Consider the following 72,089-nt stretch of genomic DNA (forward strand, 5'->3'; position numbering starts at 1 on the left):
GAGATCTATCGCACAATCCCCCTGTCGATGGGGTGGTAAATTGAGTCGCCTTCTTTTTACAGAAGGCGAGAGCCAAATCGGCATATTCGGGGGGAATGCGCACGGTGGAGACCTGGTCTGGACTTTCCACCGTAGTGGCACCAACGGAAACCCCTAAACACCTACCTGAGCACTCTCGCGACCACCCCGTGAGAGCCCTCTGTGGCCAAGAAACAGTGGGGTTATGGCAAGCTAACCAGGGTAGGCCTAGCACCACAAAGACTAATCTTCTCCTTGTGACCCTCCTGCGTTATCATACATAAAGGTGCGGTTACCTCCCTGATAAACCCTGACCCTAATGGTCGACTATCTAAGGCATGAATAGGGAAAGGCATATCCACAGGAACAATAGGGATCCCTAAACTATGAGCTAAACTTTTATTAATGAAATTCCCAGCCGCACCTGAATCTACTAGCGCCTTATACTGGGAATGCAGGGAAAAATCAGGAAAAGAGACCGAGACAAACATTAGTGCAACAGAGGGCTCTGGATGAGAATGGTGCCTACTCACCTGGGGTGATGCCAGAATGCCCTGCCTGCCTTCTCTATTCCCAGAGGAACCAACCCGGCACCGACCAGCAGTGTGCCCTCTGCGACCATGAATGGTGCTCGAGCGGGAACCCCCTCCGGTCTCCCTGCGCACCATCCCTCCCAATTCCATTGGTTCGGGAGAGAGGGTGCGGGAGGATGGAACAACCAGACCCCGATCTAGACATCCACGAGTAGCCAGCATGTTATCCAGCCTGATGGACATGTCCACCAGCTGGTCGAAGGTGAGGGTGGTGTCTCTACAGGCCAGCTCCCGACGGATGTCCTCGCGTAGACTACAACGGTAATGGTCGATCAGGGCCCTGTCGCTCCATCCAGCGCGGGCAGCCAAGGTCCTAAACTCCAAAGCAAACTCCTGTGCACTCCTCGTCTCCTGCCTCAGATGATAGAGGAGCTCACCCGCTGCTTTTCCTTCGGGTGGATGGTCGAATACTATCCGGAATTGGCGGGTGAACTCCTCAAAATAGTCCAACGCCGCATCCTCCCTACTACACACAGCGCTGGTCCATTCCAGGGCTTTCCCGGTGAGGCATGAGACGAGGGCGTAACTCTTCTCACGGTCAGATGGTACTGGGGAGACTGTGGCCAGATACAAGTTCAGCTTAAGGAGGAAACCCTGGCAGCCGGCAGTATCTCTGTTGTATCCCGTGGGTAGGGATAAATGAATCTTCGGTTCCGGAGGGGAAAAAACGTTCAAGGGAGATTCTGGTTGTGGTGGTGGTGGTGGCACTGGAGAAACTCCCTGTCTCTCCCAGCGATCCATATTCTGGACAATGCGATCCATGACGGAGCTTAAACAGTCAATCTCCTCCGCTTGTTCCCGAACGCGTTCCTCCACCTCCACGAGCGTAGTGTCCTCTCCTGCTGACTTCATATATATTGGTCAGAGATTCTGTCAGAGATATGTGTATAGGTGGCAGGGAAGTCAGGCGCAGGAGAGTCAAACGGAGTGTAAAATGGAGTCTTTTAATATATGTCCAAGTAACCTGCTCCATAACACTAAATAGAAAAATGAATAATAACAAATATGGGTTCAAAGACCCGTCGCGCACCTATACAAAAACACTACACTGACAATAAACAATCTCTGACAAAGACATGAGGGGAAACAGAGGGTTACAGAGAGACATGTACAAAGCTCTTCCTCATCCTCCATTTGGCAAATCTGACCATAATTCTATCCTCCTGATTCCTGCTTACAAGCAAAAACTAAAGCAGGAAGCACCAGTGACTCGGTCAATAAGAAAGTGGTCAGATGAAGGAGCAACCCAGGGATGTGTGTGCTTTGGGGACCTTTAACAGAATCATTAAGTTTGCCGATGACACAACAGTGTCGCGGACAACGACGAGACAACCTACAGGGAGGTGGTCAAAGACCTGGCCGTGTGGTGCCAGGACAACAACCTCTCCCTCAACATTATCAAGACAAAGGAGATGATTGTGGACTACAGGAAAAGGAGGACATAGCATGCCCCCATTCTCATTGATGGGGCTGTAGAGCAGGTTGAGAGCTTCAAGTTCCTTGGTATCCACATCATCAACAAAGTAACATGGTCCAAGCACACCAAGACAGTCGTGAAGAATGCATGACAAAACCTATTCCCCCTCAGGAGAATGAAAATATTTGGCATGGGTCCTCAGATCCTCAAAAGGTTCTACATCTGCACCATCGAGAACTGATTGCATCACTGCCTGGTATGGCAACTTCTCAGCCTCCGACCGCAAGGCACTACAGAGGGTAGTGCGTATGGCCCAGTACATCACCGGGGCCAAGCTTCCAGGACCTCTATACCAGGCGGTGTCAGAGGAAGGCCATAAAAATACGATTATTCTTACGATTATTCGTCCATTTACTTAGCTATGTCAACTGCAGTTATTCAATTCCCAGTTTCTCTCTCTCTTTGATTTCTACTTCTAAGCTGAGGGTGTTGTTTAGGTAAGGGTGGTATCTGTACAAAAACAAAACAGGCTCTTTTAAGAGTCACCCATTTGAAAAAATGTAGGACAATTAGACACCCTATAACCCACACATACACACTCGTGTATCGATCTGATTGATGGATTGTGTTGTACAGTAAGCAGGCTCAGGTATATTACTGTGGCTCCTTCCAACTTCAAAGAATAAGATGACCAACCATGGAGAATAGTAAGACACTTCATTATTTCTGTAACTACGCTACATTGTTTGTCCTTGTGTGTCTGTGCATGTTTTTAGTATAAAGTACTCTGCAGCCACTTAGTGTGGACACAGTCTCTCTCTTTCACTTTATCCCTTTCCTCTGTCGGTGAACCCCTCCCGCATCAGAGCTGGCTACATAGAGGGCACAGCATGATCAGAGGTGAGAGGTCAATTGGTCAGGTCAACAGGAAGTATTATTAAAGAGATGATTTACATTGAAATACAGATAGAGATGTAGTAGTCCCAGAGCTAATGATCCAAGGTCAGTTTTGCATTTCACCTCCTGATGATTATGAAGACTGACAGTGTTAGAATAAAAAAAACACAAGGCTTAATCATTCTCTCTCTCCATCTGTCTGCAGGTATGTTTTGTTATGAGAGGATGCCAACCCCTACTCCTGTCCTCGAAAATTAGATATTGAGATGAACCGGTTTCAGAGTATTTACATGATGGATAGGAAGTGTAGTGTACTGTTTTTTAAATTCTGTTTCTGTATATATGAATTACAAATCAGCCTTGAACTAAATCACGTTTCTAGTCTATTTCATAGTTACAGTGTGTAACCATTGATGTCCCAGGACCGGGATTGGTAAACACGGTTCAAGTGCAAAGTATTATATTCTACTCAATCCACAGGCTTCATTAATGTCATTCAGCTGCCTTGCATGGCAAATATCAGCAAGGCAAGCTTACAAAAATGTACATTCAATTTGCTGTAAATGCTTTAGCTAGCTAGATTCTTTACATCCACTGTTTCACAAGATGAAAGCCTGGTTTGCTGGTTGTTTCAGGAGTCTCGAAAACCTCTTACAGCTACCCCCCTACTTTTTTCAATTTCTGCCTGAAGACATACCCAAATCTAACTGCCTGTAGCTCAGGCTCAGAACCAAGGATATGCATATTCTTGATTTCATTTGAAAGACAACACTCTGAAGTTTGTGTAAATGTGAATTGAATGTAGGAGAATATAACACAAAAGATCTGGTTTAGATAATACAATGAAAAAACCATACATTTTTTAAAATGTTTTATTGTTGTATTATCATCTTTAAAATGTACAAGACAAAACAAACATTCAGATAGGATGATGGGGACAATTTCAGTGAAAAACATAAGACGGCAACAGTACTTTTGCAAAGTTGCAGAATGATAACTTCCAAAATGAGTGTGCTACATGACATTTATCAGGAAGTCCCCCAGGTGTCCCACACAAGTAGCCCAAATGTACCCAAGTGGCCAAATTGGTGAAGTTATACATTTTGAATGGAATAACTATATACAAAATACCAAAATGGTATTCTAACACACCCCCCCAAAAAATGGAGAAAAAAAATATATATACACTGTACATTTACAAAATAACACTTTCAATATTTGGAAGACCCTCAGTCCTCTACACAATATTGTGCTGCTGATGCCAGGTGCCATAGCAGTCTCTTTCTGCTGTAAAGCAGAGGGCCACCAAGCATGTGGTGCAGGTGATGGGGGACTTCATTTTGCAAAGAACACAACGACGCCTCCATGCTATGCCCTTTTGGCCCTGAGGCACATCCATGCCTGCAGAAATAAATTTGGGCAGATGAACACCACTTGTGGCAGGATCTGGATGAACCAGCTTCAGTGGGGGATGGACACCTTGGCACTGGGGGCTCCCATTCGGAGTCAGTGTCACTGTGAAAGAAAATGTTCAGTTAGAACAGTTTCACATATGAGCCCTGTATCAACAGGTATAATAAACAGATATATATAGAGTACAGGGAACATAAGGTTGAATATATTATTATAGACCTGCTAGATCTACTGTCTCATGTATAATATGACAGACCAGCTAGATCTACTGTCTATTTTATAGTATGACATTTCAGCTAGATCTACTGTCTCTATTATATTATGACAGACCAGCTAGAGCTACTGTCTCCATTTCACTTTGGCCATTGTTGTGGGCCTGCCCTCCCCTCAACAGCCTCAAATAGGCTATTTCATGTGTGGGTGGGGTGGGGAGGCAGACACACGCACCTCACATTTCATTACATTACATTTTTATATATTGCTACTCAAAAAAAAAAAAATCACAAATAATATTTTATATTATTAATTTCAAACAACGGCATTAGCATGAGAAGAACTTACCAGTCCAAAACGAAATCTCAGTTCAAAAAATATTCAAAAATATATATTCAAAATATATATTAAATATATTCAAAATATTCCTCCATTTGGGAATCGCTAAATGAATCGTCCTCCAACAGTCTCTGTCTCACTTTCCTGATCAATTTCTTCTAAAATTATGTGTACATCTGTATATCTAGATTTAGATTTAGCTTTCCCTGACTTAGTCGCCATACTGATTGATATATAAACAGCTGAAGATGTGCTTTACCAAAACAACGCTGTGCGTAACATGCATTGCTCCTTCCGGTATGAAACTTCAATGGCGAGTGACCTCTTTACACCAGAGTTTACTACATGGGTTGGTCTTCCAACACATAAACATTACATATTGCCGTTTACCTCAGCTCATTGGCTATCTACCTACCAAGATTTCAAGACGATCAGTGGTCATTGGGTTAAAATACAGTCAATCAACGAAACAGCGGTCATATCATTGGTGCAGAATGATGTCATTACTTGTTGTTTTCAAATCGGTTTCTTTCTGTCAATACGTCCCGAGAAATGACCCATCAGGTTTGGTTGTGTTACAAACAAAGCAGTTGATTGCAATGAAACCAAACATGACTGGAAAAGTCACGTTTAGTGTGTGTATTTACATCAAATGTGTCGTCGAAAATGGAATGAGACGGAATTCACGACACAAGCGGTTCACAAAATGTGTTAGGCTATAAAAATGGATTTTATCAAACAAAATACTGTTCATTGTGTAACAATGAGCATTGGAATTGCAAACAGAAGAAGATTGTCAAAGGTAAACTATTTATTTTATTGCAGTTTGTGATTTTGTCAGATAATCGCATCGTATTCTTTCGCAGTAAATTATTTTTTTAATCTGACAACGTAGTTGGATTAGCAAGATTCTAGACTTTCGAAACATTTGAGACACTTGTATTTTCATGAATGATTAATATGACTATTTATGTAGCGATCACCGTATGTTGTCAAATTTCCTCCCGTTCGGTGCACAGTGAGGTTAAACAACCAGAATTACAATTTCATACTCATGTCACAACGGCCATAAAGCTAGCCAGCTAACGTACGCTAACCTCATTCTGTACAAATGTGCCACCACAACATTTAAACGAGGCTGCAAAGAAAACTAATGGGACTGTAGCGACTGTGTTGACATCAAAATCTGGGGTGTGAACTACGTTTCTATTCAAGCATTGAATGACAATGGTAATGGCTCTATAGTATTGCAGAAAAGTTGAAAAAAACGGACCCCTCCGACGCTCTCCGTTACATCGTGATGTGTCATGATGGCGTAACATACAGCACGCATAAAGCAACTAATTATGTCTTACCTGTCTTGCCTCTCTCCACCAGGTGCAGCACTTCTATCACCGTTTACAAACAAGAAAGGGACAGGGTAAGGGGGATACCTAGTCATTTTTTGCGTCATCACTGCAAGCTATCATGACTCTCAAAAGCTGCTGTTTATTTCTGAAGATCACTTTGAGCACCGCCCTAAAAACCGATTCAAATTCGACACAAACCTTCAAATAGATATGTAATGACACATTATATAAACTCTATATAGTGTTTTATTTACATTTGAAAGGAGATAAGGTGATAAGTTGGACAGATCGTGTGAAATAATCCGTTTCCCCACACAACATCTCTCCTTCTCACTATCACGCAATAAGTTTCGCTTCCCCGCCCACCATTTTTAAAAAGACACGACGGAGATCATTGCCTTCTTGAATCGTGCAGAGATGGGCATCATGAAGGTCTCATCATTGATTTTGTTAGAAAGGGGATAAATTGTGCTTTACATTGGTATTGATATTGCAGTTGATCTGGAAGTATTACATTTTTTGGACGCTAAAATAAGGTCAATTGTACGGACCAGCGCAATGTACAAAAGTGAGTGAGTTTACGTTACCTGTCTAATGTTCGCTAGCTTGCTAAATAGTGATTTTATGATGAAAAATATGCATAATCGTTTACCTCTACATTAACTAACATGTTCCACCCAACTGTACATTTTTTTGCATGATATGTTATGACGTTAAAATCACTTACATTTGCTTCAATCCTAGTATTTTTGTCAGCCATCTATGTTGAAGAAAGTCTGCAGCCTTGTGTCGCATACCGTCAAATTCATCATGGGAACCACGATATGTTTGGTCATTGCCCAGTAGTCGAGGCTGGTGATTTGTATAAAGTTGGGAAATGTACTTTTAGACCGCCTCCCACGCCACATTCGCTCCACCCAGCGGTCCCCCACCCACTCCGCTTCTCACCGGTTTCCTTCCATTGAAAATTAATGGAAAGTGGTGTTTCACCATAAGGCACCATATGCCAGTGTACACGAAGGGTCACTGGACATGTTAGCTAGCTAGCTATGTCAACCGGGTGCTTTCTTGTCTAGTCTTAGCTAGAATACCGATGTTTTACAAACAAAACACTAGCTAGCTAAATTAGCTACCTAATATCACATAGGCCAGAACCTAAACATATTGACTTAGCTAGATAATATCACCTCTGCTCTAAAAGTTACTGTCCCTAAGATACAGTAGCTAGCTAGCTAACATTAATATTAGCTGATGTTAACAGAGAAACTTTGACAACAACCACGACCAGAAATTAATTAGCGACTGTGATGAAATACACTATTACAAATAACGTTACAATTACCTATTTTGAACTTTTTGACATTTTCTCTGGCTGGCCGTTGGAAAGTCAGGCTACGAGGCAGGCTCAAGCTGCAAGGCAGACAGCTCGAGCAGCAGAGGCCACCACTGCTGGATCATGTGTTTTTGGTTAATTTAGAGGTAATGCTAGCTCCTTAAGGATCGGACCCTTTACATTTTTTTTGCCTAATATGACATCCCCAAATCTGCCTGTAGCTAAGGACCTGAAGCAAGGATATGTATATTCTTGATACCATTTCAACATAAACAATTTGCGGTTTGTTGAAATGTTAAATTAATGTAGGAGAATATAACACTGTCACACCCTGACCATAGTTTGCTTTGTATGTTTCTATGTTTTGTTTGGTCAGGGTGTGATCTGAGTGGGCATTCTATGTTGTGTGTCTAGTTTGTCTGTTTCTGTGTTTGGCCTGATATGGTTCTCAATCAGAGGCAGGTGTTAGTCATTGTCTCTGATTTGGAACCATATTTAGGTAGCCTGTTTGGTGTTGGGTTTTGTGGGTGATTGTTCCTGTCTCTGTGTTTGCACCAGATAGGGCTGTTTTGGTTTTTCACATTTCTTGTTTTGTTAGTCTATTCATGTATAGTTTCTTTATTAAAGAACCATGAATAATAACCATGCTGCGTTTTGGTCCGCATCTCCTTCGACTCAAGAAAACCATTACAAACACATTGAAAGATAATATAAAGAAAGAAATACGTTAAAAAAAATTTCCATCATCTTTGAAAGGCCACAATGTATTATTCCAGTTTAGGTGCGATTTCGATTATGGCCACTAGATGGCAGCAGTGTATGTGCAAAGTTTTTAACTGATCCAATGAACCATTGCATTACTGTTCAAAATGTTGTATCAAGTCTACCCAAATGTGCCTAATTGGTTTATTGATATATTTTCAATCTTCAGTACATAACTGTGCACTCTCTTCAAACAATAGCATGCTATTATTTTACTGTAATAGCTACTGTAAATTGGACAGTGCAGTTAAATTAACAATAATTTAAGTTTTATGGCCATATCAGATATACCCATGTCCTGGGAAATGTTCTTGTCATTTACCAACGTCATGCTAATCACATTAGTGCACGTTAGCACAACCTTCCCGCGGGGACTAAACTGATCCTATAGAGGTTTTAAGGATACTTCAGCAAGCATTGATGTTGGCAATTGAAGATACATGTATGCTGCCATTTGTTATGTTGAAAATTACAATCACAGACTTGTAAAACAGACAGGAAATAGTATATGAGGCGTTATACAGTTGAAGTCGGAAGTTTACATACACTTATGTTGGAGTCATTAAAACTCGATTTTTAACTACTCCACAAATTTCTTGTTAACAAACTAGAGTTTTGGCAAGTCGGTTAGGACATCTACTTTGTGCATGACACAAGTATTTTTCCAACAATTGTTTACAGACAGATTATTTCACTTATATCACTGTATCAATTCCAATTCCAGCACAATTGTAGTGGGTCAGAAGTTTATATACACTAAGTTGACTTTGCCTTTAAACAGCCTGGAAAATTCCAGAAAATGATGCCATGGCTTTAGAAGCTTCCCTTAGGCTAATTGACATCATTTGAGTCAATTGGAGGTGTACCTGTGGATGTATTTCAAGCTGACCTTTAAACTCTGTCTCTTTGCTTGACACCATGGGAAAATCAAAAGAAATCCACCAAGACTTCAGAAAAAAATTGTAGACCTCCACAAGTCTGGTTCATCCTTGGGAGCAATTTCCAAACGCCTTAATTAAGGTACCACGTTCATCTGTACCAACAATAGTACGCAAGTATAAACACCATGGGACCATGCAGCCGTCATACTGCTCAGGAAGGAGACGAGTTCTGTCTCCTAGAGATGAACGTACTTTGGTGCGAAAAGTGAAAATCAATCCCAGAACAACGGCAAAGAACCTTGTGAAGATGCTGGAGGAAACAGGTGCAAAAGTATCTATATCCACAGTAAAACGAGTCCTATATCGACATAACCTGAAAGGCCGCTCAGCAAGGAAGAAGCCACTGCTCCAAAACCGCCGTTAAAAAAAACAGACTACGGTTTGCAACTGCACATGTGGACAAAGATCGTGCTTTTTGGAGAAATGTCCTCTGGTCTGATGAAGCAAAAATAGAACTGTTTCGCCATAATGACCACCGTTATGTTTGGAGGAGAAAGGAGGAAACTTGCAAGCCGAAGAACACCATCCCAACCATGAAGCACGGGGGTGACAGCATCATGTTGTGGGGGTGCTTTGCTGCAGGAGGGACTGGTGCAATTCACAAAATAGATGGCATCATGGGGATGGAATTTTATGTGGATATATTGAAGCAACATCTCAAGACATCAGTTATAGTTATAGCTTGGTTGAAAATGTGTCTTCCAAATGGACAATGACCGCAAGCATACTCCCAAAGTTGTGGCAAAATGGCTTAAGGACAACAAAGTCAAGGTATTGGAGTGGCCATCACAAAGCCCTGACCTCAATCCTATAGAAAATTTGGGGCAGAACTGAAAAATCGTGTGTGAGCAAGGAGGCCTACACACCTGACTCAGTTACACAAGCTCTGTCAGGAGGAATGGGCCAAAATTCACCCAACTTATTGTGGGAAGCTTGTGGAAGACTACCTGAAACGTTTGACCCAAATTAAACAATTTAAAGGCAATGCTACCAAATACTAATTGAGTATATGTAAACTTCTGACCCACTGGGAATTTGATGAAATAAATAAAATCTGAAATAAATCATTCTCTCCTATTATTCTGACATTCTGAGAAGACAGAAGAAAATAAAACTGCTTGACTCAACCGGGTAAGTTATGAATTTTATCACTAACTGTGTAACTTTGAGAATAGTGTTTCTTTGTCATCACAACCGAAGGTTGCATGCCACATTTTTGCTGCACCTGAAAATAAGACCTCACATCACCAAGTCAACATTCACTGGGAATTTGTTAGCTGAATATTACATTTTACAATCGAGGTATAGACACATACAGTTGAAGTCGGAAGTTTACATACACCTTAGCCAAATACATTTAAACTCAGTTTTTCACAATTCCTGACATTTAATCCAAGTAAAAATTCCCTGTTTTAGGTCAGTTAGGATCACCACTTTATTTTAATGTGAAATAATTAATGTGAATAATTATTCTGACATTTCACATTAAAATAAAGTGGTGATCCTAACTGACCTAAAACAGGGAATTTTTACTTGGATTAAATGTCAGGAATTGTGAAAAACAGTTTAAATGTATTTGGCTAAGGTGTATGTAAACTTCCGACTTCAACTGTATGTGTCTATACCTCGATTGTAAAATGTAATATTCAGCTAACAAATAAGGCAATTTCCGCAATAGAGTGAATGTTGACTTGGTGATGTGAGGTCTTATTTTCAGGTGCAGCAAAAATGTGGCATGCAACCTTCGGTTGTGATGACAAAGAAACACTATTCTCAAAGTTACACAGTTAGTGATAAAATTCATAACTTACCCGGTTGAGTCAAGCAGTTTTATTTTCTTCTGTCTTCTCAGAATGTACTACAGTCAAAAGTGTGCATAAATAATACATTGAACATTAAGTAGATGCTTTTATCCAAAGCAACAGTATACATGCATTCATTTTCCATTTGTGGTCCCAGGAATCAAACACACAGTCACGTTTTGAGCGCCATTATTTCTTCCATTGACTTTCATGGTCGTTATTTACGTTATTTATTTAGTTATTTAGCTAGGCTATAGACTACATCTGTAACATTTGAATAGGCTGTTGAAATAACTCAACATGCATGGTTGTAGGCTGCATCAATCCTTCCGCCTAGGCAGCAGATGATCAAATACAATGATTAGTAGTACACAATTATTGTCTAAGCTGTAAACTGCAGTGATCTAGGTTCATTTGAATAACCGTTCAAATGTCCTTTTGTGTTTCATGCCGAAATAAAGCCCTGATTATACAACTATTTGGATCAGTTATGGGTTTATTCTCGACTGTTTACAAGGTCCAGACAATTACATTAGGCTGTGTCAGCGTTTACAGATAGGTCTACCATAGAAAAATAGGCTGTAGCCTATGACACTGAGATGTGTTGTCAGTCATGGATCATGTATCCCAAGTCGTCCTATAATTAACATGGCCACCAACATATGCCTAAAAATCGCTAATGTCATTATATTAAGCCAGGATTGGCCGAATGACAGAAATTAATAGAATTAGTGTGGGGTTCCCCCAAAAATTCTGTAGTAAAATTGAATTAATTTATAGCATAGATTCTCTAGGATCCTTCTCCATCTAATACCATAATAGGTAGGATTTTCGCTTGCAAATGACCTAGCAAATTCGAAATGAAATTATTACCTTAATTCGTTTTTTCATTCTTCCATCAACTGCCGAATATAGCCTTACTTCTGAAAAAGTTAATCAGCACAGATATGATGAAGTGGACTCGGCCCGAGTACCATTAGGCGGAACCCAGAGTAATATGATTATGCTGGAGCCTCAAACTGAATAGGCCAGAACCCACCGTGTTGTCTGGGAAGGGCATCAGTGAAATAACTGTGAAAACTGTGGCCTCCTAATGGCTATTGGAAATGGAACAGAGTGGCACGGCCTAGGGTTCATCCCGGCTGTGACCGGGAGCCCCATAGTGCGGCGCACAATTGGCCTCTAGCAACTTCTTGTGGCGGACGCCTGCAAGCTGGTTTCGGTCATCAGTCGAGCAGTGTTTCCTCCGACACATTGGTGCGGCTTGCTTCCGGGTAAAGTGAGCAGTGTGTTAAGAAGCATCATGGCTTGGCGGGTAATGTTTCGGAGGACCCATGTCTCGACCTTCGCCTCTCCTGAGCCCGTTGGGGAGTTGCTGCGATGAGAGAAGATCGTAACTACCAATTGGGGAGAAAAAAGTCCTGAATTACTCAGAAACATTAACACAGCAGGGTTTCTGGGGTATGAAATAGCCCATAAATAGTTCCCATACTGTTTACATTATACTATACACTGAACACAAATATAAGTGCAACAATTTCAATAATTTAACTGATTTACAGTTCATATAAGGAAATCAGTCAATTTAAATAGATTATTTAGGCCCTAATCTATTGGTTTCATATGACTAAGAATATAGATAGGCATCTGTTGGTCACAGATACCTTAAAAAAAGGTAGGGGCGTGGATCAGAAAACCAGTCAGTATCTGGTGTGAACACCATTTGCCTCATTCGCATAGAGTTGATTGTGGCCTGTGGAAAGTTGTCCCAAACCTCTCAATAGTTGTGCGAAGTTGCTGGATATTGGCAGGAACTGGAACACACTTTCATATACATCGATCCAGAGCGTTCCAAACATGCTCAATGGATGACATGTCCATGAGAATGTAGTCCATGGAAGAACTGGGACATTGTGTACAGATCCTTGCAACATTATCATGCTGAAACATGAGGTGATGGCGGGGGATGAATGGCGCAATAATGACCTCGTCACGGTATCTCTATGCATTCAAATTGCCATCAGTAAAATGCAATTGTGTTCATTTTCCATAGCTTATGCCTGCCCATACCATACCCATTCAGCCCATACCATACCCATTCTGACAGTTTGTGCAGAGATTCTTCGGTTGTGCAAAGCCACAGTTTCATCAGCTGTCCAGGTGGGAGGTCTCAGACAGGTGAAGAAGCCAGATGTGGAGGTCCTGGGCTGGTGTGGTTACACGTGGTCTGAGGTTGTGAGGCCTGTGGGACGTACTGCTAAATTCTCTGGAGATGGCTTATTGTAGAGAAATGAACATTGAACAAGAACATTCAATTCTCTGGCAACAGAGCATGCCAATTGCACGCTCCCTCAAAACTTGAGACATCTGTGGAATTGTGTTGTGTGAAGAAACTGTATATTTTAGAGTGGCATTTTACATAACATTTGAGAGAAATAAGCTTTTTGTGCGTATGGAACATTTCTGGGATCTTTCTGGGATAAACACTTTACATGTTGCGTTTATTTTTTTGGTTCGGTGTATTAATAATACCATCAGTGGGACTGCATGGTATGCAAACCTGTTGCTAACTGAATGGTTAGAATATGCCCCCATCTAGTGGCACACACTGCGAATGACATTTGTGCAAAGCCAAACAAAAAGTGTTCCAATGTTTATTTTCTCTTTATTTAACCAGGCAAGTCAGTTAAGAACAAATTCTTGTTTTCAATGATGGCCTAGGAACAGTGGGTTAACTGCATGTTCAGGGGCAGAACAACAGATTTGTACCTTGTCAGCCTGGGGTTTTGAACTTGCAACCTTCTGGTCACTAGTCCAATGCTCTAACCACTAGGCTACCTGCCACCCTATGATAGTAAGGACCACAATGGAAATAAGTCTGTAGTTGTACTCAATGAATGAGGCAATTTAATATCTATTAATATGTTCAATAAAATACATTTCATGAATCAATTAATTCAGTAATAGTGGCATAGAAACCAGAAAAAAAAACAGATTTGTTAAAACAGTGTAATACAAATGATACAAATTCTGTATATCAACAATGAAAAGAACACACAAGTACATTATAAAAACCTTATAGCCACCTGCATCAAACTGTCCATTCTTGCTGCCCACATGATAACGATGATGATAACTGTTTGGACGGCAATTTTCATAAAATAAACAAACAATCCACAACATCTCAGAATTTGGTAACAGTGGGGAGGAACCATTTACAGAACATTTTGACACACATTTTAAACTATTCGATTCTCTGAAAATATTGCACCTTGTCTTTTTTCTATTGATCTGTCAGTGTTCTGCTGATTTCTTTTTTTTCTTTTAAAAAGTCATTAAAATGATTAAAGGTTTAAAAGACACAAACCTCTGGCATGGAAAAGACTGATGGATCTTTGGTCTTACTGCCTTGTTTAGCAAGTGCTAAGGAACCATAGCAAACCATCTACATTGTATTCTTGCATGACAGACTCATAGGGATGTCTTGAAAAAGACTATCAATGTGGTGCTGCTTTTAATGTATTTGTGATCTAGTTTCAGAACTATTTTTCTGGTTTAAACTCTTTCTAGTTGACATATTAATAGTCTCTTAAGGTGTCTGTTAATATATGGCCTCCACAACTTTACAACAAATAATTCAAAAGAACATTCTAGGCTTTCAATACTCTTTTTGTACACCTGTGGAGTAATATCATGGCCATGTTTCAAGCTTGACGTGGCCACCAAGTGGTTTGTATATGAAGTGCATGTACTGTACACACTGTAAATGTCCAGTTTGGTGATTATATAATGTTTCTTCAGGGACTGGCTCGTAATCAAATGCTGCTGAGGCAATAACAGAAGCTCAGGCTATACAAGGCACCATTTGGGCAAACATGTACAAGAGAAAACATGGATAGCACAAAGATCCTCTCTGGATGACAAAAATAGTTTCCCCAAAGCTTAATAGCTGACAGTACACTTGGTCTCCACAACCCAGACCCACATCAGTGAGAACGTAGCAATGGAATCTAGGTTTGATGGTCAATCTGTACGTGAACAACATTAACCAAATGAAGCACGTTACGACTGATGTGTGGGTCAGGGTTGTCAAGAGAATGAAAATACAACATTAGCTACATAGCTTTCAGGAAACTCACCCCAGATTGGTGAGAATGCAAGTCAATAATAGGCATATGGGTCTAAAAACATACACTACCGGTTCAAAGTTTTGGGGTCACTGAGAAATGACCTTGCTTCCACGAGCACAACCAAAAAAAATTGTCCATTAAAATGACATCAAATTGATCAGAAATACAGTGTAGGCATTGTAAAGGTTGTAAATTACTATTGTAGCTGAAACGGCAGATTTTTTATGAAACATCTACATAGGCGTACAAAGGCCCATTATCAGCAGCCATCACTCCTGTGGCACGTTGTGTTAGCTAATCCAAGTTGATCATTTAAATGGCTAATTGATCATTATAAAACCCTTTTGCAATTATGTTAGCACAGCTGAAAACTGTTGTGCTGATAAAAATAAGCTATAAAACTGTCCTTCTTTAGACTAGTTGAGTACTAGAGCATTAGCATTTGTGGGTTCGATTACAGGCTCAAAATGGCCAGAAACAAAGAACTTTCTGCTGAAACTCGTCAGTCTATTCTTGTTCTGAGAAATGATGGCTATTCCATGCGAGAAATTACCAAGAAACTGAAGATCTCGTACAACGCTGTGTACTGTACTACTCCCTTCACAAAACAGCTCAAACTGTCTCTAACCAGAATAGACATTTCTTTTTTACCTTTATTTAACTAGGCAAGTCAGTTAAGAACAAATTATTATTTTTAATGACAACCCACTGTTCCTAGGCTAACTTCCTTGTTCAGGGGCAGCACGACAGATTTTGACCTTGTCAGCTCAGGGATTCAATCTTGCAACCTTCACGGTTAATAGTCCAACACTCTAACCACTAGGCTATCTGCCACCCCAGAAAGAGGAATGGGAGGCCCCGGTGCACAACTGAGCAAGAGGACAAGTACATTAGTGTCTAGTTTGAGAAACAGACACCTCATAAGTCCTCAACTGGCAGCTTCATTAAATAGTACCTGCAAAACACCAGTCACAACGTCAACAGACATGCTCAATGGGATCCGGGCTCTTCGCTGGCCATGGCAGAACACTGACATTCCTGTCTTGCAGCAAATCACGCACAGAACGAGCAGTATGGCTGGTGCCCATAGGCGACGTTGTTGCCGGTGATGTCTGGTGAGGACCTGCCTTACAATAGGCCTACAAGCCCTCAGTCCAGCCTCTCAGCCAATTGCGGACAGTCTGAGCACTGATGGAGAGATTGTGCGTTCCTGGTGTAACTCGGGCAGTTGTTGTTGCCATCCTGTACCTTGTTAAGGGTTGCGTCAATTAGAATCTGGTATCAGAACAAGTATGACACTGAGTCACCGATTGTATACTATGTACTTTTTATTAGCTAAGCAATAAGTGGTAAATGCAATTTTCGTATATATGGGCTCTCTGTCCCACCTCGCAGGGCAAACAGAGAACTGACTTGTTCCTGACAAAGTTATTGTAATATACTCTGACAGAAGTAGTTCCTGCTTCTGAGCCGGCCTGTCAGAGTAGAGACTGGGCGTGGTTTAAACTCACCCAGCCTATCGTTGATTGTTGGCGCACGAGCTGGTCCCAGCCCCCTAGGCGCTTCAGCGGTCAGGCGTTGTTGTAGAATATCTGTGCGCTCATACTCTCGATACAGTTATCACACACCTGGCTCCTGTTATCTAACAAAATACTGTTTGTTCTCGCAACACTACGTTCTGAATGGGCCCCCCCCAACTCATTGCACAGTTCCTGTCTTCATGTTATTCTGTATTTTTCCATCATGAGAAAGGCCCATAGCCCTGAAACTGTTAACAATGTTTCAAGTCAGCTATGTGGCAAAACACATCCATACATCCACACAAGCTAACAGCAGATAATATTCAATCACATATATGGTAACGGGCTATAGTGCATAACACAGAATCCTCATACTCCGCCAGTGTCTCTTTTGGGTCACTTTTGCCAGTCCCAAGCCCGGATAAAGGATGAGGGTTGGAATTGTGACATTTAAAAAAACAAGAATCGACAGAAGACAGTTCATTTGTAGTTCTAAAGATATTTAGGGTGTTTTTTACTCACTTTTGGTCTCTCCCACGACATTATTCCTCTCTCCTACAGCGTCCATCACAATTACATGCACATGGCCAATTATGCAAATTATGTGATGATGTCATTTAGCGCCTTTTAGGACAGCCAATAGCTACTTTCCTTACTAAGGAGTTGGCAACACTGACTAGGCACACTTGAACTCTCACACCCAACTAGGTGGAGAAGCCCCTGACTGCTGCGTGCAGTGCAGTTGTAAATCATGCAGCGCCTTGTGTCACGATCGCAGATTTTAGAGAAACAACAAATGTTGGTACATATAAATGTCTTATATCGGCTGAAAGCTTACGTTTGTGTCAATATAACTGCACTGTCCAATTTACAGTAGCTATTACTGCGAAAAAATGCCATGTTGTTGTTTGAGGAGAGCTACTAACAAGAAAACACTTTCCACTGCGATAGATTTGATAAATTCACCTCTGAAGGTGAAATGTGTACTTACAGTCTGAAATCTTGCTCTGATTTATTATCCAAAGGGTCCCAGAGATAACATGAAGTGTCGTTTTGTTAGATAAAATCCTTTTTCATATCCTAAAAAGGTCCATATTGCATGCACGATCGATTTTGTATTTCCACTTGTTCAATTTGCAAAGAAAGGAATCTGTGAAAATCTAACCCTAAACGTTGTTTCAACCAGTCAAATCATGTTCGTATTTATTCCCCAGAGATCCTAGAACATAACCAGACTTCACTATATCATTTGGGGTGTAGTATATCCTATATGACGACAAATTTGGTGAGAGAGCCGACGCCTCATGGCACGCCGATGACGGGGGCGGTCTTCACTTGATTGACTGTAACTTTGTCAAATAAGCACCAATCGGGGTCAAACAAAGCTAGTTAGATAGCCAATGAGCTGGGCTTTACGGGAGCATCGGAAACCCTGTATCTGTCACAAAATGTAGCTGCTAACCTTGTGCGACAAGCCTTTCCTTTTGGACAAAAATTATATGAATATGGAGTTATATACACTGCTCAAAAAATAAAGGGAACACTAAAATAACACATCCAAGATCTGAATGAATGAAATATTCTTATTAAATAATTTTTTCTTTACATAGTTGCATGTGCTGACAACAAAATCACACAAAAATTATCAATGGAAATCTAATTTATCAACCCATGGAGGTCTGGATTTGGAGTCCACTCAAAATTAAAGTGGAAAACCACACTACAGACTTATCCAACTTTGATGTAATGTCCTTAAAACAAGTCAAAATGAGGCTCAGTAGTGTGTGTGGCCTCCACGTGCCTGTATGACGTCCCTACAACGCCTGGGCATGTTCCTGATGAGGTTGCGGATGGTCTCCTGAGGGATCTCCTCCCAGACCTGGACTAAAGCATCCACCAACGCATGGACAGTGTGGTGCAACGTGGCGTTGGTGGATGGAGCGAGACATGTCCCAGATGTGCTCAATTGGATTCAGGTCTGGGGAACGGGCTGGCCAGTCCATAGCACCAATGCCTTCCTCTTGCAGGAACTGCTGACACACTCCATCCACATATGGTCTAGCATTATCTTGCATTAGGAGGAACCCAGGGCCAACCGCACCAGTATATGGTCTCACGAGGGGTCTGAGGATCTCATCTCGGTACCTAATGGCAGTCAGGCTACCTCTGGCGAGCACATGGAGGGCTGTGCGGCACCCCAAAGAAATGCCACCCCACACCATGACTGACCCACCGCCAAACCGGTCATGCTGGAGGATGTTGCAGGCAGCAGAACGTTCTCCATGGCATCTCCAGACTCTGTTACGTCTGTCACATGTGCTCAGTGTGAACCTGCTTTCATCTGTGAAGACCACAGGGCGCCAGTGGCGAATTTGCCAATCTTGGTGTTCTCTGGCAAATGCCAAACGTCCTGCACGGTGTTGGGCTGTAAGTACAACCCCCACCTGTGGACGTTGGGCCCTCATACCACCCTCATACCACCCTCTGTTTCTGACCATTTGAGCAGACACATGCACATTTGTGGCCTGCTGGAGGTCATTTTGCAGGGCTCTGGCAGTGCTCTTCCTGCTCCTCCTTGCACAAAGGCAGAGCTAGCGGTCCTGCTGCTGGGTTGTTGCCCTCCTGCGGCCTCCTCCACGTCTCCTGATGTACTGGCCTGTCTCCTGGTAGTGCCTCCATGCTCTGGACACTACGCTGACAGACACAGCAAACCTTCTTGCCACAGCTCGCATTGATGTCCCATCCTGGATGAGCTGCACTACCTGAGCCACTTGTGTGGGTTGTAGACTCTGTCTCATGCTACCACTAGAGTGAAAGCACCGCCAGCATTCAAAAGTGACCAAAAAAACATCAGCCAGGAAGCATAGGAACTGAGAAGTGGTCTGTGGTCACCACCTGCAGAGCCACTCCTTTAGTGGGGGTGTCTTGCTAATTGCCTATAATTTCCACCTGTTGTCTATTCCATTTGCACAACAGCATGTGAAATGTATTGTCATTCATTGTTGCTTTTTTTGATTTCACAAAAGTGTGATTGACTTGAAGTTACATTGTGTTGTTTAAGTGTTCCCTTTATTTTTTTGAGCAGTGTAGTTATGAAAACAGGGTGTTTTGCAAATGTTGAACTTATAATATGGCTACTAATACTGGAAAATCTGAATAAAAGTCCAAGTATACAGATTTGACGATATTCTTGCAGAAGCATGTAATGTGAATGTAAATGTCTCCTTCACGATTTCCCCAAATGTACCTGGGTGACTTCCACCTAAATGTGATGTAGTTTGCTCATACTTCAAGTTATTCGTCTGAAACTTTGCACATACACTTCAAAGGTAGCGGTAGAAAAAAAAGAAAAAAACAGACAGGACACCTACACTACCCAATGACACAGAACCTAGGAAGAAACCTAGAGAGGACCTAGGCTATGAGGGGTGACCAGTCCTCTTCTGGCTGTGCCGGGTGGAGATTATAACAGAACATGGCCAAGATGTTCAAATGTTCACAGATGACCAGCAGGGTCAAATAATAATATTCACAGTTGTTGTCGAGGGTGCAACAGGTCAGCACCTCAGGAGTAAATGTGAGTTGGCTTTTCATAGCTGATCATTCAGAGTATCGCTACCGCTCCTGCTGTCTCTAGAGAGTTGAAAACAGCAGGTCTGGGACAGGTAGCACGTCCGGTGAACAGGTCAGGGTTCCATAGCCACAGGCAGAACAGTTGAAACTGGAGCAGCAGCATGGCCAGGTGGACTGGGGACAGCAAGGAGTCAACAGGCCAGGTAGTCCTGAGGCATAGTCGTAGGGCTCAGATCCTCCCAGAGAGAGAAAGAAAGAAAGAATTAGAGAGAGCATACTAAAATTGACACAGGACACCGGATAAGACAGGAGAAATACTCCAGATATAACAGACTGACCCTAGCCCCCCGACACATAAACTACTGCAGCATAAATACTGGAGGCTAAGACAGGAGGGGTCGGGAGACACTGTGGCCCCGTCCGACGATACCCCCAGACAGGGCCAAACAGGCAGTATATAACCCCACCCACTTTGCCAAGCACAGCCCCCACACCACTAGAGGGATATCTTCAACCACCAACTTACCATCCTGAGACAAGGCTGAGTATAGCCCACAAAGATCTCCGCCACGGCATAACCCGGGGGGTGGGCGCCAACCCAGACAGGAAGATCACGTCAGTGACTCAACCCACTCAAGTGACGCACCTCTCCCAGGGACGGCATGGAAGAGCACCAGTAAGCCAGTGACTCAGCCCCTGTAATAGGGTTAGAGGCAGAGAATCCTAGTGGAGAGAGGAGTACCGGCCAGGCAGAGACAGCAAGGGCGGTTCGTTGCTCCAGTGCCTTTCCGTTCACCTTCACACTCCTGGGCCAGACTACACTCAATCATAGGACCTACTGAAGAGATGAGTCTTCAATAAAGACTTAAAAGTTGAGACAGAGTCTGCTTCGCTCACATGGGTAGGCAGACCATTCCACATTGCACACCCTTTAGTTTGTCCGTTTTCAACTCACACATTTTTACATGAATTTTTCAAACATTCAAATTTCAATAGCTCCTTGGTCCTGTGACCTACTGACTCCAAACATGGTTCAGAATGTCCACTGACTACTGGACTCTGAGGGTGGTGACCCTGGTACAGAGATGCTTGTTCTGAGCGGGGCACGGTTCAAAACATGCCCACGTCAGAGGAGATTTAGGCAATCGCTAGCTGCTGGGCTGCTCAGCCCTGGCCCTGGGGGTCTGCTGTACTTCTGTCAGTCTGGCCTAAATCTGAGTGGGGTGTATTGGGTTGGGGCGCTACAGGGCTGTGTATTCTTTGGGGCAGGACGGGGTGACCCAGCTATATTGTGTGCAAGTAACACAAGTACTGGACGAATAGTAATTATATGTTGTCAATAGTGTCTTCTAAACCCATATGGGCTGGGAACCAAATGGTGTTTGACACTGAAATAAAATGAATACATTTCTTTCCTCAGTTATGTCAACTGGCTGAGGAAGCAGATGGCCCGGAATCCTGGGGACCCCATGGAAGCTGCCCTGAATGACATTAAGCGCTGCGACCAGAAGGCAGCCGCACCCCCAACAGCCTTAAAGACCCGGCCAGGGTTAGTATTACATGTGGTATCAGTAATGATAAAAATAACCAGTTATTAGATTTGTATAGAGTGTAACAGTGCTTGTAGTCTCGTTTGTTTGTTTGTTTGTTTGTTATTAAAGTCCACTTGGTCGAGCGGTCGCAGCATTTCTGGGGCAGCGATCAGTGCCCCCAGGCAAACTGTAGTCGACGGTGAAGAAGATCTTGGCCCCGAAGTCTGCAGTTCCAAGTAAGTCTCTACACACTGGAGCATTGTATTGAGATCCATTTTGTTTTGACAACCATTTATCTCATACTCTGTTCTGTGTCGTACAGGGCTGTCTGCTTCCCGAACAGCTCTGCAATTGGCTCTAAAATCCGCAGATACCTCACATGCAGAGCTGGTCGTTATTGCTGTAGAAGTTGAAAAGTGTAAGTTAATTACTGCAATACTGATATTTTTAAATCATGTTTTGGATTCTGATGGACATAACCTTTTATGTAATGTAACCTCTTTTTTTGTCATTGTACTATTCCTCAGACAAAGGAAGGTACATTGGGTAAGGTAGGTTTGGGTGAGAAACTCCATATCAATGTATTTGCATAAATGCTTCTTACTGTAGCCGTCACCCATTCATCCTGCTGCTTGGCTGTAGATTTCCTGCTGTCATGGTGCTGGTATCCCCCCCATTCGTTCATCCTGCTGCTTGGCTGTAGATTTCCTGCTGTCATGGTGCTGGTATCCCCCCCATTCATTCATCCTGCTGCTTGGCTGTAGATTTCCTGCTGTCATGGTGCTGGTATCCCCCCCATTCTTGATAACTTTAAAAAATGCTTTGTACTGTAGCTGTGACCCCCTCCATTCTTTTCCAACTTTGATACTAATATTATTTATAGTTGGTACTTAGTATTGTCATGATGTTACTCTCACATTATGAACAAATATTTTCTTCTATAACATAGATTAAATTCCGACAACATTGTGACACACTGTTTCCACTCCAAAGCTCTTTTCCAGAGTTTTCCTGCTTTTCTGACATCAACCTGAGCTTAACTTGTTTCAGTTCCCTAACTCTAAATCAATATATTGCTTTAACTGATTCTGTTGTCCTGATCACATCCTTGGGCAGCACAATCATCACTTCTTGCTGATTTATGTATCCTCTGTATGTATTATTGTTACTGTAATTTAATTATGCCAATGTGCTTTCATTAATTGAAAACCCTTAATCTATTTTATGAGAATTTGTAAGATTCTTGTTTGCATAAAATAGACGGAGACCAGTCTTTCAATAATAGGTAACAGAATGTATTCTCGGAGCGCGCTCTCACTTTACCACGAGCTACAGTTTATATACAAATCATGACGTCATGACGTCATTTCATTGTTTTAACAGAATCCCCTCCTCTCGACCGGGACAAAGGGAGGTGAAAAGTTCATTCTAACTTACTAACACACTCCCAGGTAACTTTTGACCACTCAACATTATCGATCACCACTGAGCTGACAGTTCTAATTAACAGAAAACCTAGGCACTCACTGTCTTATCTAAAAACCCCAGAGCTAAGTTTATATATGTTCAACCATAGGTTAACGACCTTATGTGTTTACACAGTCCACAACCCATTCGTTTCTTCCTAGTTGTAATGGTGTTCATTAACTTTAATTACTCCTTGTCTGTGTCACATAATCCCATCGTATGAACTCATATTGTTAATCAGATATAATAAAACAGAGTATAAGTTTACTTAGTTACAGTTCCATTTAAAATGATTTGTTCAGTCATTTATCATAATTTTACCAACAATTATGTATTAAGCCTTGAACGTACAGGTCCATCCAACATTCCCTCCTGCCTCCCGTCCGGCTGATGACCCATCCCGTGCCCCCCAGTACCCACCCCTTGCCGTCCTGGACCAGGCCCCCCTGAGTTCATCCCAGGCTCCTGTCCTTGTCCCGTTGGGGCAAAGAGAAGAAGAGGAGGATGTGCCCTGGCTGTCCTTCCTGCCTCCAGCGATTCTGAACTACAGGTAAGTGTGGAAATGCATTTTGAATTTTTATTTTCAGTGTTCATATATACAATTAGAATGAATTGTAGTAGTTTTTGTTCTTTATTGTAGTAGTAGTACAGTACAATTGAGGAGACTAAAAGTCCCTCACCCTTTTCTCACTGCCCCTCTCTCCCAAGGCCTGCCCAAGAAAGTGCTGAGGTGAATCTTCCAAAGATGGACTCCAAGAAGATGGTAACACTTGTCACACCATAGTGAAAGTATACCATACTTTCATCCCTCTGCAACCCACTGACGCTCGCTCTCTTTACAGGTGACCAAGAAGCTCGCTGGTTACGCTTCGGACACGGGTGCTTGGGCCACAAATTGTGGGGAATGAACACAAGCATGTCCTCAACTGTGTCCTCACTGCCGGTGAGGGCGAGGGCCTGCTAGCCACAGCGGCCGGCCTTATGAAGCGGTACCGACTCGCTGGGATACGAGCACCCCAGCTCATGTACGTGGACCGGGACTGTTGCTCCAGCAGGTCCAAGACGGTTGCCATGTTTGGGCTCCCGAGTGGCGCAGCAGTCTAAGGTACTGCATCTCAGTGCTAGAGGTGTCATTACAGACACCCTGGTTCGAATCTAGGTTGTATCACAACTGGCTGTAATTGGGAGTCCCATAGGGTGGCACACAATTGGCCCAGCGTTGTCTGGGTTTTGAATCTCATAGCAAAGGGTCTGAATACTTATGTAAATGTGATATTTCATGTTTATTTTGAATACATTTCCAAAATAAAACTGTTTGCTTCTCCATGGCACTTTTTGCTTTGTCATTATGGGGTATTGTGTGTAGATTGATGAGGGGGGAAAAAAACAATTGAATCAATTTTAGAATAAGGATGTAACGTAGCAAATCGTTGAAAAAGTCAAGGGGTGCGAATAGTTTCCAACTGCACCATCGTCACGTGTTGCTGATGAAACCGAGGGTGATTTCCTAAGAGTGGCGAGGGGATCAATAAACCCATCAACTTCGGAACACACTCCTGACTTGAGTGATGCAATTCATGTTCCACTTTTAAATAATAAAACAATGAAATTCAAATGAACAAATTCCCCATGCGGTTTTATAATTTAAACCTCAGTAACAGTTAAATGTTTTATTTGGGAGGTATTTCATCTGTTATGTGTCAAGTCACGAAATCAGACAAACAAATGCATGTAGAATATAATCAGGTATGCATCTCCATAATTTTGTAAGAAATTGTGCAAATTCTAATGGTCTAATCAACCCCTACACCCTTGAGAATTTTCACTCCCTCAGCTTTGGGACACTTGTGCAAATGGCGCAGGTGAGCATGAAAGCGCAAATGGAGAGCCAAGGGAAGGGGGTGATTTGGATTCAACCATAGAGAGGGTCTGGAACATTTCAGAAGGGAGGGCCTGCAGGGGCTAATGATTGGCCAGAAGGTTAATTGATCAGCTGAAGTCATCTACTGCTATGGATTAAAATGGGTGATCCAGTAGGCTACTCCAGACCAGGTTTCCAGTGTGCTGCACATATCTACCTGTATGCTTCCAAACAAACAAAAACTCAAAAGCCTGTAATCTAGTCATCATTCATAGCCACTCATTCAACAAATGGAACATGATTCATTTTAAAATCACCCTATTCTTTAATATCATGAAGAAAAAACAAATACAGAAACATATCAAAACAATCAGAAAATTATAGAAGAAAAATGTTGAACAAAATTAGTGCTGTCAAATAAATACTGTATATGTACACATAAAAATGGCATACATGAACATTCATGCTGGATCACATTCAACAAGCAGAGTGCATCACGAGAGTTCAGATAGTGAAGAATCCAGATCATATCTAATTTTCACTGGGTAGAGGGTTATCAGACTACATTTTTCTCAGATAAGACACTCCAGTAAACAGGTGTCTTATCCCGATATCTTTTTCCTATAGTATTGCAAATAGTGACCATGCAGTAGTTAGGCCCATCAGATATCCATTGAGAGAAGAGTGCCAACTTACCAACATGTTGTACACAGTTATTGTAGGACAAAGTTTTAAGTGTATTAGTAAAACAGGGTTTTGTTCATTAGGCACTAAACAGAAGACAACATACTAGAACAGGTGACCTACTTGCATAATAAGAAATGCATTATATTTTTTACACATTTTCAGTTGCGCGCCCTAATGAACATGACCCAGATGTGGAGGCTGTTTCTTCCAGTAAACACTAGATTGACTGACAAGCCCCTGTGGTTTTCATGTTCAAGCGGCGCCCTCTGCTGGTAAACAGCCTAAATGCAGAACTGTCTGGTTCCTGTGTGCTCCAAGTACCCAAAGGCTCACATCTGCTCAAGTCATGTGCTTGTTTTCAATGAGTGACAGCAATTCCTAAAAGCATAAGAAAGGAAATCCAGGAAAAAAATGACCAAATGAAGCAAAAGAAAAGGACAAGCAACATCATCACCTACCCGCCACAACAAGATTTGTCACCTACTCACTGGAGCGACAGAGCATGGAAAGAGCAAAAGGCATCCATCTTCCATCCCACCCTCTTCAACTCCATGTCTGCGCCATACTTAATTTCTGTACCAGAAGTAACTTCAGATACACTATGGCTTTAGTCTATGGGGGTGGCAGGTGGTTGGTTGGTTGGTTGGTTGGTTGGGTGGGTGGGTAGATGTTTGCTTAAACGTAAGACCTCAGAAATAAGAACTCAAAGGGTGGGGTAATGTTCAGAGTCATTGACAGTCAGGTATGGGTCTGTCATCCTTGTCCCATCCCTGCCTGCATGCGTGTGAGAGTTTGACGTCTACTTGAGAACCAGAGTGGCCTCGCTGCCGTCTTTCCTCTTCAGGTACAAGCCATGGGTCAGGTGGTGCTCTCGCCGCAGGTACGCATAGAAGTAGTCCGACACCAGCAAGATCTGAGAAGAAACAAAGTAATATCCATCTGTGATTAGTTGAATTTCAACAGTTATAGGTACTGTACTCCCATCAAACTGATTTCACAGCTACAAGCTACAGTGTGGCAAAAAAGTATTTAGTCAGCCACCAATTGTGCAAGTTCTCCCACTTAAAAAGATGAGAGGCTTGTAATTTTTATCATAGGTACACTTCAACCAGAAAATCACATTGTAGGATTTTTAATGAATTTATTTGCAAATTATGGTGGAAAATAAGTATTTGGTCAATAACAAAAGTTTCTCAATACTTTGTTATATACCCTTTGTTGGCAATGACAGAGGTCAAATGTTTTCTGTAAGTCTTCACAAGGTTTTCACACACTGTTGCTGGTATTTTGGCCCATTCCTCCATGCAGATCTCCTTTAGAGCAGTGATGTTTTGGGGCTGTTGCTGGGCAACACAGACTTTCAACTCCCTCCAAAGATTTTCTATGGGGTTGAGATCTGGAGACTGGCTAGGCTACTCCAGGACCTCGAAATGCTTCTTACGAAGCCACTCCTTCGTTGGCCGGGCGGTGTGTTTGGGATCATTGTCATGCTGAAAGACCCAGCCACGTTTCATCTTCAATGCCCTTGCTGATGGAAGGAGGTTCACACTCAAAATCTCACGATACATGGCCCCATTCATTCTTTCCTTTACACGGATCAGTCGTCCTGGTCCCTTTGTAGAAAAACAGCCCCAAAGCATGATGTTTCCACCCCCATGCTTCACAGTAGGTATGGTGTTCTTTGGATGCAACTCAGCATTCTTTGTCCTCCAAACACGACGAGTTGAGTTTTTACCAAAAAGTTATATTTTGGTTTCATCTGACCATATGACATTCTCCCAATCTTCTTCTGGATCATCCAAATGCTCTCTAGCAAACTTCAGACGGGCCTGGACATGTACTGGCTTAAGCAGGGGGACACGTCTGACATTTTGTCTGTCATAGTTGAAGTGTACCTATGATGAAAATTACAGGCCTCTCTCATATTTTTTAAGTGGGAGAACTTGCACAATTGATCGCTGACTAAATACTTTTTTTGCCCCACTGTATATAATATATTATATTACATCTTGTATAACCAGTACATTTTAAACATCTCCTTTGAAATGATGTAATCTTAGGCAAAGTCAACCTGCATACTATCAGAGAAATTTGAAATATATGTCAGCCAAAGCGGTCAGCTAGCAAAACTGACCAGGTTGATCTCAGATTGTTTCTCTCAAAACTGACAGGCAGGTTTACCCCAATCTCACACCGGTTATCTAAATACCATTCACAACTACGAAAACAACATATGTTAACAGATCAGTTTTTATAAATAGTCTGCTCAAGTGTATAATTGATCAGACTGGGAAGTCTCTGAACAGGCTTCATCTGGGAATCCTTCCATAATAGTCCAAATGGCCAGAGTTGTGTGTGAACCTAAGAAGTGCCTTGCTTTGTTCGAACCAACACCGTCAAATTATGAATGACCCCCCAAGACACCATTATCGTCATTTTCTGCTCCGGACATGAAAATAGAGTGTTTGTTCAGTCTTTGCGGATCCTGCTTATGTCCTTAGCTGAGAAGACCAGGAAGAAAAGTCTCAATGGACTAAAATGAGCTATTTTATCCCAAAGCGTCTTACACCCAGTTTACCGGCCTCTCCATTAAACAGTGTTAGACAGTGATATCATAGTCATACTCTGACAGGTAACCCAAAACCTTGGTTTCTACAGAATGTTCCAGAGCAGATGAATTAGTGAAGGACATGGCAGAGGACAAACAGTCCTGCATTCCAGTCCCCTCTGTAACTAAGTCTTCGCTCTGTATTACCATGATTTCATCTCCAGACAAGGGATTTGTGAGTGTTAGCTGACACTGAAGGAAAATATATCTGCGGTTGTCAAATGCAAAACAGCTGCCGTTTATTTAGAATGTCTATCTGTGAGCTTGGGAAGGTCCCCCAATAAGTCTACCTGTTTTACTGCCTCCACTATTCATTATAGGTGACATCATAACCCTCTTTTACATACAAACTTGACAAATTCTGGTCCGTAGCCAGACTCACTGTATCACTGATCTTGGTAAGATGCCCCAGGGGTGCCATTTGGGTATAGCAGGCTGTGGCAGTTAACATACCCTAGCTCAAGACCAACAATGTTAAACATGATACTACTAGCATTTCAAATTTGGCCCAAGGGTGGTTTTATTTGGCCCCCAAAGATGAGCAAAAAAATAGTTTTATTGTTGGACATGAGACTTTAAAAACACCAGGAAATATTTTAATTTTAGAAATCTGTTTCCAACTATTCCCACATATAAGAGAGAGACACGTGATTGTATACAAATGTAAGCAAGGTTTGAAATGATTATGTTTTAGTCAAACATATCTGTTTTGGCCTTGTGCGGTCAATTTGCAGTCTACAAATTATTTGTAATTATGTTTCGGCCCTCCAACCATCCGCTCAACAAAAATGGCCTGCGGCTGAATCTAGTTGATGATCCGTGCCCTAGGATTAGCAGAAAAATACACTGAAGTTGTCTGTCCCCATGCTAACTTACCCTTTGCTGCCTATGCCAGCCCACTCACCTGTGCCACATTGAAGAGCAGTGTGATGGCGTAGTAGAAGTTGGAGTTGGCGCTGCCAGCGTAGATCCAGAGGTGCCAGAGGACGGGGAACAAGGCGGAGCAAGCCAACAACACAACCGACACCAGAAATATATTTCTCAAGACTGGAAGACACAAGGAAAACAAAGACATCAAATAAATGGACAATATAGTGTACAAAACATTAAGAACACCTTCCTGATATTGCGTTGCACCCCCCCCCCACCCCCTTGCAGTCAGAACAGCCTCAATTCGCCGGGGCATAGACTCTACAAGGTGTCGAAAGCAATGCTTCCCACAGTTGTGTCAAGTTGGCTGGATTTCCTTTGGGTTGTGAACCATTCGAGACACACGGGAAACTGTAGTGTGAAAAACCCAGGAGCTTTGCATTTCTTGACAAACTGGTGCGCCTGACATCTACTACCATACCCCGTTCAAAAGGCGCCTAAATATTTTGTCTTGCCCATTCACCCTCTGAATGGCACACATACACAATCCATGTCTCAATTGTCTCAAGGCTTAAAAACCCTTCTTTAACCCGTCTCCTCCCCTTCATCTTCACTGATTGAAGTGGATTTAACAAGTGACATCAATAAGGGACCATAGCTTTCACCTGGTCAGTCTCATGGGAAGTGCAGGTGTTCTTAATGTTTTGTACACTCAGTGTACTATACTGAACAAAAAGACAAACGCAACATGGTCCCATGTTTCATGAGCTGAAATAAAAAGACCCCAGAAAGGGGGTCTCTAAAATGTGCATTATTGTCAACACAACACAATGCCACATATGTCTAAAGTCGAGGGAGTATACCATTGGCATGCTTATAGCAGGAATGTCCACCAGAGCGGTTGCCATAAAATGTCATGTTAATTTCTCTACAAACGTCGGTTTAGAGAATTTGGCAGCACGTCCAACCAGCCTCACAACCACGTGTAACCACGCCAGGCCAGGAACTCCACATCCGGCTTCTTCACCTGTGGGATCGTCCGAGACCAGTCACATATGGGCATATGTTACTGACAACGAACACAATTGCATTTTATTGTTGGCAATTTGAATACAGAGATACTGTGACAAGATCCTTATGCCCATTGTTGTGCCATTCATAAGCCGCCGCCACAACACGTCCCCATGTTGCAGGAATTTGTACACAATTCCTGGAAGCTGAAAATGTCCCAGTTCTTCCATGGCCTACATAGTCACCAGACATGTTACCCATTGAGCATGTTTGGGATGCTCTGGATCGACATTCACGACAGCGTGTTCCAGTTCTTGTCAATATCCAGCAACTTCGCACAGCCATTGAAGAGTAGTGGGACAACATTCCAACTCATCAACTATGTAAAGAAGATGTTTCGCTCTGCATGAGGAAAATGGTGATCACACCAGATACCGATTGTTTTTTTGATCCTCGTCCCTACTTTAAAAAAAAGGCATCTGTGACCAACAGATCTATATTCCCAGTCATGTGAAATCCATAGTTTAAGGCCTTATGAATTCATTTTAAATGACTGATTTCTTTATATTAACTCAGTAAAAAAAATATATATATTGTTGTAGTTATGTTATACTCAGACATAATTCAAACAGTTTTAGAAACTTCAGAGTGTTTTCTATCCAGTACTAATAATAATAATATGCATATATTAGGATGTGGGACAGAGTAGGAGGCAGTTCAGTTTGGGCACGCTATTTATCTAAGAGTGAAAATTGCTGCCCCCTACCCCAAACAGGTTAACAAACTATAGTTTTGGCAAGTCGGTTAGGACATCTACTTTGTGCATGACACAAGTCATTTTTCCAACAATTGTTTACAGACAGATTTCACTTATAATTCACGGTTTCACAATTCTAGTGGGTCAGGTGTTTACATGCACAGTCAGTTGACTGTGCCGGTAAACAGCTTGGAAAATTCCAGAAAATTATGTCATGGCTTTAGAGGCTTCTGATGGGCTAATTGACATAATTTGAGTCAATTGGAGGTGTACCTGTGGATGTATTTCAAGGCAAACTCAGTGCCTCTTTGCTTGACATCATGGACAAATCAAAAGAAAATCAGCGAAGACCTCAGAATTTCTTTTCTGTAGACCTCCACAAGCCTGGTTCATCCTTGGAAGCAATTTCCAAACGCCTGAAGGTACCACGTTCATCTGTACAAACAATAGTACGCAAGTATAAACACCATGGGACCACGCAGCCGTCATACTGCTCAGGAAGATGTGTTGAAAGTACTTTGTTGCGAAAAGTGCAAATCAATGAACAGCAAAGCACCACGTGAAGATCCTGGGGGAAACAGGTACAAAAGTATCTATATCCACAGTAAAACGAGTCCTATATCGATATATCCTGAAAGGCCGCTCAGCAAGGAAGAAGCCACTGCTCCAAAATCACCATAAAAAAGCCAGACTCGGGTTTGCAACTGCACATGGGGACAAAGATCGTACTTTAGAAGAAAAGTCTTCTGGTCTGATGAAACAAAAATAGAACTGTTTGGCCATAATGACCATTGTTATGTTTGGAGCCGAAGAACACCATCCCAACCATGAAGCACGGGGTGGCAGCATCATGTTGTGGGAGTGCTTTGCTGCAGGAGGGACTGGTGCTCTTCACAAAATAGATGGCATCACGAGGATGGAATATTATGTGGATATATTGAAGCAACATGGGTCTTCCAAATGGACAATGACCCCAAGCATACTTCCAAAGTTGTGGCAAAATGGCTTAAGGACAACAAAGTCAAGATATTGGAGTGGCCATCACAAAGCCCTGACCTCAATCCGATAGAAAATGTGTGGGCAGAACTGAAAAAGCTTGTGCGAGCAAGGAGGCCTACAAACCTGACTCAGTTACACCAGCTCTGTTAGGAAGAGCTTATTGTGGGAAGCTTAATGAAGGCTACGCGAAACATTTGACCCAAGTTAAACAATTTAAAGGCAATGCTACCAAATACTAATTGAGTGTATGTAAACTTCTGACCCACTGGGAATGACGAAAGAAATAAAAGCTGAAATAAATCACTCTATTATTCTGACATTTCACATTCTTAAAATAAAGTGGTGATCCTAACTGACCTAAGACAGGGAATTTTTAAATCGGATTAAATGTCAGGAATTGTGAAAAACTGAGTTTAAATGCATTTGGCTAAGGTGTATGTAAACTTCCGACTTCAACTGTACGTTGAAGAAAAACTTGCTTTCTATGCCTGTGATATGTGGTTGTCCCACCTAGCTATCTTAAGACGAATACCCAACTGTAAGTCGCTCTGGATAAGAGTCTGCTAAATGACTCAAATGTAATTTAGTGTTCCAAAAGGATTTAAAAGAAAAAATATATTTTCCTCCTTTTTACATAATGGTGGCGGTCTAAAGAAATTCCCATAGGAACCCAGTCATTTTTTCATCTTGGATACAAGGAGAAATCTGAAGTCTATCTATCCACTGATGTAAATATATCCCCTGTCTGATTCCCAGTTCATCCACTAGATGGCAGTTAGAGATCAAATCAAATTGTATTTGTCACATGCTTACTTACAAGCCCTTAAACAACAATGCAGTTAAGAAAAATAAGCGGTAAGTCCCCCAAAAATAGTTTTGTTGTTGTTGAAAAATAAATAATTAAAGAGCAGCAGTAAAATAACAATAGCGAGGCTATATACAGGGGGTACTGGTACAGAGTCAATGTGCGGGGGCACCGGTTAGTCAAGGTAATTGAGGTAATATGTACATGTAGGTAGAGGTAAAGTAACTATGCATAGATAATAAACAGAGAGTAGCAGCAGCGTAAAAGAGGGGGTGGGGGGCCAATGCAATGGGCTCCCGAGTTGCGCAGTGGTCTAAGGCGCCACTACAGACCCTGCTTTGATTCCAGATTGTAAAACAACTGGCCGTGATTGGGAGTCCCATAGGGCGGCGCACAATTGGACCAGCATTGTCCCGTTTAGTAGTTTGGCCGGAGTAGGCTGTCATTGTAAATAAGAATTTGTTCTTAACTGACTTGCGTAGTTAAATAAAGGATAAATAAAATTAAAATATGCAAATAGTCCGAGTAGCCATTTGATTAGTTGTTCAGGAGTCTTATGGCATGGGGGTAGAAGCTGTTAAGAAGCCTTTTGGACCTAGACTTGGCGCTTCGGTACCGGTACTCGATGGTGCAGCTATAGAACTTTGAGGATCTGGAGGACCCATGCCAAATCTTTTCAGTCTCCTGAGGGAGAATAGGCTTTGTCGTGCCCTCTTCACGACTGTCTTGGAGTGTATGGGCCATGAGAGTTTGTTGGTGATGTGGACAAAAAGGAACTTGAAGCTCTCAAACTGCTCCACTACAGCCCCGTTACATGACGTCTCTTGGCCACTTGAAACCAGTTGTGTCTGGTTTGGGTAGTGAATGGATTTTCAAGCCTAACATCTTAAAATGAGGGCAATCAGGGTTGTTAAGTTATGGAGTTTGTTTTTTTGAATGACAGACGAGGAAACTTCAAAATGTCTTTTCCCATTCACTCTTCCTATTATAAACGATGAGCTAGATCAACGGCGCATGTGGAGGATGCATACAAGTTAATGTTGATGGAGAAGGAAATGCATTGCTTTACAATGACCCTGCATACTAAATGTTTGCACTTTTGGTGACCTACATTGCATACATTATATGACCATAGGGCGATTTTTTTAATGAGCGGATGGTCAGGGGTCCGGAACATAATTACAAATAATTTGTAGACTGCCGAATTGACCATAAGAAGCATAAAAAATTGGTTTGATTTCCAAAAAGGACTCTACCTTTCAAACAATGTCACTTTCTATTTTCTGACAAAACATTTTTGGGGGGTAATCCCCAAACTCAACGACTGAGAGTTTAACATGTTAATGGATTCAGGTATGTTAGCGCTAAAACAAAAAAAAGTATAGCCAGAACCAAGATAGGGAAACACCGTCCTAGACCACTTTGGAGGTTTACCGATCCGTAAGAACCAGATAGGTGTAAGCTACAATGACTAGCTTGCATTCAATGTTCACCCAATTTATTTCCGTCAATGAGCCAATTTCAGGTCTGCTAAGCGCAAACTTGAACGTTGTGAAAATTCTGTGCAACTTCCAGTGCACATTTACTGTGAACAGAGGCTGTACCCACTTTAAGTCACCGTTTTAACAGTGGCCAAGTAGGCTACAGTGGCCATTTGACCCAAATGTAGGCCTACCAGAACCTCTTCACCTGACTCACTTTTTCAAAGATGTCTAGAAATGTGCACGTTTTATGCTCTTGTAGGAAACAATCACTCCCCCATTGCTGATGACAAATAATCTAACTCGGCTAATAACTCACTAACTAGCAAAGGAAATTAACTAAATGTGCACACATAGCTACATGCAGCTCTTGCTTTGATCTCAAAACAAGCACATCTAAATCATCACCACAGCTGTAAACACAGTCCAGTTCAAAGTAAATGGCACAGATCCATATATGGCAAGGGTCAATTTGCATATAGGCCTACTGCAGCTCTAATTAGTTATGCTGCACCGGTCTGTGTAGTGTACGGCTGAGTCATGCCCAATAGACTCATACTCGGATGCGTTCTGCCTACAACAAAATCTCTTGCATAGTTTGCTTTGTTTCGGTATGTGGCATAGAAATGGGCCAATATTGCTTTGATTCGATCACAATTGCCACAGTAAAGGGAAACGTTGATAACAAATTAACAGAGAAACTAACAGACTGACTGAGAAAACTCTAAAAAGTTGAGTGAAGTTCAATCTTGTGCTTCTCTCTGTGGGCTGATATTTCTTCTGCGCTCCACGTGAAAGTGCCGGGGGAGCTGTGTGGCAGTCTCGGGCTACTGCAATCACACGCGCAGCTTAGAGAGAACATGGCTTGCAATCCAGGTCCACTACATCAGAAAACAATGAAGGGGTCGGGGCCAAGCGTAGAACGTTCTCTGTACTTGGGTGTGTTAAGAGGAAACTGAAGTAGTGGCGTAGTAAATTCAACTGATCATCAACACCTTGATTAGATGAATCAGGTGTTAAACTGCTCAGCTGGGACAAAACCTGCAGTACTGCGGTTTTGAGGATTACTGCACTACAATATTAGGGACTCACAATGTTAAGGAGCACACACTCCATGTCCAACGTCATCTGTCGTGGCTGAACGACGACATGAACATCATACAGATGGCAGGTTTTACACTGTATTGGCAGGATATAACAGCAGCCGGGACTCTAACCCGGAAGCTTATAAGAAATCCCGCTATGCCCTCCGACGAACCATCAAACAGGCAAAGCATCAATAGAGATCTAAGATCGAATCGTACTACACCGGCACCGACGATCGTCGGATGTGGCAGGGCTTACAAACTATTACAGACTACAAAGGGAAGCACAGCCGAGAGCTGCCCAGTGACACACGCCTACCAGATGAGCTAAATTACTTCTATGCTTGCTTCGAGGCAAGTAAGACTGAAACATGCATGAGAGTATCAGCTGTTCCGGACAACTGTGTGATCACGCTCTCCGCAGCCGATGTGAGTAAGACCTTTAAACAGGTCAACATTCACAAGGCCACAGGGCCAGACGGATTACCAGGACGTGTACACCGAGCATGCGCTGACCAACTGGCAAGTGTCTTCACTGACATTTTCAACCTCTCCCTGTCTGAGTCTGTAAAACCAACATGTTTTTTTATTTTTATTTCACCTTTATTTAACCAGGTAGGCCAGGGTAGCCTAGTGGTTAGAGCGTTGGACTAGTAACCGGAAGGTTGCAAGTTCAAACCCCCAAGCTGACAAGGTACAAATCAGTCGTTCCGTGAACAAGGCTGTTAACCCACTGTTCCTAGGCAGTCATTGAAAATAAGAATTTGTTCTTAACTGACTTGCCTAGTTAAATAAAGGTAAAATAAAAATAAAAAGTTGAGAACAAGTTGGCCACTATGGCCTACTCTGTTGGAATCATGTCCAAACAGGTCATCAGGAGGGATCAACATATCGTGAAGAAGAAAATTGACTACTTTAAAATGCAGACAGCCTCAATGGCGCTGCCCATGCCGTCTCAGACGCTATAATGGCACAGATACAAAAATAAGTCCTCTATCTATCTCTATGGAAGGAACCACTCACATCTGTATAGGTGGTTCCATGCAGGCAGGAAGGCCATGTAGAGGGCGATGTCGCCCACGGTGGGGTAGGACTTGAAGATGGAGATGATGGCAATCTGCATGAAGATCAGAAAGATCGGGTGCTCTCTGGGACAGAGAGAGGACAGCAGAGTGTTACTACTGTACGGCAGCAATTTTATGACAAAATCATTTACAGGATGCATAGATGTCACTCGTTTAGATGGGATACATTATATACACACAGATGTGGTCTGTGTGGCACAGTAGAGCATAGCTGTTACAACAACGCTGGGGCCACCCATACCAAATGTATGCATGCACTACTGTAAGTCGCTTTAGATAAAATTGTATGTGCATTAATATACGTTAATACATGATGTTTGTTAGGTTCTAAGTTCTGGTTCAATGATCCAGACGATTACCAAAGAAAGCTCAGACTAGACCTATTCACCACACTGGGTTATGCAGCTGCAAGAAAACCATACAAAGTCTCAAGCAACTGTGTTTATAACGTCACACTTGGCCCCCCATCCCAACTAGACCCCCCGTTTGTGTCAAGGATGAACAATCAATCTCTGTTGCTGGGCAGGTGGTGCTATCATCCAAGCTTGAGTCCGGAACCTTCATACTCCTCAACGCCTCTCAAGTCTTCTTATCAGACAGGAAAGGCCTCGAGTTAGGAGAGTTCACATTCTTGCAGTCTACCGCTGTCCACTAGATAATTACTATACACAAAGAGCTTAAACCTAACACTACTTTCTATCCCTAATAATATATAAAAGTTCATTCTTATTAGGAGTATATAATGGTATAAAACAGTAAAGATATAAAATGGTAATTTACGATCTACCAGCTCTAACTCCAGACATATGGCTCCTATTCAACCCTAATGGAATCATTCTTGCCCTCAGAGATAGGCTCCCTTTGTACTTTCCTTCTACCCAAATACAATAAACAGAACATTCCATCTAGCACGTAACACTAGGCTAATTATACAATTATAAACAGGTTAAAATGGGCTCAAGTCCATATTCAACAACAATAATAATATACATAATACCCAGGAACATCAATGGAAATTATATCCACTGAAATGGAAATGAATGTATACTGAAAGAAATATATAAAAGCACAACGTGAAGTGTTGGTCCCATGTTTCATGAGCTGAAAAAAAAAAAGATTACAGCAATTGTCCCATATGCATAAAAATCTTATTTCTCTAAAATGTTGGGCACAAATTTGTTTACATCCATATTAAATGAGCATTTCTCCTTTACCAAGATAATCCATCCACCTGACACGTGTGGCATATCAAGAAGCTGATTAAACAGCATGATCATTATACAGGTGCACCTAGTGCTGGGGACAATAAAAGGCCACACTAAAACGTTGAGGGAGTGTGCAATTGGTACGCTGACTGCAGGAATGTACACGAGAGCTGTTGCCAGAGAATTAAATGTTTCTTCCATAAGCCGCCTCCAACGTCATTAAAGAGAATTTGGCAGTAAGTCCAACCGGCCTCACATTGCAGACCACGTCTAACCGCGCCAGCCCAGGAACTCCACATCCAGTTTCTTCACCAGTGGGATCGTCGGAGACCAATAACCCGGACAGCTGATGAAACTGTGGATTTGCACAACCGAATAATTTCTGCATAAACTGTCAGAAGCTGTCTCAGGAAAGCTCATCTACGTGCTCATCGTCCTCACGAGGGTCTTGACCTGATTGCAGTTTGGCGTCGTAAACGACTTTAATTAAGAAGTGTGCTCTCCATGGATGAATCCCGGTTTCAACTATACCAGGCAGATGGCAGACAGCGTGTACGGCGTCGTGTGGGCGAGTGGTTTGCTGATGTCAACGTTGTGAACAGAGGTGGCAGTGGGGTTATGGTATGGGCAGACATAAGCTACTGGCAACGAACACAATAGCATTTTATCGATGGCAATTTGAATGCACAGAGATACCATGATGAGACCCTGAAGCCCATTGTTTTGTCCTTCTTCCTCTGCCATCACCTCATGTTTCAGCATGATAATGCAAGGCCCCATGTCACAGGGATCTGTACACAATTCCTGGAAGCTGAAAATGTCCCAGTTCTTCCATGGCCTGCATACTGACCAGACATGTCACCCATTGAGCATGTTTGCAATGCTCTGGATCGACGTGTACGACAGCATGTTCCAGTTCCCGCCAATATTTTCAGCAACTTGGCTCAGTCACTGAAGAGGAGTGGAACAACATTCCACAGGCCACAATCAACAGCCTGATCAACTCTATGCAAAGGAGATATTGTGGTGCATGAGGCAAATGGTGGTCACACCAGATACTAACTGGTTTTCTGATCCATGCCCCTACTTTTTTTTTTACATTTCTGTGACCAACAGATGCTTATCTGTTTTCCAATAATGTGAAATCCATAGATTAGGGCCTAATTTATTTATTTCAATTGAGTGATTTGCTTATATTAACTGTATAGTAAAATCTTCAAAATTGTTGCATGTTGTGTTGATTTCTTTGTTCAGTATATTTTCTAGGTCTGATTTGACTGGTCAGAAATGTTTGGTTTGATGAGTAGAAGTTGTACCTCTGTTGTTACACGGCAACAATCCAGGTGCAAGGTGATCACAACGTAGGCAAACATGATTACATAAAACAGTTTGATGCTTACGCAACTGTAAAAATTTGCAAACAAACCCCAACTGTGTTAATCTTATAATAGGCCTCAAAACAGGTCTAACTGTGTAACTGTGCTTTATCTTGGCCAGGTCGCAGTTGCAAATGAGAACTTGTTCTCAACTAGCCTACCTGGTTAAATAAAGGTGAAATAAAAAAATACAAATAAATAAAAAACCTTACGTAACCATTGTAGACTGTGGGGCGGTGTTAGCTCAAATACACTGTTTGTTAACAAACAAATACATACATTTGACATAATTGCAATTACCACAATCAGGTTTAATAATTCTAAGTACCTCAATGGGTATCTACATTGTGGTTACTAATTCATTAACCTGGCTATTAACTACCACACAAGTGGTAGTATAATATCCACTTCATAGAAAGGAGACCAAACACTTGGGTGACATTTTCATCCGTGCAAAAAAACACCATAAACCTAATTGCAATCGGGCCATGTGATCTAATTTAAAACTTTTCTTCAACAATGTGCATTATAAGGAAGCAATTATTTAACTAGTTTATTGAACTGAGCAATGCACATACATTGAAGAAATCTTTTAAATTAAAATCAGTCTGGCAGATTATAATGAGGTTTACTGTATTTTCTCCCCACAGAACTGTGCTCTTTTTAATCACGAAAACAACTCCCTTATTCTCACTATACTGTGAGTTAAAGAGAAGAGGGACTCACTTTAGCTTGATGGAGAGTGGAATGGTGTAGAAGAACACGTTGATCTGAAAGACGCAGATGAAGAAGAGGCGGAAGTGCTCAAACATCTCGGCAAAGAAGTACCAGAAGAGGCCTATGTTGGGGGTGAGGTCTGGAACGGAGAGGCTGGGGGGAACACATAAAGGAACACAGAGAGGAACACATAAAGGAAAGTTGTAGATTCTCTCAATCATATGCCGAAGACACCTATTCATAACAGATTTACACATTAGTGAATCCTCAATGCACAAATGAACAGTAATCGTATGCTAAGGTCTACAACAACAAGCTGAAAAAGACTCCCTTAGTAAACGTGTCCATCAGGGTTGGGGTCAATCCCATTTCAATTCGGTCAATTCTTGAATTGAAATGACCCCAACCCTGGTGTCACTCACATGAATCCGTAGACAGAAGACAGGAAGTCCCAGGAGCTGAGCAGGAAGAAGGACAGACAGACCATGACACATAGGCTGCCCAGGTACATGAAGGTGTACTGTGTTGTGAAGAGCCAGAAGCTGGATCTTTGCCAGTTCACTGGGATGTACAACCTCTGTGGGAAAGATAGAAACATTAGGGAGAGAATTATTGTTGCAAATGCTTAAAAATCACAGGCAGAATGTAACTAACATCTCAGAGTAGGAGGGCTGACTTAGGATCAGTTTTTCCTTTTATCTAGATCAGAATGAATAAGGTAACATGGACAGAAGACCTGATCGTAGACTCATGTTCTACTCTCCTTAATTTGCACTGATGTGGAAAATACTTAAAAGGTGGAAGCTCATTATTAGGCTGCCTGTGACCTGTTCAGTTCTTACAGATCAGTACAATGAAGTAGACGGGACAAGGATAGGACAGATTTTTGAATGTTCACCAGGGGTGCATCTCAATAGTCCAACTTGGCCGCATCTCTGTGACTCCTTCAAGTGCAATGAACTGAAAGCATAGGCTAGAAGCCATATTGTGGATGCCAATCAGCCTGTACTTGGGCAGGTGAAAGTTCTCATGTCTATGCATATAAAGGAAAGGCGACAAGGGGAGGAAGCCACTTTGGACTATAGCGATTGACCACATATCACTAACCACGTCTCAATCCGCAGGTCATAGTGTATTAAAAAATAATAATAATAATAAAAAATAAAAAAACTGCTGTGATGAAATAGGAAGACTCGGTATAATTTCAGAAATGTCTACAGAATGTTATTTTTGTGTCGGTACAACTAATTATGCTATAAACTGCGGTGGAAACGATGTATTGGACAATTGTTGATAGAATAACCTTGCCTGGCAAGCCAAACGGTGCGCCACACCCGTGGAACAGGTTCTAACCGGTCTGACCGGTCCCAGAAAATGATGGGTTGGGCCATAGCCAAAACACCCGTGAGTAAAGCGGTGTTTTAAAAATGCGTCATTGGTTAGAGATGATACAATCGCTGATTACTTTATTTTGTACAAATCCCCTCATTTTGACGTCACCACAAACAACTTAAAGGGTGGCAGTCTCAAACTGAAGTATGTAGCGAACATAGAGTGACAGAAGAATTCGGTTTAGTCGTCAGGCAAAGATTAACAATCACGTCGAGGTAAATTTGCAGTCACACGATGCTACAAAAGTATGTGGACACCTGCTCGTCGAACATCTGATTCCAAAATCATGGGCAATAATACTGAGTTGGTCCCCCCTTTGCTGCTATAACAGCCTCCACTCTTCTGGGAAGGCTTTCCACTAGATGTTGGAACACTGCTGCAGGGACTTGCTTCCATTCAGCCACAAGAGCATTAGTGAGGTCTGCACTGATTTTGGTCGATTAGGCCTGGCTCACAGTCGGCGTTCCAATTCATCCCAAAGGTGTTTGATGGGGTTGAGGTCAGGGCTCAAGTTATTCCACACCAATCTCAACAAACCATTTCTGTATGGACCTTTCTTTGTGCATGGGGGCATTTGGGGTGGCAGGTAGCCTAGTGGTTAGAGCGTTGGGCCAGTAACCGAAAGGTTGCTAGATTGAATCCCCGAGCTGACAAGTTAAAAATCAGTCGTTCTGCAAATGAACAAGGCAGTTAACCCACTGTTCCTAAGACGTCACTGTAAATAATAATTTGTTCTTAACTGACTTGCCTAGTTAAATAAAAGGTTAAATCTAAAAAATAAAAATACACTTAAAAAATTGTCATGCTGAAACAGGAAAGGGCCTTCCTTCCACAAAACTTTTGCCACAAAATTGGAAGCACAGAATCATCCAGAAAGTCATTGTATGCTGTACCATTAAGATTTCCCTTCACTGGAACTAAGAGGCCTAGCCCGAACCAAGAAAAACAGCCCCAGACCATTATTCCTCCTCCACCAAACTTTGCAGTCGGGCAGGTAACATTCTCCTGGGGACCACTGATCCCTGTCGCAAATTGGATGGAAACCTTGTGAAAAGTGAGGCAAACTTGAGTCTTTCAGCTGAGTGATACGAACGTACCTGTAGTAGGTATAGCAGTGCCGGGGCAAATAGTGTGAGGGGGTAGATTGACTGGTATGTCGCCAAGGCCAAGAATATCGCACTCATCAAGGAACTTCCTTCAATATCAGAGAATCATTTAGTTATTGACACGACAAGCAAATACATGGTTTGGGTCTCAACAAAATAGTTTTTATTTTGTCATTTGTTGCTGTTCACATACCTTTTACTGTACAGAGAATGAAGAGTGCGATGACTGCATTGTTAAGCCCGCAGGTTGACTTTGCCACACAGGAGAGGATAGTAAAAGGGTTCAACAAGTAACTGCAGGGTGAGAGAGCGAAAACTAAAGGTCATCATTAAGTTGTAAACAATTTGTTTACCAAAACTGGCAGACACCCATAGGTTTCAAGGCGTAATTCAATGTTGACAGAGCTGTTCTTTAAGCTGACTATGTTGAGCCAGGTGGAGTAGGGTGAAATTAACCCTGGATTTTGATCTAGTCAGTTTTGTGTTTTCCCCTCTAATGGTTAAGGTTAGGACTGGGGAAAGTAAGCTGATCCTAGATCTGTGCCTTTTCTGGTACTTACAACATGGCCACTTTCAGAGGGATGTAGTACATCTCTTTGGGGGTGCGGATGAGCTCCAGGCAGTCCAGAGGATAGCGCTCAGCCTCCAGGGCGTACTTCTGTTTCCTGAACTGGAGCAGAAACACACACCCCACTAGCCATGTCACTACACCAAGTCTGTGTTGTTCCTGAACCCATAATGAAACAGCAAAGTCAAAAGTCTCCGGGATTCTTCAATATTGCAGTCGACTGCCGACTGACTGATCTACAAATCTCTTTGCATCATAAATAACTACTCACTATTATATGTAGATCAGTCTGAGTCACAATTTACCAAAAATGCGTCACTGATTTGATGCTCTCGGACACCCAATCCCAGGGTATCTTGAAACATCAAAAAGACGCCACACCACCCACCCTGTTAACACTAGACAATGACTGTGAAGGAATACTCCTGCCACGTCCAACTTTAGTAAGTTTGTTTGTTAAGTGAAAATGTGTTTTGTAGTAGAAGACAAAATATAGCCAGGACGTGATACTCCTTTCAGCTTTTCCTGTCGTTTGAATTCACTGCACACTTGAGGAAGTGACTCGACTTATCAGACCCCTGTGTTTGTCACAACAGCTGACAACCAGATACGGGGGCGGCTAAGCAAACATTTAGCCTATGTTCTAAAATAGTAGGCCTATGTAGCAAATAGGCACAGTAAATGCTTTTAGTAAGCAGTATTTATTAGATCACAAACCACGGCTTGTTGTTCCTGTACCTATAATGCAAGTGAAATGTCTAACACCCAATCCCAAGGCACCTTGAAGCACATTTTTAGGTCATGCAGACATGCATAATATCCCATGACACTGTACATCATCATGATCAGCATTATATTTATTTTGGCATTATTTGTCACTTACCACAGTCTTGTTGTAGTCCTTCACTGCTAGGTATAGTGCCACCGCAGTGAGTGCATCTGCCATCTATGGGGCAGGTTGAGAGAGGGAAGATAACACAATTGATGGATGTATGGATGGATTTGACCTTTGGGAATCAAACTCAAATTATGGTTTCTCTGTAGCATCCATGTATGTTCCAGCTAATTGTCTATGAGCAAAACTAGCAATCAAATTACACTGGACCCTCAATTTTATACAGGTATCAAATTGTATAGTGACATAATAGACAGTGTTATTACTGAATAAGTATATTTATTAAAGGTTGCACTCACCATAAACACAATCTCTGCATAATCAATAACAAAGTGAAAGAAGTATATAATGAGGGGCGTCTGAAAGAGATAAGATGACATCATGATAATACCACTTTGTGAATGTATTAATTTTTGTTGTGATAGAATGTTACTCGTTTAATGGAATCGAGAGGGGACTGACCTCATGGAACACATCCCCTGCATACGGAGATACTCCCAGGTCCAGGAGAGCCAGGCCTTCCACAACTACAAATAATAAACCATAAAATATCATCAACCTATGGAACCAAAATAATGTATAGCCTGTTGTGTCCACATTGTTCTCAACCATGATAGCTGGGGCTAGTTCTTTTAAGTCCAAAAACTGGTCCTGAACATTTTACATTTTGAGTGCAATATCAAAATTAAAGCCAAATCTATATAAGCTATCATAAGGCTTGACTTGCACTAGCTGACTAAACTCCGACAGTTGAGTCAGCTAGACTTGCACAAGCTAATGTACTGTCTGATTAATAATTAATATACCGCCCTGTCATTCCGTTTCTTTACAGGATATTGAGGTTAAAGCCAATAGATAAAGGGAACAGCAGCAAATTACATTGCAGCATGTATTAGAAAATACTGCAAACATGCATGAATCACTGTTGCAGTAGCTACCCATCCTTGCTTCTTGGCTTTTTAGCTAGCCTTCCATTGATTGCCATTCCAGAAGGCATCAAATCAAACGTTATTGGTCACATAAACGTGTTCAGCAGACGTTATTGCGGGTGTAGCGAAATGCCTGTAACTGCAAATACCATGCATTGGCAGCTAACTAGCTTTGATTATTTTCTGGCTTCCCATGTATTTTACTATATTCCTTTGTGGAATCACTAAAACTAGCAATACTAGAACTCTCAATAACACTTTTAGTGGTGCAGTCCAACCACCTATCTAGGTTTGCATTGCAAGCTAGCCGAGCGGGGTCATCATACTGACAAGCAAACGCAAGACAGAACAACAGCAATTCCTTACAAAGATAATCAATAAAACGCCTACCTCTTTTCCAGGCATTTAGTGGAGATACTACCTCAACTCTTTCTGGTATAAGCTCAGCTAAACTTGATCTAAATAACACTGCTCTTATTGTTACAGCTACAATTAAAAGCAGGGTTAAAGGAGCTGCCATCTTTGTTGGGAGGAAGAAGCCATCAGCGGCTCGTCAGCAACACTAACAAAGTAAGTCCGGGGTCACAGAATTTCGAACATTTTCTCAATAAAAGTCCCCCACGTAACAGTGGTAAAAATATAAATAAACCTGTATTTATTCATGATATATGAAACATCATTGTCGAAACATGAACAATGATTCACATTTGTTCATATTTAAGTGACATTTGCATTACATTTGGGTTTTACATTTTTTTCCAAGGTCAAATAAATGCCCCAATGCTGGTTTATAAAGCAAAAACTATTCTAGGTGCTGCAGTAATAGTATTGTAGGGAATTCTCAGTAAAGTCTGTAGAATGTAAACTGAGTATACCAAACATTAGGGAGACCTTCCTAACATTGAGTTGCACACTTAATGTTGATTTTTGCCAGGTATTACCTAACCTACCAGAATTAATCCTACCTTTGAACCTCCTGGGGTGGTGGTAAAGGTGGTTGCACTTGGCTGGCAAAACTTAAAAAGCGGTCTCTCTTGTTTTCAAGCTTCCGACATGACTCAGTTGTTTGTTGGTGATGATGAATTAGATGTTTTTCATATAGCTGGTTTCACATGCCCCTTATTTGTGATTGGCCAACATTTGCATATAGTTTACGCATTGTTATTTAACGTGTATCTTTTTAACACGCAAAGACCCAAACAGCGTTCCATACCCTTTTGCCCTCAGACCAGCCTCAATTCGTCTGGGCATGGACTCTACAAGGCGTCAAAGGCGTTCAACAGGGATGCTGGCCCATGTGGACTCCAATGCTTTCCACAGTTGTGTCAAGTTTATACCTGGATCTCGCAGCTAGCTAGCTGCTATCGTGTGACTATCGGCTTATGTCGATTCCGGAACAAACATCAATTATTCCGGAGCTAGCCAGCTGAAGAGTTCCATCAGTCACTCCTGGGCTACAATCACCTATCCGGACCCGTTTTACTGCCAACACGGAGCCCCACCGGGCCTTTACAACTGGACTACCGACGTTATCTGCCCGAGGGAGTTATCCAGCTGGCTCCTCCGTCGCGACGTTACCTGAATGCCAATCTGCGGTCTGCTAATTGTTAGCTGTCTTATCGGCTGCTATCTGAATAGATCTATCGGACTATTTTTCTTGGGCCTCTATAACGAGATCTATTTTTAATTTTTTTGCGAATTGGATTGATCCGCCTCTACCACACGGAACCCCACTAATCCTACCGACGGAAACGCACAATGTGGCTAAAAACAGACCTCCATCCTATGCTAGCTTGCTACCGATGGCCCGGCTAGCTGTCTGAATCGCCGTGACCCCAACCAACCTCACTACTCACTGGACCCTTTTGATCACTCGACTAAGCATGCCTCTCCTTAATGTCAATATGCCTTGTCCATTGCTGTTCTGGTTAGTGTTTATTGGCTTATTTCACTGTAGAGCCTCTAGTCCTGCTCACTATACCTTATCCAACCTATTAGTTCCACCACCCACACATGCGATTTCATCTCCTGGTTTCAATGATGTTTCTAGAGACAATATTTCTCTCATCATCGGCAGGGTAGCCTAGTGTTTAGAGCATTGGACTAGTAACCGGAAGGTTGCGAGTTCAAACCCCCGAGCTGACAAGGTACAAATCTGTGGTTCTGCCCCTGAACAGGCAGTTAACCCACTGTTCCCAGGCTGTCATTGAAAATAAGAATGTGTTCTTAACTGACTTGCCTGGTTAAATAAAGGTTAAAACATTTTTTTTAAAGAAAATTAAAAATCATCACTCAATACCTAGGTTTACCTCCACTGTATTCACATCCTACCATACCTTTGTCTGTACATTATACCTTGAAGCTATTTTATCGCCCCCAGAAACCTCCTTTTACTCTCTGTTCCAGACGTTCTAGACGACCAATTCTCATTGCTTTTAGTCGTACCCTTATCCTACTCCTCCTCTTTTCCTCTGGTGATGTAGAGGTGAGTCCAGGCCCTACAGTGCCTAGCTCCACTCCTATTCCCCAGGCGCTCTCTTTTGATGACTTCTGTAACTGTAATAGCCTTGGTTTCATGCATGTTAACATTAGAAGCCTTCTCCCTAAGTTTGTTTTATTCACTGCTTTAGCACACTCTGCCAACCCGGATGTTCTAGCTGTGTCTGAATCCTGGCTTAGGAAGATCACCAAAAATTCTGACATTTTCATCCCAAACTACAACATTTTCAGACAAGATAGAACTGCCAAAGGGGGCGGTGTTGCAATCTACTGCAAAGATAGCCTGCAGAGTTCTGTCCTACTATCCAGGTCTGTCCCCAAACAATTTGAACTTCTACTTTTAAAAATCCACCTCTCTAAAAACAAGTCTCTCACCGTTGCTGCCTGCTATAGACCACCCTCTGCCCCCAGCTGTGCTCTGGACACCATATGTGAACTGATTGCCCCCCATCTATCTTCGGAGCTCGTGCTGCTAGGCGACCTAAACTGGAACATGCTTAACACCCCAGCCATCCTACAATCTAAGCTTGATGTCCTCAATCTCACACAAATGATCAATGAACCTACCAGATACCTCCCCAAAGCCGTAAACATGGGCACCCTCATAGATATCATCCTAACCAACTTGCCCTCTAAATACACCTCTGCTGTCTTCAACCAAGATCTCAGCGATCACTGCCTCATTGCTTGCATCCGTAATGGGTCAGCGGTCAAACGACCTCCACTCATCACTGTCAAACGCTCCCTGAAACACTTCAGCGAGCATTCCTTTCTAATCGACCTGGCCAGGGGTATCCTGGAAGGATATTGATTTCATCCCGTCAGTAGAGGATGCCTGGTTATTTAAAAAAAATCCTTCCTAACCATCTTAAATAAGCATGCCCCATTCAAGAAATTTAGAACCAGGAACAGATATAGCCATTGGTTCTCCCCAGACCTGACTGCCCTTAACCAACACAAAAACATCCTTTGGCGTTCTGCATTAGCATCGAACAGCCCCCGTGATATGCAGATTTTCATGGAAGCTAGAAACCATTATACACAGGCAGTTAGAAAAGCCAAGGCTAGCTTTTTCAAGCAGAAATTTGCTTCCTGCAACACTAACTCAAAAAAGTTCTGGGACACTGTAAAGTCCATGGAGAATAGTACCCCTCCTCCCAGCTGCCCACTGCACTGAAGATAGGAAACACTGTCAACACTGTCATCACTGATAAATCCACTAAAATTGAGAATTTCAATAAGCATTTTTCTACGGCTGGCCACGCTTTCCACCTGGCTACTCCTAACCCGGTCAACAGCACTGCACCCCCCACAGCAACTCGCCCAAGCCTTCCCCATTTCTCCTTCTCCCAAATCCAGTAAGCTGATGTTCTGAAAGAGCTGCAAAATCTGGACCCCTACGAATCAGCCGGGCTAGACAATCTGGACCCTTTCTTTCTAAAATTATCTGCCGAAATTGTTGCCACCCCTATTACTAGCCTGTTCAACCTCTTTCGTGTCGTCTGAGATTCCCAAAGATTGGAAAGCAGCTGCGGTCATCCCCCTCTTCAAAGGGGGACACACTCTTGACCCAAACTGCTACATACCTATATCTATCCTACCCTCTATCCTACCCTATCTATCCTACTCTTCGAAAGCCAAGTCAACAAACAGATTACCGACCATTTCGAATCTCACCATACCTTCTCTGCTATGCAATCTGGTTTCAGAGCTGGTCATGGGTGCACCTCAGCCACGCTCAAGGTCCTAAATGATATCTTAACCGCCATCAATAAGAAACATTACTGTGCAGCCATATTCATTGATCTGGCCAAGGCTTTCGACTCTGTCAATCACCACATCCTCATTGGCAGACTCGACAGCCTTGGTTTCTCAAATGATTGCCTCGCCTGGTTCACCAACTACTTCTCTGATAGAGTGCAGTGTGTCAAATCGGAGGGTCTGCTGTCCTGACCTCTGGCAGTCTCTATGGGGGTGCCACAGGGTTCAATTCTTGGACCGACTCTCTTCTCTGTATAAATCAATGGTGTTGCTCTTGCTGCTGGTGAGTCTCTGATCCATCTCTATGCAGACGACACCATTCTATATACTTTTGGCCCTTCTTTGGACACTGTGTTAACAACACTCCAGGCAAGCTTCAAAGCCATACAACTCTCCTTCCGTGGCCTTCAATTGCTCTTAAATACAAGTAAAACTAAATGCATGCTCTTCAACCGACCGCTGCCTGCACCTGCCCGCCTGTCCAACATCACTACTCTGGACGGCTCTGACTTAGAATACGTGGACAACTACAAATACCTAGGTGTCTGGTTAGACTGTAAACTCTCCTTCCAGAACCACATCAAACATCTCCAATCCAAAGTTACATCTAGAATTGGCTTCCTATTTCGCAACAAAGCATCCTTCACTCATGCTGCCAAACATACCCTTGTAAAACTGACCATCCTACCAATCCTCGACTTCGGCGATGTCATTTACAAAATAGCCTCCAATACCCTACTCAACAAATTGGATGCAGTCTATCACAGTGCCATCCGTTTTGTCACCAAAGCCCCATATACTACCCACCATTGCGACCTGTACGCTCTCGTTGGCTGGCCCTCGCTTCATACTCGTCGCCAAACCCACTGGCTCCATGTCATCTACAAGACCCTGCTAGGTAAAGTCCCCCCTTATCTCAGCTCGCTGGTCACCATAGCATCACCCACCTGTAGCACACGCTCCAGCAGGTATATCTCTCTGGTCACCCCCAAAACCAATTCTTTCTTTGGCCGCCTCTCCTTCCAGTTCTCTGCTGCCAATGACTGGAACGAACTACAAAAATCCCTGAAACTGGAAACACTTATCTCCCTCACTAGCTTTAAGCACCAGCTGTCAGAGCAGCTCACAGATTACTGCACCTGTACATAGCCCACCTATAATTTAGCCCAAACAACTACCTCTTTCCCTACTGTATTTATTTTATTTATTTATTTTGCTCCTTTGCAATCCATTATTTTTATTTCTACTTTGCACATTCTTCCACTGCAAATCTACCACTCTAGTGTTTTACTTGCTATATTGTATTTACTTTGCCACCATGGCCTATTTTTTGCCTTTACCTCCCTTATCTCACCTCATTTGCTCACATCGTATATAGACTTGTTTCTACTGTATTATTGACTGTATGTTTGTTTTACTCCATGTGTAACTCTGTGTTGTTGTATGTGTCGAACTGCTTTGCTTTATCTTGGCCAGGTCGCAATTGCAAATGAGAACTTGTTCTCAACTTGCCTACCTGGTTAAATAAAGGTGAAATAAAAAATAAATTAAAAGTTGGCTTGATGTCCTTTGGGTGGTGGACAATATTTTGTCTTTCCCATTCACCCTTTCCCATTCCCCCTCTGAATGGTGGCAGGGTAGCCTAGTGGTTAGAGCGTTGGACTAGTATCCGGAAGGTTACAGGTTCAAACCCCTGAGCTGACAAGGTACAAATCTGTCATTTGGCTCCTGAATAGGCAGTTAACCCACTGTTCCTAGGCCATCATTGAAAATAAGAAATTGTTCTTAACTGACTTGCCTAGTTAAATAAAGGTTAAAAACATACACAATCCATGTCCCACTGATAGATTTAACAAGTCACATAAGCAAGGGATCATAGCTTTCACCTGGATTCATCTGGTCAGTCTATGTCATGGAAAGAGCAAGCGTTCTTAATGTTTTGTACACACAGTGTATATAGTTTCATTTCATGGGGCACTGGATAATACAGAGTGTTGCTGGCCTTTTACTCCACCCATTCCATTGGACACAATGTGAATAACTGTATATGGAATACATATTAGCTTATAGTGCAAAAACTATTCTAGGTGCCGCAGTAAAAGTCCCCCCTGCCCCCCCCCTCCCCCCACATAATACTTAGTATGGCCTGTAGAATATATACAGTGCTGTGAATAAGTATGTATTTGGTGTTATTTGTTCACTCAGGTTCCCTTTATCTAATGTTAGGTGTTGGTTGAAGATAACATTCAGTATCAGAAATATGCAAAAATAGAGAAAATCAGAAAGGGGGAAAATATTTTTTCACGCCACTGTATATGGTGTCATTTCATGGGGCTTTAAATAATGATGAGTGTTGCTGGACTTTTACTCCGCCCATTACATTGGCCACAATGCAAATCACGGGCTTAGAGTAGAGTATATAGAAAAAACTATTCTTTGTGCCAATGTAGAAGTGGGGAGTACTCAGTAGGGTCTGTAAAATCTAGATATGGTGTCATTTCACGGGGCATTGAATAATACAGAGTGTTGCTGGACTTTTACTGTGGTCAAAAACAGCTTACAGGAAAAACTATTCTTTGTACCGATGTTCAATTCTTAGGTTTTTCTTTCAGTAATTGCAGTGACTTGATTATCAGAATCCCAAAAGTTATTTGTGCATTGTTCAGATTTTATATTTCTCAACACTGATGCATCTACTCTAACGCCACTCTGCTCTGAGCAGATAAACATTGGCGGTCGGCATTGGCTATTAATTCCCTGTGCACCTTATACGCAGCAGTTTTATGTAATGACAATGCAAGTTGCTCCCATTCTGGTGTTTTTTTTCTATCCTTTTCTGAGCGACTGAAAATGTATGATTTCGAAAATGTACTACACAGTAAGGATTGGACTTTTTAATATTTTCTGCAAATAGGCTTACCCATGAGAACCTTTTGAACTACTTACCACTTTTCTCATGAATGTACCCTCTCCCATTCACCACGAGTCAATATAAACACACCATTACTTGGAGTGTTATGCCTGAACCCTCAAATTTGCCTCATCTGCCAAAACACATTTCAGTGTATCCTCACTTATTTCATACTGCTTATCTGATTCAGTTTTCATAGAGCATACGATTTCCTGATCTAATATACCTCTACCACAACTTTTTATCTCTAAGTGGTAGTATTCATTCCCAATAGCTTGGGTGTCAGATTTGAGCTGCACCACTGACACATCCTCACACGAACTCATAGATACTTAAGGATGAAAATCAGACGCAAGTTCTTTATCTTCAAAAGTTTGTAGATTTTGCATATTGTTGCATACTGTTGTTTGACGTTCCCTCATTTAAGAGGTTTTGAACCTGAGCCTCATATACATTCTCTGTTTGTACCATTTTGTTGAATTTCACATTTTTGTCACTAACAATTGAATGTACGAATGTGTCACTGTCTGTAGCACTCTTAGAAGCAGTTGGCTTCTGAACTAATCTGCTATTAATCTGTATTTGGCAAGGCAAGAGTGCATGAAGGTCGTGTATGGAATGGCGTTTTATTTCACACTAGGGAAAGCAGTTTGTTTTTCCAACTGATGTTCAACACAAAAATAGTCGATTAATTTATTGTTTTGGAATTAATATAACATGCAGGATGAAATGTAGGCTGCTCGTCTATGAAAAGCCAACTGACATTTACTCCTGAGGTACTGACCGGTTGCACTCTCTACAACCACTGTGATTATTATTTGACCCTGCTGGTAATCTATGAACGTTTGAAGAACAATCTGGCCTTAAATGGCCATGTACTCTTATAATCGCCATCCGGGAGAGCCAGAAGAGAGTTTTTCCAAGCCACCATGCTTCTACGTCTACAATTCTGGTAGCTGTACTTCTGTACAAAGTATTATATTGTCCTATGTTGTCACCTAGTGGCGAATTTGGGTACTGTAGCTTTTAATTGGCTAACTTTCCATTGAGAGCTATTTCCTGTCAGAACAATCTGAGTGAAAACAAATGACAGACAAGCTCAATTTCAGAGGCTGGTAACTCCAATGAACTTACCCTCTGCAGCAGAGGTAACTTCCATTCCTGTGGCAGGCCTCATGAGATCCAGTTTCATCATAGTGCTTGATGGTTTTTGCGACTGCATTTGAAGAAACTTTCAAAGTTCTTGAAGTTTTCCGTATTGACTGACCTTCATGTCCTGAAGTAATGATGGACTGTCGTTTCTCTTTGCTTGTTTGAACTGTTCTTGCCATAATATGGACTTTTACCAAATAAGGCTATCTTCTGTATACCACCCCTACCTTTTCACAACACAACTGATTGGCTCAAATGCATTAAGAAGGAAAGAAATTCTACAAGTGAACTTTTAACAAGGCACACCCGTTAATTGAAATGCATTCCAGGTGACTACCTCATGAAGCTGATTGAGAGAGTGCCAAGAGTGTGCAAAGCTGTCATCAAGGCAAAGGGTGGCTTTTTCTAAAATCTAAAATCTAAAATATATTTAGATTTGTTTAAGACTTTTTTGATTTCTACATGATTCCATATGTGTTATTTCATAGTTTTGATGTCTTCACTATTATTCTACAATGTAGAAAATAGTAAAAATAAAGTAAAACCCTTGAATGTAGGCCCGATTACCAACGATGATGAGACAGCCTACAGGGAGGAGGTGAGGGACCTGGTGGAGTGCCAGGAAAATAACCTCTCCCTCAATGTCAACAAAACGAAGGAGCTGATCGTGGACTTCAGGAGACTACAGAGAGAGCACTCCCTATCCATATCGACAGGACCGCAGTGGAGAAGCTGAAAAGTTCTTCGGCGTACTCATCACCGACAATCTGAAATGGTCTACCCACACAGACAGTGTTGTGAAGAAGCATCTCTTCAACCTCAGGAGGCTGAAGGAATTTGTCTTTGCCCTTAAGTCCACCACAAACGATGCACAATTGAGAGCTTCCTGTCAGGCTGTATCACCGCCTGGTGTGGCAACTGCACTGCCCGCAACCGCAGGGCTCTCCAGAGGGTGGTGTGTTCTGCCCAACGCTTCACTTGGGGCACTCTGCCTGCCCTCCTGGACACCCACAGCACCCGATGTCACAGGAAGGCCAAAAAGATAATCAAGGACATCAACCACCCGAGCCACTGCCTGTTCACCCCCTTATACCATCCAGAAGGCGAGGTCAGTACAGGTGCATCAAAGCAGGGACCGAGAGACTGAAAAATGGCTTCTATCTCAAGGCCATCAGACTGTTAAATAGCCATCACTAGCCAGCTACCACCCGGTTACTCAACCCTGCACCTTAGAGGCTACTGCCCTATATACAGTGGTTCCTCCTTTTAAAAGTTGTGAGCTTACATTGAGCGACTCAGAGGTTCCCAGCATCACGGCTTCATTGCTCCAGACCACCGCAAGGGGGAGGTAGGGCACTCATTATGCATTTAGGTCCCAAGATTTTTATATGACCAATCACATTGAGTGGTTCCAATGACGATTTTGACTCGAGCCACCCATCCCTGGTGACATTCTTCAGCAACAATGGCTGACAAAAGCAAATGTAAGTAATTATAATGTCATAACGAGTCAAGAAAAAAATGTACAAGTGAGAGGAATATGTTAATGTAGAGACAAACGATTGTGCAGATTTTTTTTGGCATAAAGTTGATTTTTTAGAAAATCCCTATTTAGCAAGTTTTTTTTCAGTCATATCCAATACCAGGTGTATCAAACTCCATTCTTTGAATGATGCTGTGTCTGCATGTATGTATTACAATTATATATTTTAACAGTGTTTACCACTCCTGCTCCTGGGACATCAATGATTACACATTTTAACTATGCAATAGACTAGAAACATAATTTAAGTTAAAGGCTGATTTGTAATTCATATATACAGAAAGAAAACAGTACACTACACCTCCTATGCATATCTAACTCCCTTCATCTGCATTAATCTGAGAAGGTTCTCCCAGCCATGTGGATAATTGAAAACAGGGCAGCAAAGTTTATTTGTCACAAGAGCGGTTTAGAGCATATCACTATTTGCCTGTGAATACCCAGACCTTCATACAAACTTGCTATGCTGAATTCTTGACTCATAACCAAAGGTGCTGTCATATCCTGCCAGCACGTCCACTAGCGAGCCACTCAGGTGGAGAATGACGCATGGAAGAGGGCGAGGAACGAGATGGGAGTAACAATCCAGGCTATTTGTTCTGAGACCGGCATAATAATTTAATGAAACAAGCAGGGAGCAGGTTACGAACCCTCAACATTCTTGCCCGAAGTCCAGCACGCAATCGACGGTGCCATAATGTATTATTTTGGGGTTGGGGCCGATTGTGGTTAAAAATACTTTATCAATTGGAATCTTTAACAGTTTAAATTGGAAAAAAGTATTATTATTAGTTTTTCACAAGCGTAACAGGATGGGCTATTAGCTGAACAATAGACTGTTCAACCTTTACTAAAGAATTGTCTAATAGCTGAGCTAGGTGTGAACACCCCCCTCCCCAACTTGCAACAAATCATATTTATCTTCCTTTCCACATCTGCCTACACACGTTGAATGTTCGGAGAAAATACAAATATACAGTATATATATATATACACACTGCTCAAAAAATAAAGGGAACACTTAAACAACACAATGTAACTCCAAATCAATCACACTTCTGTGAAATCAAACTGTCCACTTAGGAAGCAACACTGATTGACAATAAATTTCACATGCTGTTGTGCAAATGGAATAGACAACAGGTGGAAATTATAGGCAATTAGCAAGACACCCCCAATAAAGGAGTGGTTCTGCAGGTGGTGACCACAGACCACTTCTCAGTTCCTATGCTTCCTGGATGATGTTTTGGTCACTTTTGAATGCTGGCGGTGCTTTCACTCTAGTGGTAGCATGAGACAGAGCTCATCCAGGATGGCACATCAATGAGAGCTGTGGCAAGAAGGTTTGCTGTGTCTGTCTGCGTAGTGTCCAGAGCATGAAGGTGCTACCAGGAGACAGGCCAGTACATCAGGAGACGTCGAGGAGGCCGTAGGAGGGCAACAACCCAGCAGCAGGACCGCTACCTCTGCCTTTGTGCAAGGAGGAGCAGGAGGAGCACTGCCAGAGCCCTGCAAAATGACCTCCAGCAGGCCACAAATGTGCATGTGTCTGCTCAAACGGTCAGAAACAGACTCCATGAGGGTGGTATGAGGAGCCGACGTCCACAGGTGGGGGTTGTGCTTACAGCCCAACACTGTGCAGGACGTTTGGCATTTGCCAGAGAACACCAAGATTGGCAAATTCGCCACTGGCGCCCTGTGCTCTTCACAGATGAAAGCAGGTTCACACTGAGCACATGTGACAGACGTGACAGAGTCTGGAGACGCCGTGGAGAACGTTCTGCTGCCTGCAACATCCTCCAGCATGACCGGTTTGGCGGTGGGTCAGTCATGGTGTGGGTTGGCATTTCTTTGGGGGGCCGCACAGCCCTCCATGTCCCGCCAGTTCCACAGACCTGAATCCAATTGAGCACATCTGGGACATCATGTCTCACTCCATCCACCAACGCCACGTTGCACCACAGACTGTCCAGGAGTTGGCGGATGCTTTAGTCCAGGTCTGGGAGGAGATCCCTCAGGAGACCATCTGCCACCTCATCAGGAGCATGCCCAGGCGTTGTAGGGAGGTCATACAGGCACGTGGAGGCCACACACACTACTGAGCCTCATTTTGACTAGTTTTAAGTTGGATCAGCCTATAGTGTGGTTTTCCACTTTAATTTTGAGTGTGACTCCAAATCCAGACCTCCATGGGTTGATAAATTTGATTTCCATTGATAATTTTTGTGTGGTTTTGTTGTCAGCACATTCAACTAAGTAAAGAAAAAAGTATTTAATAAGAATATTTCATTCATTCAGATCTAGGATGTGTTATTTTAGTGTTCCCTTTATTTTTTTGAGCAGTGTATATTGGTCATGGCTCCCAAGTGGTGCAGCGGTTTAAGGCAATGCATCTCAGTGCAAGAGGCTTTACTACAGCCCCTAGTTCGAATACAGGCTGTATCACATTCAACCGCGATTGGGAGTGCCATAGGGCGACGCACAATTGGCCCAGCGTCATTCGGGTTTGGCCGGGTAGGCCGTCATTGTAAAAAAAAGTTTGTTCTTACCTGACATGCCTAGTTAAAAAAGGTTGCATTTAAAAAACCACTGGCTGCAACCGCAGTGCAATCAATAGCAGGTGAACAGTGGCTGGTGCTGAAAATATAGCTAACTTGTTATGCAGGTGTTGCACACCAACAGATGGAGAAAACCTACACTAGTCGAGCAATTCATTTCAGCAATAACATTCATTTTAATTTGACTTTACAAACAACAAGAGGACTTAATTGAAGTCTATTTCTTCAGAATCTAGACCTATATAAAATCAAATCAAATTTATTTATATAGCCCTTCGTACATCAGCTGATATCTCAAAGTGCTGTACAGAAACCCAGCCTAAAACCCCAAACAGCAAGCAATGCAGGTGTAGAAGCACGGTGGCTAGGAAAAACTCCCTAGAAAGGCCAAAACCTAGGAAGAAACCTAGAGAGGAACCAGGCTATGTGGGGTGGCCAGTCCTCTTCTGGCTGTGCCGGGTGGAGATTATAACAGAACATGGCCAAGATGTTCAAATGTTCATAAATGACCAGCATGGTCGTATAATAATAAGGCAGAACAGTTGAAACTGGAGCAGCAGCACAGTCAGATGGACTGGGGACAGCAAGGAGTCATCATGTCAGGTAGTCCTGGGGCATGGTCCTAGGGCTCAGGTCCTCCGAGAGAGAGAAAGAAAGAGAGAAGGAGAGAATTAGAGAACGCACACTTAAATTCACACAGGACAGGAGAAGTACTCCAGATATAACAAACTGACCCTAGCCCCCCGACACATAAACTACTGCAGCATAAATACTGGAGGCTGAGACAGGAGGGGTCAGGAGACACTGTGGCCCCATCCGAGGACACCCCCGGACAGGGCCAAACAGGAAGGATATAACCCCACCCACATTGCCAAAGCACAGCCCCCACACCACTAGAGGGATATCTTCAACCACCAACTTACCATCCTGAGACAAGGGGGCATGGCACAACAAGGGGGGCCAGACAGGATGACCACATCAGTGAATCAACCCACTCAGGTGACGCACCCCTTCCAGGGACGGCATGAGAGAGCCCCAGTAAGCCAGTGACTCAGCCCCTGTAATAGGGTTAGAGGCAGAGAATCCCAGTGGAAAGAGGGGAACCGGCCAGGCAGAGACAGCAAGGGCGGTTCGTTGCTCCAGTGCCTTTCCGTTCACCTTCCCACTCCTGGGCCAGACTACACTCAATCATATGACCCACTGAAGAGATGAGTCTTCAGTAAAGACTTAAAGGTTGAGACCGAGTTTGCGTCTCTGACATGGGTAGGCAGACCGTTCCATAAAAATTGAGCTCTATAGGAGAAAGCCCTGCCTCCAGCTGTTTGCTTAGAAATTCTAGGGACAATTAGGAGGCCTGCGTCTTGTGACCGTAGCGTACGTGTAGGTATGTACGGCAGGACCAAATCAGAGAGATAGGTAGGAGCAAGCCCATGTAATGCTTTGTAGGTTAGCAGTAAAACCTTGAAATCAGCCCTTGCTTTGACAGGAAGCCAGTGTAGAGAGGCTAGCACTGGAGTAATATGATCAAATTTTTTGGTTCTAGTCAGAATTCTAGCAGCCGTATTTAGCACCAACTGAAGTTTATTTAGTGCTTTAAAGTAGAGCATTGCAGTAGTCTAACCTAGAAGTGACAAAAGCATGGATACATTTTTCTGCATCATTTTTGGACAGAAAGTTTCTGATTTTTGCAATGTTACGTAGATGGAAAAAAGCTGTCCTTGAAATGGTCTTGATATGTTCTTCAAAAGAGAGATCAGGGTCCAGAGTAACGCCGAGGTCCTTCACAGTTTTATTTGAGACGACTGTACAACCATTAAGATTAATTGTCAGATTCAACAGAAGATCTCTTTGTTTCTTGGGACCTAGAACAAGCATCTCTGTTTTGTCCGAGTTTAAAAGTAGAACGTTTGCAGCCATCCACTTCCTTATGTCTGAAACACATGCTTCTAACAAGGGCAATTCTGGGGCTTCACCATGTTTCATTGAAATGTACAGCTGTGTGTCATCCGCATAGCAGTGAAAGTTAACATTATGTTTTCGAATAACATCCCCAAGAGGTAAAATATGTAGTGAAAACAATAGTGGTCCTAAAACGGAACCTTGAGGAACACCGAAATTTACAGTTGATTTGTCAGAGGACAAACCATTCACAGAGACAAACTGATATCTTTCCGACGGATAAGATCTAAACCAGGCCAGAACTTGTCCGTGTAGACCAATTTGGGTTTCCAATCTCTCCAAAAGAATGTGGTGATCGATGGTATCAAAAGCAGCACTAAGGTCTAGGAGCACGAGGACAGATGCAGAGCCTCGGTCCGATGCCATTAAAATGTCATTTACCACCTTCACAAGTGCCGTCTCAGTGCTATGATGAGCATATCTCTTGATGATTTCTCCCTCAAAGAAATCTGAAGTCATGGTACCTGAAAAAGGAAGCAAGAGTGAATTATTGTGGAACACATAACAGTCAGTGTTGTGTAGGCTACAATATTTCATGTACCCGTTGCTTTGTAAACATTCAAATTTATCATCAAAATTCAATTATGGGCTTGGTCCCTGGCGAGAAATTGCTCCCGACACATGGAGTTTGAGTGGATGCTTAGGACTTGATCTTGCTTGCTTGATCTCCTTCATTTTTTTCTGTAGCAATTTTGAGCAAATTGCTCAAGCAGGACGCAAAGTTCTTTGTCAGACGAATCATTATGTCGAAACTACAGAACAGTACAAAATAAGCTAACACACATGGTTAATGTTCTGATATATATATATTATATATATATATATATATATATATATATATAAAAAACATATAAAAAACATTTCCTACCCGAGCCTTTCCATAAGTCCACGTTTTTTCAACTGTCTTCTGACTGTGATTAGAGCGATGATGTTGTACCGTGATGCCAGCAGATTACAGACTGCCTTTGCCGATCGCTCATCATCGTCATTCATCAATGAGTCGATGGCCCAACACTCCACCATTCAAAAATGAGCTGTTTATCTAAATAAATGACATTGTGACCAAAGAGAACAGACAAAATGAAAATTGTTTTCATCAAGCCAGCTTCTTTCTATGGTGCTACCCGTTCCACCAAAACTAAAGGTATTTTGGTTTCAGTGCATTTTATAAAATAAAAAATGTGTAGGCCTCCCTCTGGTAGGTTCAACTTGGAAGGATTCTGCATGTTGCAACCCACCATAATAATGACCATCAAATGTCCTGGTTTGTGGATCATCATAGCAGTCCCCCCCCCCTGGTGGTTTACCCTGGTAGGATTTCTGCAAGCTGCAGATTACCACCAGAATGGACCTGGGAGGTCCGGCAGTGGCTCTTTGTTCCGGCCCGTCGTCCAGTTGATCCTAGTGGATCTAGGCAGTACCTAGGGCAGACGTTAATAACGCACAACACTCAGGCAATACATCATTACATTTCCTCCCCAAACGAGCGGCGTTGTTGCTCTAACTGGTGGTTGTATGGGGAACTTGTTTATGGCTCTATCACTTCCTAAGTGTCGAAGGAAATAAAACAAAAATGGAATAAAAACATAAATAGAAGATACTGTATACAAAATATATCTACCACACCTTAATCATCTAATTTGGACTATGTTCTATATATGTCCAAGGTCTCTATCATGGCATTGTCTCTAATGTCATATCTAGGGGGATCCTACTTGAAGGTGGGTAGTTAAGGCACTTGGAAAAATGGCCCCTGAAGGCCAAAGCTTAAATTGGGGACATTACTGGGCTGACCTAGCGAATCTGGGAGAGGAGGCTGTGGATGGACCCCCTGATGGGGTTTCAGGATCTATTGCCAACTTTCCAAAAATTGGAATCGCTTCTGCCCCACGGGTGATCCTAGTATAAGACCTCATTAGGTCTTCCATTGCACGTGTGCGCCTGTGTACGTAATAGGTATACACGCCAAGGGCCAAGGATCAGACCAAGGATTAGGCTAACAGTCAGGATACTGTCCAGCACCGTCCAAGAGCGGGCGACAGACCAATCTTTTGGTCTGTAGTCAGTTGGGTCAACTAAAAGTGCCTCATCCAGTATGCTAAGATCAACAGTCATTGGTCCTTCATACTGGATTTGTTTTGAATGGCTCATGGTAGCTCAAGGGAACGCTTAGCAAAAGCAGCAGGCATTTCAATCTCTGCGTTTATCATGTGGTTGGGAAGTTGTTATTGAGCGAGTTCGTCTATGTGGATAATCGTCCTCTCTGGTACGTGGGTATTGTTGGGCCAAAATCCTACATTTAGAACTGTTTTCAATCTATAGATATTCTCCTGTTCAACAACCGGCAGCATCAGTAAAAATCCCACTTCATTACGATCAACGTGTATTGGGATTGCCGACCCCAGACTATAGGCCAAATGTGACTGTAACGGTCTTATCGTGGTTGTAGTAGCTGAGGTCAATATGTCGTGCACCATTGAGAGGGGCATTAGATATGAGGGGATTCTATTCATGGAGAAGTGGTCCATAGAAGAGGTAACTTCACAGAGAAAATCCTCCAATAACAATTGAACCAATTGGACATGGGCATAGTCATGACCTCTACCAGCTTTCCTACAGACAGGAGGGTTTTGTTTAGGAGAGTAGTGTTGGGGTGACCACCAGAAATGTGTCATAGAGAGACTTTCCCACATGTTGCTTTCCCGTAGGGGTTCCGCTCGTGATTATGTCTGCTCGGTTGGTTTAGACCAGGGCACAGTGTCACGATCAGCCAAAATAACTCCATCCTACAGAAATGCATAATCAGAGATATTGTTGGATTATTTCAGTTATTTGCTTTTGTAAAAAAAGATGTAAAGTGCAACGTACTAATCTCCTGGGAGGGATCAGCTGAGGATACTTAAGAATTTTCTTAGTACCTGACTTTGCTAAGTCTATTCGGTGCTGGCTAGCACCCCTTCTATTCCCATAAGGGGAGTGTACAATTTGATTTGGTTCCTGTGGACCCACTTTAACGTGGCGTTTTGTCGACCTTTGCTGATTCTGAACTACAGCTTCACCACGATCTTGTGTGGCCCCGTCCAGAGGGGCAGGAGCTTTTTTTGCGATGCCTGCCAGTTTGGTGTATATGTAGTACCACACCTTATCCCCGAGCTCGAACACCTGGTGTGAGGCCTTTTTGTCATAATAGGTCTTGTCACCTTTTGCACTTCTTTCCAACTTTTCTTCAGCGTATGCGAAGGTAGTCTGGAGATGGTTACGCAAGTCTGTCAAGTAGTGATGAGCCGTGTAGGCAGTGGCGGCGGCGGTTGGTACAGGAGATGCAGTGGAAGTGTCATTTGCCGGCCCGTCATCATCTTGAAGGGTGTTATTCCCTTAGACCTGTTGCGTGTTGCTCTGATCTCCATCAGTACCAATGGGATTTTGAGGTCCCAATCTTTGTGGTTGGTTGCCACATATTTCCTCTGGATTCTGACGATTGTTTGGTTGCTCTTTTCTACCCTGCCGGAGCTCCTATGGTGGTACGCGATGTGGAGTTTAGCTTTGACTTCCAGGAGCATCCACAGTTTGGTCATTACAGCTGCCGAAAAGTGGGTTCCTCTGTCGCTGTCCACGGTTTCTCCTGGCAGTCCGAAACGACTGAAAACTTGGTTGAGCAAAAGAACGAAGGTGGTTTCCACTGTGTCATATGTTGCGGGCAGGCACTCCACCCACTTTGTGAATGTGCAAGTCACTGTGAGGAGATACTTGTTGCCTCTGCCAACCTGGCAACTGGGTCGACACAGTCGATCTGGATCGAGCTCCAGGGGTAAGACACCCGTGCGTTGCAGGGGTGCTCTGTGAAGTGGCTTGGAGGGTTGAAACTGGCAGCAAACTAGACACCCCCTCACGTATTGTGCCACGTCTTGTTCCATGTGAGGCCAGTGGGCCACCTGTCGCAATGTTTCACATGTAACCTTGACACCCCCATGGCCTCCACATGGCTTGTCGTCTGTGTTTTAGGAACCACCCACCTTGGTGTAGTGTCGGTTTCTGAAACATAAACCAGTAGGTCTTTTACAAGTGTGAGGTCCTGTTTAGTTGCGTACAGCGAATGCAGGTTGTGTGAACCTGCCAACGCCAGTTCGGACACAGTTCGGGTGATTGACAGGATCAGACAGGAAAGCCATCAAAGTGGCGAGGGACTCATCTTGGTGTTGCATTGCTACCAGGTCGCCATTCAGGAATGAATTAGTTTGCAACACAATATGTTTGTGCAAAGATATTTCCCGCGGTGCTACATGGCTACGCGTTACCGCAGACACCATGGCTTCCTCAGTGTTTTTTTTGTCTCGAGCATCGAACACCCAAGGGGTGCCGTGAATTGAACCAGATTTCGCCATGCTGTCGGCATTGTTGTTGCCAAGTTTGTCACGACCAGGTGATTTGGAGTGTCCCTTGAATTACTTCCAATACACCTATATATCATGTTTGGTGATGAGGTCATCGCAAGCACTTCTTTGCCACTTGTAGTCATGTGCTTTTGTTTCCAAAACAGCAAGTGGCATAAGAAGGTGAGTCTGGCATAGTTTGAAGCAGTGCAGATTTCCAGTTCTGACAATTTGTGTTTCATCACCGTTCACTTCTGCAAACTGGCTGGTCTTGTTGCCTAGCTGAAATTGAAGTGGTTTGTACGGAATGTCGTGGTGCCATACCAATTCCACACACCAGCTTGCAAGTGGTCTAGATGACGGTAAGAACAGTCATCAACAAATGCCATCGGCATGTGAAAACACACATTCTTTTCGAAGTAGTGATGGTTCGAAGGCAATGGCGGAGCGATGTCACACGGGGGTGGTGCGGAGTCTGTTTCATCGTCACCACAGCATTTACACACCGCCAACACACTGCCAACACACTGCCCAAAGTCAGGTTTTTCGCTTTTACTTAGCGAAAATGTCTGATCCTGTCGCTTTTACGCCTGATCCTGTCGCTTTTGTTACCTCATCATGGCTCTGCAGTGTCATAAATCAAGCCGCTATCCTGCTGTTGTGTACAGAACCCTCATGGATTTGTTGGCTTTTCAAAAAAGTCTTAGGCAGGTGACATGTTTCTATGATCACCTTTTGTCTTCCGACATAACTGGTGAAGTGTTTGACCGCCCAGACTGTTGACGGTAGTGATTTTTCACAGTCAAAGTATTTGTGTTCATCAGGGTTGAGTGTTTTGTTTGCGTAAGCAACCACACATTTGTCTTGGTCGTATTTTTGGTACAACCCAGCACTAAGGCAGTGCTCTGAGAAACCGACTTCCAAAAATAACATCTTGTCTTTGGGGTATACCCGGCAGGGTGCCTCGTAAAACTGTTTTTTCAAGGAAGCCACAGCTTCGTTGTTAGTGCCATCCCAGACGAATGGGGCTTCTTTCTGAAGAAGATGGGTCAAATGCTTCGACAAGTCGATGTAGTTTCGATGAATTGACTGGAGTAATTACATACTCCCAAGAAACTGCGCACCTCATGAAGGTTTGTAAGTGTTTTGATGTTGCGGACTGCTTGGATTCTGTTAGACTATGTTTGGATGAAAAGTGTGCCCAGAGTAAACTGCCTGTTACTCAGGCCCAGAAGCTAGAATATGCATATAATTAGTAGATTTGGATAGAAAACACTCTAAAACTTCAAAAACTGTTAAAATAATGTATGTGGATATAACAGAACTCATATGGCAGGCGGAAACCTGAGAAGAATCCAACCAGGAAGTTGGAATTCTGAGGATTGTAGTTTTCAAGTGAATGCCTATCGAACATCCAGTGTCTGTGGGGTCAGATTGCAAGTCCTACGGCTTCCAGTAGATGTCAACAGTCTTTAGAAGTTGTTTCAGGCTTCTATTGTGAAAGGGGAGAGAATAAAACCACTCAGAGTAAGTGGCTCAGCTGAAAGCCATGAGTTGTTTATCACACGTGGCTGTGAGCATGAGCTCCCTTTCCTTTCTAATGAAAACAGTATTGTCAGGTTGAAACATTATTGAATATTTATGATAAAAACACCCTAAGGATTGATTAGAAACATCGTTTGAGATGTTTCTACGAACTTTAATGGAACTTGTTTTACTTTTCCTTTGGACTTTTTGCCCGCACTTTGTGCATTTGGATTACTGGACTAAACACATGAACAAAAAGGAGGTATTTGGACATAAAGATGAACTTTATTGACAAACATTTATTGTCTAACATGGAGACCTGCGAGTGCCATCAGATGAAGATCATCAAAGGTAAGTGATTAATTTTAATGCTATTTCTGACTTTTGTGACACCTTTCCTTGGCTGGAAAATGTCTGTATGTTTTTTTTGTGGCTAGGCGCTGTCCTAACATAATCGCATGGTGTGCTTTTGTCATAAAGTCTTTTTGAAATCGGACACTGTGGTTGGATTAACAATAAGTTTCTTTAAAGTGGAGTTTAATACTTGTATGTTTAAGGAATTGTAATTATGAGATTGCTGTTGTTTGAATTTGGCGCCCTGCAATTTCACTGGCTTTAGACCAGGTGTTCCGCCAGTGGAACCCCCTTCCCAGAAAGGTTAAAAGGTTCCTTTGTCATCTACAACCTTATGTTGCGTTTTGGGTTTGCTGACCACTCAGACCTTGGCTGCAGCTTAGGGTCACTTAGTCTGATATGTTAATGCTTAACTCACATTTTTTATACCCTTGGGTCAGAAATGGGCGTTTCCACCTTTAGGGCAATTCTCTGGGCGTGCCAAGTTACGAGGCAAGGTCTGGATTTTACTCAGATCCAATTTAGACAACTAACTACACATTTCATCTTTACAAAAACGTTATTTTTGATCTGGACATTTTCCACACAACATACAATATGCAAACATCAGTCACATACTAGGAAAACTCTTAAAGTTACAATGTTTTCGTTATAACGTTAATAACATAACAAAAACGACATACATTTTCATGTTCCATCTATCGTCATTACCATCATTGTGACTGACGAAACCTATTGTTCCAAAGTCCATTTATTGAATGTTAATGTTCTGAGGCCGGTTCTCCATAGTGAGAGGACAAAGGAATTTTGTCTGCTGTTTTAGATTTACAATGGGCCTGAAGTGTCATACACCCCCACCCCATCTCCATACCTCTCGATCTCTTCCCCTCTGGTGGGTGTGAGAGAGCTCTCTCTAGCACTGTGGTCCACGGTACACTGACCCGAGCAGGCTAGTCATGGCAAACACATTGAGAAGATTCTTCTCTATCCGAGGACCTGCAAAGCAACTATGCTCGGATAGTGGCACAAACTTCATCGGAGCCTGCAAAGAGCTATAGATCAGAACAGATAACTCTTCAACACCAAGGATGCACGTGGACTTTCAATCCCCCTCGTGTCCCATATGAGAGAAGCTTGGGAGAGGATGATTGGAATCGCTCGTCATAATCTGGATGCCATGCTTCTGGAAGTTAGTTCAACTCGTTTCACACATGAAGTCTTCACCACACTCATGGCTGAAGACATGGCCATCATGAACGATCGACCCATAGTTCTAGTGTCCATGAATCTGGAGATGCCAGCAGTTCTTACACCTGCAATGCTTTTGACACAAAAGATTGAAACTAAAACAGCACCCCAGGAGACTTCAACATCAAAGATCTCTACAGCAAGCAATGGAAACAAGTCCAGAGCCTCGCATACACATTCTGGAAAAGATGGAGACAAGAATACCTGGTGACACTAGGCACGCAGAGAATTGCAAGTTGACAAACCTAACCTGCAAGTTGATGTCGTCTTACTAAAAGACACGCGAGTCCACCAAAACAAATGGCCTGTTGGACTCTGTACCAAGCTGTGACAACAAAGTCAGTTAAGTAGAAGTGAAATTCATGAGACAGGGCACCTTTGTTCTTCAGACCTGTCTCTGAAGTCATCCTACTTCTCCAAAAGTAAACACAGTGACATAAAAGGTCATTATGCCAAGCGGGGAATGTTCTGATAGCTGTACTTATTATATTGTCCTATGTTGTCATCTAGTGGCGAATTTGGGTACTGTAGCTTTTAATTTGCTAACTTTAGGTTCAGAGCTATTTCCTGTCAGAACAACCCGAGCGACAACAGACAGACAAGCTCTATTTTTCCATCTTACTAGACCTTGGTTAAAGATAAGTCTGTAAGTACTTTCGAGTTATTTAGAACATGCTTTTGCTAATTCAAATTGTGTTTCTAGAACATTTATGTTTTTACATGTTTATTCTAGTTTTCCAATGATCCGAAGTTCCGATGATGCTAAGGTAATTGCACAAACTATCGCCCATTCACTTACGATTGTGTATTAGCATACTAGCTATTGTTTTGTGACAGAATTTAGTTTCGGTTTTTGGGTGTACATATCTACTTTAAGTGTTCAGATATTTCTTGTGACAAAGCTAAAGCATGGTTATTAAGCTATGTGGACACTTAGATTGTGTGTATATGTTTAGTGGCACCTTTCCTGTGATGTAAATAGTCATCATTTTTGCACAGTCATGTTGGCTAGCTAGGCTCTTTTACTTGTTGCTAACTCATGATAGAGATGCTGTTCTTGATTTGTATCCATTTGTGTGAATGTATATTCTACTTTTTCCTCATATGTTTTTTCATTTCTGTATCTGTCACAGTTTTACAAACAAAATATCTTCTACTAAAGATTCTTAACGGTACCAATGCCTCCTGATTCGTTATTGTAAGAGTGTAAGCTGTTTTCCAAGCTTTGTAGCTTACACATTGCTTGCTGTTTGGGGTTTTAGGCTGTGTTTTTGTATAGCACTTTGTGACATCTGCTGATGTGAAAAAGCCTTTATAAATACAATTGATTGAGGCATTACAATACATTTTATTTGAGAAATGTAGTAACATTTTCTCTTTACCAGCGTGTGGTCTTGCAATGTCAAAATATGAAATCACATTAATGGCGCCGGAGGGAATAAAATCAAAATCAAATCAAATGTATTTATAAAGCCCTTCTTACATCAGCTGATATCTCAAAGTGCTGCACAGAAACCCAGCCTAAAACCCCAAACACCAAGCAATGCAGGTGTAGAAGCACAGTGTCTAGGAAAAACTCCCTAGAAAGGATAGAACCTAGGAAGAAAGCTGGAGAGGAACCAGGCTATGAGGGGTGGCCAGTCCTCTTCTGGCTGTGCCGGGTGGAGATTATAACAGAACATGGCCAAGATGTTCAAATGTTCATAGATGACCAGCAGGGTCAAATAATAATAATCACATTTGGTTGTCGAGGGTGCAACAGGTCAGCACCTCAGGAGTAAATGTCAGTTGGCTTTTCATAGCCGATCATTAAGAGTATCTCTACCACTCCTGCTGTCTCTAGAGAGTTGAAAACAGCAGGTCTGGGACAGGTAGCATGTCCGGTGAACAGGTCAGAGTTCCATAGCCGCAGGTAGAACAGTTGAAACTGGAGCAACAGCACGGCCAGGTGGACTTGGGACAGCAAGGAGTCATCAGGCCAGGTAGTCCTGAGGGCTCAGATCCTCCAAGAGAGAAAGAGAGAAAGAAAGAGAGAAAAAGAGAGAAAGAGAGAGGGAATACTACATTTACACAGGACACCGGATAAGACAGGAGAAATACTCCAGATATAACAGACTGACCCTAGCCCCCACATAAACTACTGCAGCATAAATACTGGAGGCTGAAACAAGGAGGGGTCGAGAGACACTGTGGCCACATCCGACGATACCTCCTGACAGGGCCAAACAGGCAGGATATAACCCCACCCACTTTGCCAAGCACAACTCCTACACCACTAGAGGTGGTGCCAACCCACACAACCCCCACACCAACTTACCATCCTGAGACAAGGCCGAGTTTAGCCCACAAAGATCTCCGCCACGGCACAACCCAAGGGGGGGCGCCAACCCAGACAGGAAGATCACGTCAGTGACTCAACCCACTCAAGTGATGCACCCCTCCTTGGGATGGCATGGAAGAGCACCCGTAAGCCAGTAACTCAGCCCTGTAATAGGGATAGAGGCAGAGAATCCCAGTGGCGAGAGGGGAACCGAGCAGGCAGAGACAGCAAGGGCGGTTTGTTGCTCCAGTGCCTTTCCGTTCACCTTCCCACTCCTGGGCCAGACTACACTCAATCATATGACCTACTGAAGAGATGTGTCTTCAATAAAGGCATACAGGTTGAGACCGAGTCTGCATCTCTCACATGGGTAGGCAGACCATTCCAAAAAATGGAGCTCTAAAGGAGAAAGCCCTGCCTCCAGCTGTTTGCTTAGAAATTCTAGTGACAGTTAGGAGGCCTGCGTCTTGTGACAGTAGCGTACGTGTAGGTATGTACGGCAGGACCAAATCGGAAAGATAGGTAGGAGCAAGCCCATGTAATGCTTTGTAGGTTAGCAGTAAAAATCAAATCAAATTTATTTGTCACATACACATGGTTAGCAGATGTTAATGCGAGTGTAGCGAAATGCTTGTGCTTCTAGTTCCGACAATGCAGTAATAACCAATGAGTAATCTAACTAACAATTCCAAAACTACTACCTTATACACACACAAGTGTAAAGGGATAAAGAATATGTACATAAAGATATATGAATGAGTGATGGTACAGAGCGGCATAGGCAAGATGCAGTAGATGGTATCGAGTACAGTATATACATATGAGATGAGTATGTAAACAAAGTGGCATAGTTTAAAGTGGCTAGTGATACATGAATTACATAAAGATGCAGTAGATGATATAGAGTACAGTATATACGTATACATATGAGATGAATAATGTAGGGTATGTAAACATTATATTAAGTAGCATTGTTTAAAGTGGCTAGTGATATATTTTACATCAATTCCCATCAATTTCCATTATTAAAGTGGCTGGAGTTGAGTCAGTGTGTTGGCAGCAGCCACTCAATGTTAGTGGTGGCTGTTTAACAGTCTGATGGCCTTGAGATAGAAGCTGTTTTTCAGTCTCTCGGTCCCAGCTTTGATGCACCTGTACTGACCTCGCCTTCTGGATGATAGCGGGGTGAACAGGCAGTGGCTCGTGGTTGTTGTTCTTGATGATCTTTATGGCCTTCCTGTGACATCGGGTGATGTAGGTGTCCTGGAGGGCAGGTATTTTGCCCCCGGTGATGCGTTGTGCAGACCTCACTACCCTCTGGAGAGCCTTACGGTTGTGGGCGGAGCAGTTGCCGTACCAGGCGGTGATACAGCCCGACAGGATGCTCTCGATTGTGCATCTGTAGAAGTTTGTGAGTGCTTTTGGTGACAAGCCAAATTTCTTCAGCCTCCTGAGGTTGAAGAGGCGCTGCTGCGCCTTCTTCATGATGCTGTCTGTGTGGGTGGACCAATTCAGTTTGTCTGTGATGTGTACACCGAGGAACTTAAAACTTAAAACCTTGAAATCAGCCCTTGCCTTAACAGGAAGCCAGTGTAGAGAGAGGCTAGCACTGGCGTAATATGATCAAATTTCTTGGTTCTAGTCAAGATTCTAGCAGCCGTGTTTAGCACTAACTGAAGTTTATTTAGTGCTTTATCCGGGCAGCCGGAAAGTAGAGCATTGCTGTAGTCTAACCTAGAAGTGACAAAAGCATGGATTAATTTTTCTGCATCATTTTTGGACAGAAAGTTTCTGAATTTTGCAATGTTACGTAGATGGAAAAAAGCTGTCCTGATATGTCTTGATATGTTTGTCAAAAGAGTAATCCAGAGAAACGCTGAGGGATCTGCGGACGAGTGGAAATCTGCTCTTGCAATCGGTACTATTGGCCAATATACAATCACTGCATAATAAAATGGAGGAACTAAAAGCATGCATATTCTACCAACGGGACATTAAAAACTGTAATATCTTATTTTCACAGAGTAGTGGCTGAACGATGACATGAATAATATACAGCTGGCAGGTTATACACTGTAACGGCAGGATAGAACAGCAGCCTCTGGTAAGACAAGGGGTGGCGGTCGATGTATATTTGTAAACAACAGCCAGTGCATGATATCTAAGGAAGTCTTGAGGTTTTGCTCGCCTGAGGCAGAGTATCTCATGATAAGCTGTAGACCACACTATCTACCGAGAGAGTTTTTATCTACATTCTTCGTAGCTGCCTATTTACCACCACAAACCGATGCTGGCACTAAGACCGTGAGCTGTATATGGCCATAAGCAAACAGGATAACACTCCTAGTGGCCGGGGACTTTAATGCAGTGAAACTTAATTCCATGTTACCTAATTTCTACCAGCATGTTAAATGTGCAACCAGAGGAAAAAAAACTGTAGACTACCTTTACCCCACACACGGATACGTGTACAAAGCTCTCCCTTGCTCTCCATTTGGCAAATCTGACCATAATTCCACCCTCCTGATTCCTTCTTACAAGCAAAAATTAAAGCATGAAGCACTAGTAACTCCGACAATAAAAAAGTGGCCAGATGAAGCAGATGCTAAACTACAGGACTGTTTTGATTGCACAGACTGAAATATGTTCCGCGATTCTTCCAATGGCATTGAGGAGTACACCACATCAGTCACTGGCTTCATCAATAAGTGCATCGATGACGTCGTCCCCACAGTGACTGTACGTACATACCACAACTAGAAGCCATGGATCACAGGCAACATCCGCACTGAGCTAAAGGGTAGAGCTGCCGCTTTCAAAGGAGCGGGACTCTAACCCGGAAGTGTATAAGAAATCCCACTATGCCCTCCGACGAACCATCAAACAGGCAAGGCATCAATACAGGACTAAGATCAAATCGTACTTCACCGGCTACCAGGATGTGCACTCATAGCATGCGCTGACCAACTGGCATGTGTCTTCACTCACATTTTCAACCTCTCGCTGTTTGAGTCTGTAATACCGACATGCTTAAGCAGACCACCATAGTCCCTGTGCCCAAGAATACTAAGGAAACCTGCCTAAATGACTACCGACCTGTAGCACTCACGTCTGTAGTCATGAAGTGATTTGAAAGGCTGGAAATGGCTCA

At 42.7% G+C, this 72,089-nt stretch overlaps 1 protein-coding gene across 1 annotated transcript; it reads right to left on the minus strand.

Moving 5' to 3' along the window:
• Positions 1-25,465: 25,465 nt before the first annotated feature.
• LOC112254116 (phosphatidylinositol glycan anchor biosynthesis class U protein) lies at positions 25,466-45,293 on the minus strand. The gene is made up of 12 exons (XM_024426354.2): positions 45,127-45,293; positions 44,270-44,334; positions 44,107-44,166; positions 43,796-43,858; positions 42,905-43,014; positions 42,538-42,638; positions 42,336-42,433; positions 40,269-40,423; positions 39,856-39,999; positions 36,487-36,611; positions 29,360-29,502; positions 25,466-26,760 (listed from the first exon to the last, which is right to left on the minus strand). The coding sequence occupies exons 1-12, from the start codon at positions 45,254-45,256 to the stop codon at positions 26,647-26,649; spliced, it is 1,308 nt and encodes a 435-aa protein (XP_024282122.1). The 5' UTR covers positions 45,257-45,293; the 3' UTR covers positions 25,466-26,646.
• Between the last annotated feature and the right edge of the window lie 26,796 nt (positions 45,294-72,089).

This window comes from Oncorhynchus tshawytscha, linkage group LG07 (genome assembly GCF_018296145.1).
Source record: "Oncorhynchus tshawytscha isolate Ot180627B linkage group LG07, Otsh_v2.0, whole genome shotgun sequence".
Lineage (NCBI taxonomy): Eukaryota > Metazoa > Chordata > Actinopteri > Salmoniformes > Salmonidae > Oncorhynchus > Oncorhynchus tshawytscha.

Excerpts from the sequence above, each read along its gene's own strand:
- LOC112254116 (XM_024426354.2), bottom strand. The coding sequence starts at position 45,256 with ATGGCAGCTCCTTTAACCCTGCTTTTAATTGTAGCTGTAACAATAAGA. Across the intron at positions 44,335-45,126 it reads ACTAAATGCCTGGAAAAGAG|TTGTGGAAGGCCTGGCTCTC; the intron begins GTAGGCGTTTTA and ends TATTATTTGTAG. Across the intron at positions 42,434-42,537 it reads CATTCTCTGTACAGTAAAAG|GAAGTTCCTTGATGAGTGCG; the intron begins GTATGTGAACAG and ends CTGATATTGAAG.